Genomic DNA, 66,724 nt, shown 5'->3' on the forward strand with positions numbered 1-66,724 from the left:
ACGGAAGCGAAACGCGGAAGAAAGTGAGAGATTACAAGCTACAGGGGTTAACTGTGTCAACATGTTTAATTATACCTCTGAGTGACCCTTTAACGTTCCCAAGGCTTTGTAAAAGTATAATACGCTCACTAGAATGCAATATATAAATTTCGCGAAGTTCCGTTTTAAAACGAGAAAGTTATGATCGAATTCGTATGAGAAGGGTTAAAAGCGTCAACAATGAAAGTTAAGGCTTTCAGAATAATTAAATAAACTAACCAGGGACTTAACTAAGCGGGTAAATAACACGAGGTCCTTAGTTGTAATTAACCGAGGGCCAAACCGCAAAGTTACCCCTTCAAACCCGAAAGGTCAGGTTAATAATTACGAAAGATTTCGTTATTAATTACCAGATTCTCGTCATCATTACAAAAGATTTTAAAAACTTGAAATTCTAACCTCTCGCGACCCGCATTAAGTTTCGGGTTAAGTGAAAGCGGGCCGCGAGCCTTCTAATTGTACGCGCCTGAATTTAAACTTCAGGCGGCCCGCGTTAAAACATGCATGGATCCTCCATGCGGGCCGCATGAGACGCCCAGATGCAGAAAGTTTGTAATTGCATGCGTTTTGAGCTTGTGAATGATCAAACATCAATAAATGAGGCATGGGCACCCTATACTCGACCCATAGCTCTATGGGACACCTGCCCATCATCCATGATCAGTATAGACCAATGTGGAATGATCTTGGAGCTCATTTTTCACTATAAATAACCATGTTGTGTTCATAACAATCACACAACTCAAAACACACTTCACTGATCATTCTAAGAGCTTTCAAGCATTCTTCTCTGCTCCCTAAGCAAGACACAACTTCTGTAAGTCGTTCACATCCATTGTGGTCTTGTATTTCCATAGATTTAGCTTATAAACCCAACCGTCGTAACTAACGGTTGTCATAGCGATAATTCACAAATGGTCCAGTGAATTGTCGGATCAAAAGTAGTTATGAGTTGGTATTTATGTGGGTGATAAACCCCTAAAAGGATTCCCTCTGATCACCACTCTAACTATGTCAAATGTCGAGTCAAACGTACACTTAAAAAGTCAACAGAAAGCTATTTTGCCGTTTTATACATAATCTGTAATATATATGCTATGAAATCTGTTTTGACACTCATAAAACATGATATTAAGTATATAAACTTGTTTACGCTCATTTGAATCGACCATTTGCTATATTGACCCGGTTCGGAGCCGAATGTCGCAAAAGTTTGACTTTTGCTTTGACTTCAGTTCTGACCCGTTTTAGTAAGGTATAGATATGCCTTAGGACTCTCTTAGGACCAGGTTTCATGATGGTATAACCCTCCGTGACCGGTTCATGATTTGTCCGAGTCTTTTACGCATTTCCGTTAATCGCCTAAAAGTTGACCGTAACGGCCTTTTAAAAATAAAACGAGTATTTCGGACACGTGAACGGACAATAACCTTGCTTATTAAATTATAAGCATGTCCTTAAAGTTTCACGTCAATCCGAGGTCTAGAATGAGAGTTATGCTAAATAGCGCATTTATAAGAAACTTTTGTAATAAACGGCGCAATTAGCATAACCCCTATCTAAACCAAGTTCCCATCACCAAAACTTTTACCCACTGTTATAAAATAATATTTTTGGAATTTTAAAGATTTTTAACAATTTTTACCTTGCTCATAACCTGCGGTTATGGCTACGGTTCGGTAAATACCGAATATGCCCTTTTCGGCCAAAACTTGAGTTCTACAAGGTCTTTTGACCCGATTCCAGTTACTACTGATTTTAAATAATAAATAAGGTATTTTAGACTTTATAAACTGTTCGGGAAACTCAGATTTCCTGTAGAACTCGAAAAGCTCTTTAAAAGTCTTTAAAATGACCGGAAAACCCCTACGGGGCGTAATGTTAACTTAAACTCGTTACGGGCATCACGGTAGGTATCCTACTGATACCACAACCTCTTTAAGGCATATTGACTTAGGAAATAAGCGTAAGACTCTCATGGTTAACCGTTTCGCCTATTGCGCGCACGGTTCGGCTTATGAAACTAGTTTTCGTAAATTAGCCGATACGGGTCAAACTATATTATTTTGACCCCAAAATACAGAGTGTGAACATTGAACCCATATAAAACAAGTCTCTGAACTTGTTTGGGGCAGAATCACATTCCATTCTCGGTTTTCGCCTTTCACGCGATTAAACCATATCTATATATCGGAACCAACCGGTCTAGGCTACGGCTAATATAAAGACCCGTTAGGATTCTAAGAGGTTAATTAAAACCTTCGTTCCAGATTTGGAGCCCCAGTAAAAGCTATCGGTGATTTAATCAAATTAAGGAATATACTTGCAAAGGTAAATACTTTTAACTTATTTCCCCTATATGGGCTTGGGATACGGTATAATATTTACCGCTTGATTGAGCATCATATCTTCCATCGCTTAGGTGGTTAATTAAATATTATGATCGGCTCATTTAAACAGTTTTGTTTCTTAAAAGCCTTTGGGGGTTAATGACCGTTGTCCCGGATATCCTTGGCATCATTTTACGAAATGGCCACGACCTCGACATCCCGGTGTAGGCGTACACCCGGTATATATTGTCGACACTTAATTAAAAGACGTAGCCGTTGGTTTCTATACTACGGTTTTACGCAATGTGGTGTGTCTATTAATCTTTAACCCGGCACGATCCGGGCTACTGAACGCATAAAAGAACATGTAATACGTTCACAAGATTTTAATAATTTTCCCAAGTTATAAAAGAGTTTGTGCCTTGTGCATTCAAATCAATTTTAATAAACATTTTCAAATGTGTCAGTTGAACGTATTTACCAGTGTAAACTGACGTATTTTTCCCCAAAAGATTAAGTGCAGGTACTATACGAAATGGGTGGTAATAGCTTCCTAGGCATCACGAATAGTCTCGCAAACTCGATGCCGTATCTGAATGAACAATATTTTATTATTATTTTGATCCGCTGTGGATACATTCGACTTCTGTAATACATTTGATATTACCACCAGAGGTTGAAGTATATATTTATCTTTAAAGCTTCCGCTATGCATTTATATAATTGTGTGGTTTGACTATATTGTTGCCAACTACGTCACGGTAATCCCCCACCGGGCCCACCGGTGATACACATGGAAAATCTGGGTGTGACACCTATACTGGGCAATATGCTCTTCAGGATCCGTGGTTCCGTCGTAAAGCTTCATGTTCGGAGTCTGAAATCTTTTTGGGATTTCAGTGTTACATATAGGATGCACGAACCGAGATATCCTGTGGCTATCCTGGGATACTTCAGGAATTGGCTGCACCACCCCAGGTACACTGGATATCATATCCTTTAACTTCTGAAGCTCCCTAGATAATTCTGACGTTACAGCTGTATCCTGCAAAGATCCAACACTGTTAGTGGCAATAGCATTATTATTATTAGATACGTTACCAGTCGGAGGATTCTGCCCATATCCCGAAGCATATCCTACGCTCCTCACGGTTGACATCCTGACCGAGGAGGGTATTTCAGGAGTAGGATTCCGAGGAAGGCTGGGCACAATATTCCCCCTATTATCCTCAGTATACACGGCTGAACTAAAGTTCAAAGCTCTGGGCTGTAATGGAGTGACGATATCCTCAGCAGGTCTGTTCGAGCCGGACTTCAGGAGTTGTATCTCCCTCAACAGCATCTGGTTTGTTTCTTGTTGCTGCCTCATTTGTTCCTGCACACTCCCAAATAAGGTTAGGATTTCATCATTAGAAGCCAAAATCAGAGCAGATCCCTGAACAGTCCGGGTAGGGATAACGTCCTGAGGTTGCGAAGAAGATTGCATCCTTGGAGGAGGTGGTGGAAGCACTGGACCAGTAGTAGCAGAAGTCATAGTAGACACAGTAGAGGAACTCATGTTTGATCTTGAGGCCATTATGGACAATGTGGCAAAAAGTTTTGAAAACAGAAAACTGATTAGCGATTTGATAAAGATTTTTAATAAAGAGAGCACCACTTGCCCCATGGTGGGCGCCAAATTGTTTTGGTCAAAAATTACCTAAGCAATTTAGTGATCAAATTAGTTAAGTGAGGTAGTGTGCTAGAAAGTGTTGTTGAAAATGTGTTCGTTAAGTTGTTTAGAAAAACAGTATTCAGAATACGGCTCAGGATATCGAGCTGTATTAATGATCAAACAATGAGCAAAAAGTAAAGGGGTTGACACGAGATGTACGAGGAAAGCCCTTGATCAATCTAGATCGCCGGCATAAAACCTCGGGAGCTGACAATCGCAGCTGCCTTGTTCTTCTATTGCTTCAAATATCAGGATACAGTGCAGGATGTGGTGCGGATCAACTAAGTGTTATAATGAGATTTGAGTACAAGTGTTTGTGTGTAGTGGTTGCTAGTAGATAGAGAGCAAAAGTGTACGAAAGTGATGGTGAAAGAGTGTGTGCCTTAAACCGATCCGCCACATCTATTTATAGTAAAGATAAACCAACAAACTATCCTAAACTTGCGGGATCCACCGGATATTCCCTCATTGAACGTTGTAAACCTGGTCTTTCGGGCTCAACGTCTCTTCTTCAACAAATTAGTCCGAGTCTTGAGGAGAAGAAGTCCTTTCAACCGTTGGTAAGTCTTAGTCTTCAACCTGCACGTGGTTAATTAACAAATCTCAGGATATTACCCAAGATGTCAGTAATATCCTCTTCCAGCATCCTGGTCACAAGCGAACAAACAAAGGCAGGATATTGGTTAGGATATGTATGCTTAGAAAATGACCCATAACAATACCTTTGAATAAACAATAAAGTACAATAACTAGGAACAATTAACCTAGTTAGAAATACTCTACTTGGTTAGTTGAACAAAGAATGGTGACATTTATGAATGAAACTAAGTTTAGGGACTAAATTGGTCAACTAGGGATTTAAAGTATTAAAAAGAAAACTTTAAAACAAAAACACACATTAGTGTGTGTTCTGGAGATCGAACAGAGAGAGAGGGAAAGGGGTGAAACCCTTCTTCAACTAAAAGTCAACAATTGAATGCTAAACTGAAACTATAATTCGTGCATGATTAGGGATTTTCGATCATCTAATCATAATTAACACAAGGTATGTTGCAATTTTCATTTTAAGTAATGATGATGCATGTGGATGAACTTGATTGATTGAGTTATTGAGAATTGTTGACAGAATGACCTTAGTGTAATATAGACCTAAGGCTTTAATTCTAATTGAAATTACAAATGCCTTAGCAAGAATTAAGTGTTAGGGTTTTTGGTATATGAGAAATTGGGGTTTTGATGAGATTGTGTAATACATGGAATATGATAGTAAAATTTCAAGTTTGATAGAAACTATATTGAAGCCCAATTAATAATTGAGTATTTGATCATGTTCAAGATATAATAATGCAAATACATGGCCTAACATTGATTAGTAGAAATCATGTAACTAATATATGAATTCATGCCCACAAGGTGTTTGACAATTTGCCTACAAGAAGATTTAATTGATAAAAAGGCTGAATTACTTAATAAAGAACTTGTGAACGAATGAATGACAAGTTTATATATCATAGAAAGAGCTATGAGTTCTAAAAGATAATTGGATTGCACTTTTTAGGCAACTCGAGTGGAGCTCCAGATGGTCAAACCGGGACGGACACACGTTTGAAGGGAAAGCTCTAAGATACACAGCTTAACGCTTTGTTAATATTGTAGTTTAAATTTCTTGTTGTTGAAATATGTTGATATCTAAAAATAGGAAATTTGTGTGTTTGGTTACTCTAAATAATGAAATTCATGAAAGTAACTCAAACGGGTCAATTATGGATAAGTGCGAACCGAGTAACGGTAGCACTTTATACTTGTATGACAAACCCGGGTGATGGAGAGTCATTGATTAAAACTCGCGAACCGGTTACGGTAGCGCGAGAGTTGTAAATATTGAATCTCGGATCGAGTATAAGCGAATGTGAAATCTTAAGAAGTAATTTTATTAGTATAAGTTCATATACTTAGATTACAAATGGGTCAATTGTTTAAAAAGTGCAAACCGTGATTTGGAGCGTGAAATAATGAGATACGGAACCCAAGAATGAGTTGGTATTTTACAAACAAAATTCCATCCGCAAGGATAGGAGTCAATTGAACAAAAAGTTTATAGAAATTTTCATAAAAGAATATAAAAGCATAAATAGGATTCCGAGGGTGAGTATTTGATAAAAATCCTCATCACGGAAGTGACGTAAGCTTGAAAACAGGAAAGATGCTTTTATAAAGGTGTCTATGAGAGTTCCGAGTCGTATTTTAACATAAGGGGCTTGAAACGGGTCAATGATACATACCAAACAACACAACAGGAAAACTGGTGCAGCACAAGGCGTCGCCGACGCCCCTTAGGGCCGTCACCGACACGACCTTTGGTGCCGACGCCTTATTTTTCTGCCTACGTTGTTCTGGTGCCGACGCGACATAGCAAGAGGTGTCGCCGACGCCCCTCAGGGCCGTCATCGACGCCGCACAGTGTCAAAATTGTTTTGTTTTTGTTGTTTGGCAAAGCTCATCTAGTAAATTGATTTTATTTGAGTTATAACACTAATGAGTTGTAAAATTTTCAATTTTTAGGTTCGCAAACACTTTTGGATGATGATCAAGCTGTCAATGAAGAATCGAACACAATCAAGAAACAAGCTTCCACTTATAATGATTTTATGTAAACCAAACATCATGTATGTTTAGTTAATGTCTTAAAACTCATGAACACTTTGATGACTTTATATTCTAACAAGGAAATCTTGTATAAACTTTATGAATCAAGCAAATTTTGTATAAATTCGCAACTTATCTGTTAGGGTGTTATAAGTTAGTAATCAGAGCTCAAGGTTAGAGACAAAGTGTGTTCGGTTCGAGGCTTGATCAGGACATCCGGTAAGAATTAACTATATAATGAATTCTAAATAGAATACTAGAAAAGAAGATAACTTAAAGTGCAAGGGAGGGGGAGTTAATACGCCCGAACCCGGAAAACGCACTAAGTATAAACAATTTAGGCAACTCATAGACTTGGCCAAATCGAAGTAGAAAAGATACATTGAGTATAGAAACAAATAAAGAGAACAAATTCTCATAGAAGAATGTGAGAATAATGAAATGAAATGTTTAACGATTTATTGCAAACATTTCAGATAAACGATGTCGGGTGGAAACGGTGATGACACGATACCTTTAATCACCGAGCAGATAAAGGACAAGATTTCCGAAGAAGTCGGAAAAGCATTTGAAGCCAGCCTACTGGGATTCATGGAAAGGCGACAAACCGTGATACTCACAACCGTTGAGGAAAGAATAAAAGAACTAAAGGAGGACCTTATCAACGAAAGAGGTAAGGCCAAGGAAAAGAAGGGCTGTTCATATAACAAGTTCGTAGCTTGTAAACCTCCAATCTACAACGGAGAAGTAGATCCGATTGCTTGCCAAAGATGGATAAGTGATATCGATGGAGTGTTTGAACGAACTCATTGTGATATAAACGATTACGTGATTTACAGAACGGTCCAACTTAGAGGGTAAGCAAAGGATTGGTGGGATAATCACAAAAAGGAGCTAGGAGTTGAGGCTACTCGAGCCATGACCTAGGAAGGATTTAAAGAACTATTCCTCAAGCATCACAGCCCAAGGGCCGTGATTAACAAAATAAAGGAGGAGTTCATGCACTTAAGGCAAAAGGGAGAATCAATCAATAAGATCACGAAGATATTCCTTGACAAGCTGAAATTCAGCGATGAACTAGTAAAAACCGAAGAACAAAAGGTATATCACTACCATAACGTCTTGAGTACGGAATACCGGGAGTTCATGACTCCCTCAAATTACAAATATCTCACGGAGATTATCAACGCTGCACGAGAACGTGAGATTGAATTGAAGAAACAAGTTGAAAGAGGCGAGAGGAGAGAGCTTGACACGAATCCAAGCCCAACAAAGAAGTCAAAGACGACCAAGTCCTCAAAGAAAACTAATACTAAAGGGGGATCACCTAGTTGTAAGATTTGTGGCCGTGCCCATCGGGGTGACTGCCATTTCAAAACAGACCGTGTGCTATATGCGGGAAGATGGGACACGCAGCTTCAATCTGTCCGGGGAAAGTGTCGGTATGTTACAAATGTTACCAACCGGGTCACAAGAAATTCGAGGGCCCAGAGTTGGTTGGAAGAAAGGAGACTACTGACACGAAGTCGGAAATCCCGAAGTCGAAGGCAAGATCCTTTAACATAACCGCAACTGAAGCGAAGGTTGAACCCGATGTGGTCACAGGTACTTTTACCAAAAATTTAATTCCCATTCATATTTTGTTTAACACAGGTGTAAATAGATCCTTTATTTCACATGAAATTTTTCGACCCCCATCGTCTATGTTAACGAAATTACCTGTGCCCTTAGAGGTAGAAGTAGGTAATATCAAAACTTTTATTGTTTGTGATATATGTCGGAATTGCAAATTGAGCATCGATGATAAAGACTACTTAGTCGACTTAATACCCATGGCTATGGGAGAATTCCAAGTGGTGATTGGAATGGATTGGCTGTCCCGTTACCACGCCAATGTGATTTGTTTCCGCAAGGAGATACAGTTAATATCTCCAAGTGGAAAACGTGTCACCATTTATGGGGAGAAAAGCGACAACCTCATAATATGCTCGATGATGGAGGCTCGAAAACATACTCAACATGGGTGTAAAGTATCTTACCAACGTACTGGATACAGAAAAAGAACCCCCGAAGATTAAAGTACTTGTTGTGCGAGAGTTTGAAGATGTATTCCTGGAGGATTTACCCGGGATACCACCTGAACGTGAAGTAGAGTTCGGGATTGAATTAGTCCCTGGGGCGAAGCCGGTGGCCAAGCCACCCTATCGGTTAGCACCATCCGAACTTCAAGAGTTGTTATCTCAATTGCAAGAATTGCTTGACAAGGGATTCATTCAACCTAGGGTCTCCCCTTGGGGAGCGCCGGTATTGTTTGTGAAGAAAAAGGATGGAAGAATGCGTATGTGTATCGATTATCGGAAGTTAAACAAACTCACGGTAAAGAATCGATACCCGCTTCCGAGAATAGATGATTTATTCGACCAACTACAAGGTGCGAGTTGGTTTTCAAAAATTGACTTGAGGTCAGGATATCACCAGTTGAAGGTAAAAGAAGAAGACGTGCCAAAAACAGCGTTCCGTATGCGATACAAACATTACGAATTTCTCGTGATGTCCTTCGGGCTAACAAAAGCACCCGAGGCTTTCATGGACCTTATGAACCGGGTTTGCAAGCCAATGCTTGATAAATCGGTGATAGTATTCATCGACGACATCCTGGTTTATTCAAAAAGCAAAGCAAATCACGCTTGTCATTTACGAGAAGTGTTAAAGACATTGAGACAAGAAAAACTTTATGCTAAGTTCTCGAAGTGCGCTTTTTGGCTTCGAGAAGTGCAGTTCCTAGGGCACATCATTAGTGCGATGGGATTCTATATGTAAAGTTTACATATAGAATCTCATTCTATAGCCATGAATGAGATCCTATATGTAAAGTTCCTATATATGCAATTGTATATCATACTACAAACCATCAACTCCATAACAAAAATGTAACTAAACAAAAATAAAAAGTAGACGAAATATTTAATGAAGTTAACACAATGTTACGGATAGTGCAAACATTAACAATAAACAAAGACACCACAAACATTAACACATTGTTACTTACTTATAATGTAAACAATAAAAGCACATCCTTTCTATTCTATCCAGCCATTGGTTGTGACCAATGCTTCAACAAGCTTTGGAAGCATGGAGGAACGAGAAGATGAACATAAAGATCAGGTTGATGAACAAGCTCTGGAAGCATGGAGTAATTTGAAAAACCATCTGAAAAGAAGACATAAAGAACTTGCATAAACCAATTGTTGATTAATCGGATCAGGTTGATGAACATGTTGTTGATACCCAGATGTGTCTTGGTTCTCTCATTCAGCAAATTCGAAACCCGTGTTGCACCTCTCAACATTCCCCGCATTCATCACTTGTCTATTAACCTGATTCCCCACATAACTATCATATTCGTCATACCCATCTCCAAATTCACCCGAACCATCCATTTGATCAAAAATTGAAGCTCTGAAAGAGAAGGGTGGTGGTTGAGATGATTGGTACTTTGGCTGTTGATTTGGTATGAGAGGTGTGGCTGAGGAGTTATCGAGTCGATTTTGGTCCGGTAGACTAGGGTTCTCATCTTGAATTATTCTCACGTATGGTGAGGAGTGTTGAGTGGTAGTTGGTTGGGTGAATGGTTGAGTAAAGGTTGTTTGTTAAGAAGATGAGGATTGATATGGCAATGGTGGTGGAAGGTTATCCAAATTAGGAAACGGTGGCGGTGGAATTGGTGGAATTTGGGTAGTAGTGGTTTGGGTGGATTGATGTAGCGGTTCAGATGGTATGGTGGTGTTAGATGATGGTTGTGTAGGAGTTGGTGAGAATTGAGTTTGTGAAGTAGTTTGCTTATCTGGATTCACTGAGTTCTCCATTGGCCTGAATGTAGGTGTTGGAGATTGTAGAATTTTGTTCTCTCTATGAATGACCCGGGTTTTCCGAACTGTCCTCTCAATTTCTGGATCGAATACTAGCGGTGAAGACTTCTCAGATTTCCGAGTATGATGCATGCACGCACAAACTCACTTGCACAAGCACAAACACAAAACCACGTGTAATTCTGAACAAAAAGAAATAACTCTATTTTTGGATTTTTAACTATTTTTTAAAAAAAAAATTAAAACAAAACACTTTGCGCACGACTCCCCGGCAACGACACCATTTTGATGACTGTCGAAAGCGTCATGCAAAAGCCTAAATAACCTAGGTAGCTAGGGTAATTAGGGTATCGAATCCAGAGAAGTATGGTGGAAAGTGTTATGAATTAAGCACTAAGAACTAATTGCAAAAATATACACTTTGATTGTTTGAGAGTTTGATAAACTAAAATAATTGCTAAATTATGTTGTAAACAGTTGGAGAAAACAATGGTTCCTCAGGATTTTAGATTCAAAGCAATGTCAATTATGTGTTTAATTGTGACAATCACATAGACATGACTATGCAGTTCAATTACCAAGTTGTGATTACCTAAAGACTACTTACTTCAATTGTAAAACAACGGAAGGTTATCGTATAAGCAATTAACTAAAATTACCAACCCTAATCCCTATCAAATATATCGAAATTACTAGCAATCTCGGGAATTGAATGAATCAGAACCAAAGTTTAAATAAAATCAATCATTACAACCAGTTAATCAAATCAATAGGTAAAAAGCATCGAATGCTTAGATTACCGAGTTCAACATAATAAAAAGCACATCACTTAGTCTACTTACAAGAATCCTCCACCCGGAAGAAACCATTAGATGATTAGCCGCTCATCTTGTTCGATTGATCGTCAAAAGCTTGAGAAACGGATGAATTCATCTTCCGAACGATTGATTTTGTGATGAGAATGATAATGATTGTTAAAGAATGCTCCCAAAAGTGTGTCTTGTGCACCAATTTTCGTCCCCAGGGTGCTGATCCCGAGTAGGGTTTTGATACCCTTTAAATCCCCTTGAAAACATCACATTCGCGCTGCCCTTGTATTCTCGCCGTAGGCTACGCTTACGGACAGTAGCATACGGTCTGTATCCTCTGTTTCTTGTTCTTGCTGGTCCGTATGCTATGCTAATCAACCATAGGTTACGTCCAAGACTTGCTGTACACTTTTTTTGGCTGATGTAAATGAACCGTAGGCTACGATTATAGAACCGTAGCTTACATCGTGAACATTGGCTCAATATTTGCTACTTTTCAACTTTCCATTATTGAAATATAGGCCCTTGGACTTCATTGTTTCGTGTTTCTCGTACATTCAAGCTATCTCTTCGATCCGAAACATCTACTGAATGATGTAATATGTCTTGATTTCCATCCACGGTCGTTCCGCTTCATCACCAAGCATCCTAACTTCGCCGAATTATGCGATTAACCTGTAAAACCACAAACTTTCGTAGTTAACATATTCAAAGCATATAATCATTTAAGCGGCAATAAAACACGTAACATAACACACTTTAACACCCGGGTTTCACCCTCTCCATCAGCTTCATTGGGGGAATCGCGTAGTTTGTTACTTTAGCTCAAAAAGGATAAGCTCCCTTGGAATCAAGCTCCTCCTTCAAGATCAAGCCCCTCCATTGGCGTTTTCACAATCACGCCAACACCAATTTTGATCGAATCACGCCCCGGGGGCGGTGTACGGGGCATTATGGGGCATGATCTTCGCCACTTCACGCGCAATCACATTACCACTATGTGTGGTCTAAGTGAGAAAAATGGGTTGTCAAGCTATAAGCTATGTGTAATAAATGAGTTAAACAGGTTGTAGTAAATAAGTTAAACTATTATTAAACAATCGACCATATAAATCTATTGTTATAGTTATATTTTAAAAGGGTTGATGAGTATCAAGCACGGAAATGTTTATTGAACGAGTCCGACATAACAGTTACAACCCCCACACAACCATACCTAGTAGAATCCCACCAATAGAAAAACTATTGGTACGGCTTGAGGTGGATAAAATGTAGGCAAACCGTACCTCTCACCTAGGATAAAGAGGTTGCTTTCAAAAAAAAATCCCAGCTCTAAGGCTCCCTTTCTCAACATAAAAAAAGTATATCTTGGTTATTTTATACGGCTGGCCTGCTTAATTGTTTTTATGTCCTGGCATATATTGTTTTAAAGGTGGTGGTCATTTGCATCTTGGTTATTTATATTACCTTCCCTTTCTTTATTGACGACTATATGTCAAACATCTTGGTTTTTAGTTCTTGTTCATATGCATCGAACAAACATGGGGTAATGATAGAAATGTTTTTATAGTTATTAATAACGCTATATCAAATATAAAAAAAAATTTGGGAGGCTGGATGACAACATCCAACAAATCCAAACCACTTCAAATAACAAGAATCACAAAAGGTTCAAAAATTAAATCAACTATCAACTAATAGGTATAAAACAAACTTATATGGTGGGAAACCAGAATGCAATTTAGTGGAAGAAAAAATAAGTCACTCACTCCACAATCAGGAAGTCCGATGAACAGAAAGTTTTGACATGTGTAGAGCAGTAGAGGTGTACAAAACCCGGTTTGGGTCCAAACTGGTTTGGCCTAAACCGGTTCAGGTTAAGAACTAGTTTTAAGGTTGGGAGCCCCAACCCATCCAAACCAATTTGGATCGGGTTCAAAACCGGGTTTTTTTAATCAATTTTTTTACGAGGGCTCAAAATGGTTGGGGTTGGAACCGATTCTCAACACAAAACGGGTCAGTTCCGGATCGCCGGGCACAAACCGTTTTTTTGTACGTCTATAATATACCTTAAAAGACGACTCTGTGACACTGAGGCAAACAAGATCACACATTCTCTTTATCTTTGATTGGGGACCGCTCAGACCATAAGTTGTAAGTTGATCTCGAGAGTGACCTTGGTAGAACTTTTCAACCACGTCACAATCAAGAAGCCCAATGACCACAGTTTTGAACTGGTCAAGTGCTGCGTCGCGTTTATATAATCATATGTACCCGCAAAAGAATAGAAATATACTGCATTTGATTCAACTACTCACTACTAAAAAATGAGTGCCAGATGGTTCCGTATTGCGCCATCATTTCTCCTAGTCGTTGTGGTGCACTTTACAGCGTTTTTCATACTCACCAACACGGAGACAGCACAGAACAGCAGTGGCGCTGTTAGCGATCGTCTGGCATTGCTCGCCATCAAATCCATGATTAGAGATAACCCGCAAGGTCTCATGACCTCATGGAACGACTCCAACACTAACTTCTGCCAATGGGAGGGTGTTGCTTGCGGCCGCCGCCACCAAAGAGTCACCTTCTTGGACCTCTCATCCGGAGGCTTAACCGGTATGCTGTCTCCTTCCATCGGAAATCTAAGCTTTCTCAAGATGCTTCTGCTCTATAACAACTCGTTTTCTGGTGATATACCGCCTGAAATTGGCCGTCTCTTTAGATTACAACAACTAGGTCTTTACAACAACTTTTTCACGGGGAACATTCCAATCACCATAGGGAATTGCTCCAACCTCCAAGTTTTAGTCTTGAGTAACAATAATCTGGTAGGCAAGATCCCAGATGCGGTTGGTTCATTGTCCATGCTAGAGGTACTCATCCTTCACAGAAACAATCTAGAAGGTGGGATTCCTATGTTCATTGCGAATCTTACATTACTCGATACACTTTCTCTCAGTAATTGTACACTTGGTGGACGTTTTCCCGACGTGTTCCACCAGCTGACTAACTTGAAAAGGCTTACTTTTGCTGGAAACAACCTTGTTGGTACCATCCCACCTTCTTTTTATAATTGTTCATCTTTAGAACAAGTATTTCTAGATAATAATCAACTCACTGGTAGACTGCCCACTAACTTAGGCTCCATAATGCCTCGCCTTGCGGTACTTTATTTGTCTAATAACCGTTTAACAGGGCCCCTTCCACCATCCCTTCTTGGTTCTCCACAACTATATGACCTTGATGTAGAAGACAACTATTTATCAGGAAAACTAGTAACCACTTTTAATAATTCCTGTAATTTGGAATTCTTGTATCTAGATGGAAATAGTTTTGGAAGTGAGGAAGACGATGAAATGAAGTTTATAGATGATTTATCTAGTTGCAGAAAGTTACAAAAACTATATCTCCATTACAATCAATTCAAAGGTTTCCTGCCGGAGTCTTTAGGAAATTTGCCGACTACACTAGATAGTCTGAGTGTTGCTTTTAATTATTTTTCTGGTGATCTTCCGTCATCGATTGGTAATCTTACTGGTCTAACTCTACTGGACTTGTCAAGTAATCAATTCACAGGCACACTTCCAGTGACCATTGGCAATCTTACAAATCTACAGAAGCTGGATCTTACGAATAATACTTTCTCAGGGAATATTCCGGGTTCTTTAGGGAATCTATCATTGATGATTGAACTCCACCTGACTTCAAATGATTTTACCGGTACCATACCATCAAGTTTAGGTTACTGTAAAAAGTTGATAAGGTTAAACCTTGATCAAAATAACCTTACCGGAGAGATACCTGGGCAACTATTTGAAATATCGTCACTGTCGATTAGCCTGAATTTGGGTGATAACCAATTATCAGGACAACTTCCCGTAGAGGTAGGCAATCTTAAGAACTTAAATGAAATTATTCTGGCAAATAATCGACTAACCGGCAGCATTCCAAGCAGTCTCGGCAGCTGCAGCAGCCTTCAGTATCTTGACTGTTGGAATTCCTTGCAGTATGCGATATTGAATAAGGGTTCTGCAGATCTCTTTTGTTCATAAAAATGAATTGATAAAACACTTGAAAAGATACATCCGAGTATATATATGTATTCGGGGCATACATGAGATAACCGCCCCAAATGATAATGAATAAAACATACTAACCTAACATAAGTTTAATCTAATATGTGACATAAATATATAATGAATCTAGCTTATATATATATTAATTATACTTGTCTAACACCCTCCCGTAAGCTAGATCATTTGAGCATCATGCGCAGTAGAGTCTTTAAACGTAAGAAGTCCTTTGGCTGTAATGCTTTAGTCATAATATCAGCCAATTGATCTTTAGTTGCACAGAACAAAATTGTTACATCTTCTCTTCGGATTAGATCTCTTATGAAGTGATATTTGACCCGAATGTGCTTGCTCTTACCATGATATACCGGATCTTTGGCTAGACATATAGTGGACTTATTGTCACAGTAAATAGGTATTGAATAATTGTCCTTCCCTTGTAATTCATCTAAGATTCCCTTTAACCATATTGCTTGACATCCAGCTAAGGTGAGTGCCATGTATTCTGCCTCTGTTGAAGAGAGAGCAACTACCTTTTGCTTCTTTGATTGCCATGATATAGGTCCCGATCCCAGGTGAAAGATGTATCCTGATGTACTCTTACTATCATCCACATTTCCTGCATAGTCACTATCACTAAAACCTACAAGTTTCTGTTTTCCACCCTTGGAGTATGTAATTCCTTGATCAAGAGTTCCTTTAACATACTTGAGTATACGTTTGGCTGCCTCCCAATGACTTCGTTTGGGAGATTCCATAAACCTGCTTACTTTACTCACTGCGAACATTATATCTGGTCTAGTATTTGTCAAGTACATTAGACTTCCTACTAGGCTTCTATACATGCTTTCATCTTTGAACTCTTCTGGATCATCCTTTGATAACTTTATCCCATATTCCATCGGTGTTGAAACTGTGTTACATTGATTCATTCTGTATTTTTCCAGTAAATTTCTCATGTATTTCTTTTGTGATAAGATTATATTGCCATCTTCATAGGAAACTTCCATGCCGAGAAAGTAATGCAGTTTTCCCATGTCTGTCATCTCAAATTCCTTTTTCATCTCATCTTTGAATTCAGAAATTAACTTCATAGAGTTACTGGCTATGATTAGATCATCCACATATAAGCATATTACCAATTTTCCTTCTTTGGTACTTTTGATGTACAATGTATGTTCATATGTACACTTCCTAAAGTTGTGGTGTATAAAATATGTATCTATTCTGCTGTACCAGGCCCTTGGTGCCTGTTTTAAACCATACAGGGCTCGTTTTAGATGACATACCTTGGTTTCTTCTCCAGGTTTGATATATCCTTGTGGTTGATCTATAAAGACTTGTTCTTTCAGTTTTCCATTTAAGAATGCGGTTTTTACGTCCATTTGGTGTAAATACCAGTCATTTTGAGCCGCGAGTGCCAGTACTAAACGAACTGTCTCGAACCTAATTACTGGTGCAAATACTTCTTGGTAATCTATTCCGAATTTTTGTTTATACCCCTTTACCACCAATCTTGCTTTGTATTTATCTACATTTCCTTTCTCATCATACTTTGTCTTGTAAATCCACTTAACCCCTATTGGTTTTTGATTCTTCGGGGGATCAACTAGATCCCATGTTTCATTCTTGTAGATTGACTCCATTTCCTTGTTCATTGCATCAATCCATTTCCCATCTTTACTAGCTTCTTCATAAGTGGTGGGATCCATGCTAGTATAGAGCACAAAATTGATCACTTGATTCTCATTATATTTCTGTAATATTTCTTCATTGGTCAGTGCCCTTGTGTTTCTATAAACACTCTTAACGCTTCTTGTACGAATTGTTTCGTTCTCAGAGTCTGAGGAGGAGACTTCCTCATTATGTTGACTTTGACTTGATGTGGGGTCTAACTCGCTGTCATCATGATTCTGTTGTATATGTTCAGGTCCCGTTAGATTGGAGTTTACTTCCATATTGTCAGGCATGTTTTCTTGTCGAATGGGATTTGGTTCATGATGCTCTTCAGTAGGATTCCGGTCCTCTATGCTTTGATCAATCGGCACTGCACCATCTTCTAATATCATGTATGGAGTTTCATTTAATTCATTATTGACGACCCACCTTTTACTTTCGTCAAAAATCACATCTCTGCTTATAGTGATCTTGTTAGTCAAAGGATTAAATAACTTATATCCTTTACTATTTTCACTGTACCCAACGAATATCATCTTTTCCGTTTTATCATCCAATTTATTCCACTTCTGTTTGGGTATGTGGACATAGGCTACACTACCGAAAACCTTTAAGTGTTCCACATTTGGTTTTCTTCCATTCCATGCTTCGAATGGAGTTACATTTGGTCTAGTCTTTGTAACCGTACGATTCAGTATGTATGTGGTGCATGCTATTGCTTCTGCCCAGAACTTGTTTGGCAATTTTTTCATGCTCAACATACTTCTACTTAACTCCATTAGTGTCCTATTCTTCCTTTCCGCTACCCCGTTTTGTTGGGGTGAGTAACTATTTGTAAGTTGATGATGAATCCCATTTGCATTTAAGTACTCTTGAAATGATTTTCCACAATATTCCCCTCCGCGATCTGTTCTTAACGTTTTAATCGTGTGATCGGATTGATTTTCGGATAATGCTTTAAATAGCTTGAAGTAACTTAATGCCTCGGACTTGAGTTTAAGAAAATACACCCAAGTTTTCCTAGAATAATCGTCAATAAAGGTAATGAAGTACCTGCATCCACCAATGGACTCCGTTCTCATCGGACCGCATATATCAGAATGAATAAGTTGGAGTGGTTTAGTTGCTTGCCACTTTGTTTTATTTGGAAAAACTTTTCTTGCTTGCTTGCCCGATACACACCCCTCACATATACTTGTGTCTCTTGAAATCTTTGGTAAACCATACACTATATCTTTGTTTCCCATATCTGCTAGTGTATCAAGATTTACATGTCCATACCTCTTATGCCATAGGATGGAGGTTTCCTTGGTAGTCATGGTTAATGCTAATGTTAAATCCTTTTCAGGGTGGAGAGGAAACATTTTGTTGTTTGTCATTTTTATTTCACCCAATGTTCCGTTTCTAACATCCTTTATAATGCATTTATTCTCTTGAAATGTAATCGTATAACCCCTTTTTATGAGTTGACCAACGCTTAACAGATTGTGCCTTAAACCTTTGACATAGAACACGTCTTTTACCCTTTTGTTTTGCCCTTGTATTGCGATTTTGATCTCCCCACTGCCTAGAACTTCTAGTTTTTTAACATCACCGGTTCTTACCTCTTTTCTTATTGACTCATCCAACGATGTGAACAAGTTTCGATTTCCTGTCATGTGGTTGCTGCAACCACTGTCTAAATACCAGTGATCGTTGTTATCAGTTTCTTCCATATTCAGAATCATAAACATTGAATCATCCGTCTCCTTTTCCTCCGGTTCATCATCTTGATGAATTAACATGTTGTCTGTTCCGTTTTCAACTTTCTGTTTGCAAAACTTGGCGGTGTGACCCAGTTTTTGACAATTATAACATCTAATAGAACTTAGGTAACGATCCCTAATTCTACCACGTCCTCTTCCTATTCCACCGTTTCGATTCTGTCTAAATCTGTCCTGATTGGCGTTCTGAACTTGGAACGCATGTTCGATTGGTGGATCTTCGTATCTTTTCATCCGTAACTCATGGGATTGTAGGATTCCCATTAACTCTTCGGTGGAAACATCCTCTAAATTCTTTGTTTCCTCTATAGTGATCACAACCGACTCAAAGTTTCGAGTCATACTGCGTAGAATTTTTTCTACAATTCGTTGTTCACTAATTTTCTCTTCGTTCATTCTTAATTGGTTCACTATTAGGGTTATTCTATTGAAATAATCTTCAACAGATTTCCCATCGTTCATTTTTAACGCATCAAATTCACATCTAAGGGTTTGAAGTCTTACAGTTTTTACCCGATTTTCTCCCTTGTACGATTTGTGTAAAATGTTCCAGGCCTCCTTTGATGAATTCGTCATGGCAATCCTCTCGAATACAGTATCGTTCACTGATTGAAATATTATGTGTAGAGCACGTTTGTCCCTTTTTATTGACTCTCGGTATGCAGTATTGGCTTCATTTGTTGGATTGTTTCCCAACTCTTGATATCCATCTTCAACAATGCTCCATAATTCTTGTGATTCAAGCAACACTTTCATTTGAATGTGCCAGTGATAATAATTTTGCCCTGTGAGTTTTGGAATTTGGGTTTGAATTCCCTGCGATTGATTCATCTTCGTCTGATCCTTCCTGAATACGGTTGATTTGATTTGAATGATGTTCGGATCGTTATGGCTCTGATACCACTATGTTGGAATTCCTTGCAGTATGCGATATTGAATAAGGGTTCTGCAGATCTCTTTTGTTCATAAAAATGAATTGATAAAACACTTGAAAAGATACATCCGAGTATATATATGTATTCGGGGCATACATGAGATAACCGCCCCAAATGATAATGAATAAAACATACTAACCTAACATAAGTTTAATCTAATATGTGACATAAATATATAATGAATCTAGCTTATATATATATTAATTATACTTGTCTAACATTGACATAAGCTTCAACTTATTTTCGGGATCCTTTCCTTCATCGTTGGGATCTTTACAAGCCCTCGAATTCCTTGATGCCTCACATAACAACATCACCGGCGAAATCCCGACTTTTTTAGAAGTAATTCCTTTGAAGAATCTCAACATATCTTTCAACAATTTAGAGGGCCAGGTGTCGAGAAAAGGAGTGTTTGCCAACGCAAGTTCGGTATCTATTCTTGGCAATAGTCGGCTTTGTGGCGGCGTGCCTGAACTTCAGTTACCCAAGTGCCGGTCTAATAAGAAGAAAAATAAGTTGAGCCTTGCAGTTATATTAGTGATTTCTTTTGGTTCGGTTCTGCTTTTTGTAGTCATGGTGTTGTTTTTTGCATGTTATCCGTGGAAAAAGAAAGTTGAAGACGGTCCACAAAAGACTGCCTCATGGGAGTACCTAAGTCAGGTTTCTTATTATACGCTCAACAATGCAACCAATGGGTTTTCCACTGAAAACTTAATCGGTGAGGGGAGCTTTTCATCTGTATATAAAGGGAACCTTGATACGGACGGTGCGAATATTGTTGCTATCAAAGTACTAAACCTCCATCATCGAGGTGGTTCCAAGAGCTTCGTTTCCGAATGTGAGGCACTGAGAAATACTCAACATAGAAACCTAGCAAAAGTCATAACTTGTTGCAGTGGCATTGACTTCCAAGCCAACGATTTCAAAGCCATAGTTTATGAATTCATGCCAAACGGAAGTGTAGACAGATGGTTACATAACCCCCAAAGTGAACTCCATCAACTCAGTCTGATTCAGAGGGTGTGTATCGTGCTGGACGTAGCATATGCGCTTGATTATCTTCATCATCATGCTGGAACGACTATTGTGCACTGTGATTTGAAGCCAAGCAACATTCTTCTCGATGAAGATATGGTTGCACATGTTGGAGACTTCGGGCTTTCAAAGATTCTTCAATCTGAGTACCAACATAGATATAATAGCAGCTCAACTGGAGTTAGAGGAACCATTGGGTACGCAGCTCCAGGTAAGCTGTGCTGGTAACTCATGAATTTATCCGATTTACGTAACTTTTGGATATTCATTTCCTGATGAAAATTGTGTGGTTCGATTGCAGAATATGGGGTTGGGAGCATAGTGTCAAGAAATGCAGATATGTACAGTTTTGGGATAATGTTGCTGGAGATGATGACATGTAAGAAGCCTACGGACATCATGTTTGGAGAAGAGCTCAGCCTACACAGCTATGCTGAGAAAGCCATGGGTGATGGTGCACTGGAGATCGTTGATCCAGTGCTTCTGAAAGATGACAAGACGATTGGACCGACGACCAACAAGGAAGAAATAACAGGTTACATGAATCATGAAAGGTGTTTGCGTTTGTTACTGGAAGTTGGTGTGTCATGTTCCATGGAATCGCCACAAAACAGAATGGACACGGCTAGTGTTATCCAAAAGCTCCAATTGATAAAGAATGCCATTTTAGGGAATTCTACCCTTTAGATTATCTTCTGTTTAAACTATTAAAATATGATTCAACACTCCCATGCACGTGAGAAAATCGTTGGTTCATTATGCACATGGGTTTATCTGCTTCCAATATATTCGAATAAGTTTAGGTTGTTATGGAGTCCGAGTCATATGGTTTACGTTAGCTGATCGTTGGAGAGTCTGCCTATTTATATATCCTTTTTGCGTCTGTTTATGTATTCACTTTCAAAGCAAGAAACAAGTTGAGTTAATCGTGCAATTGATCTTATTGTGTGTTTCCGTGAGATTATTATAAGTACTAATACCAATAGTGGTATCAGAGCTTGACAGAGATCCTTTATTTGTAGAATTGTCGTCGTCCAGTGGGTTTCATTGTGATATTGTGAAACACGAACAATCAAGTATGATCGAATGTAACAGTGAATTGTGAATTAGAAGTGTTTGTGAAAGAGAGATTAAAACAGAAAACAAGTTGATCAAATTGATCAGTGGTTTCAACGACACAATACAAACCATAAAAATGTTCCTCGACCGTTCACATTGCCAACCGATGCAACGTTTCAGGAACGACACGGCTGTTAAACCAAGACCTGACGATTACTTCCTACATGGGCTTGTTAAAAGAATTTAGCCCAAACACAATAACATACTTGATGTTTTGACCCATAAGTATAATATATAACATGGGATGGTTCAAATGAAAACCACTTTTATTGTGAAAACTCGAAAACTAACTAAAAAAGCCTAAAAAACCTAAAAAACATACAAATTTTTTTTTTTTTTACAATTTTTTTTAGAAAAATCGCTACTTTTTATATATAGAAAAAAATTTTCAAAAAAAAAAAAAAAAAAAAAATTCGGTTGTACTGCACATGTGCACTAATACGGAAAGCCTAAACCACTTAACCCACCCCCCACCGACACCCCCCAAAAACCTAAACCCCCCACCCCCACCCCCACCCCCCCAAAAACCTAAATTCACCCTCCCACCAAAAGCCTAACCCCCCCTCCCCCCAAAAACCTAAACCCCCCCACCCCCCACCCTCCCAAAAACCTAAAACTAAACCCTAAACATAAACCCGAAAAAAACCTAACCCCCCCCCACCCCCACCTCCCAAAAACCTAAACCCCCCTTCCCCCCACACCCAAAAACCTAATACTAATCCTAAACCTCCAAAAAAACTAACCCTAAAAGCTAAACTAGAATCAAAAAGCTAATTTTAAGCATGTAATGCACATTGTAGTACATGTTATATTGCACATGTGCACTACTATAATAATAGTATTGAAAACAAGACGAAACCATAAATCTTTTTTTATGTCATAAAAAATATGCTCGAATATACTTGAATGAAAGATAAGAAAATTTGTGATCTTATGGTGCCATTTTTGTTTTAAAATGATAACGTATGGAGAAATGAGAAATGTTTGAAAAGTTATATATTTTTTGTTCCAATTTTACCCCTCCTTCATTAAAAGTCTTCCCCCCTCCTTTTTAGTGGGTTTTAGTTAGTTTTCTAGTTTTCACAATAACTAGTGGTTTTCATTTGAACCTTCCCCTATATAACATAACATAAGTTTAATTTCAAATGCAGCCCATAACGATATAAGAATGATCAAAGGATTAGGATTAATCCAATATTTAATATCCAACATTTTTCAATTCAATTCCAATGTCGTTTTCTGTCAATAACCAATTTTCAATGGTTGATCAAGGCAAACTCAAGAACTCTAGAATGAGGGATGCTCATGCCATGGCTTTAATTCAACAAGCTTAGCATTATCAACTTTTTTCTAGGATTGCAGCGGCTGAATCATCTAAAGAAAGTTGGGAGACCCTAAAAATGGAGTACCAAGGTGACACACAATTAGTAAAGGCAATCAAGCTTCAAGGAAGGGCTGAGAAGGGATTTTGAGAACCTAACTATGATAGAAGGAGAATTTTTGGGTGAGCATTATTCAAGAGTTAGGGCTATAGTTAGGCAAAAGAGATCATATGGAGAGGTAGTGTCTGATCATGTGATCGTGGAGAAGATCCTGCGTAGCCTCACTCCTAAGTTCGATTACATTGTTTCCTCAACTGAAGTATCTTTTGATCTAGCTAAGCTCACACCAATGAAGTGAGTTAATGGGTTCACTACAATCTCAAGAAGAAGGGATGGATACTAGTGTAATTGATAAGCCAGAAAAAGTGGAAGAACATGCATTGCAGGTTGTTCAAGAACACTTTCAGGTGGTGGGTGGATTTCTCCGGCGGTGGCAAGTTGTGATGATACGGGAAGTGATGGTGCAAGATGAAGATGATTGTTTGTGTGTGGGACGGTTATAAGAAGGGCTTGGGATGCTTAAATAACGAAATGACTACAATACTCTCATGTGATTTGCACGTGAGAGAAGTTAACAACAAAATTTAACGAAGTTATAAGGCAAGGACACCGCCTGATGGAAGATGGCAACTTAAAGGACATCCAATGTAATTTTCATAGTTAAATGACACCGCCTGCAACTTCGTTCAAACATAAAGGACGTAAAATGCAACTTAGTCGTGAGAATATTATAAGCACTAATACCATCATAAACTTGTGACCTAAACTTAAATGGGAGAGTTGATATTAAGTCACATGCTGACTAGAGCTAATAAGGATGAACTAAAACACATTATATAATAAGGAGCGTGTATGAAGTTAGCATAAAGGTCATAAATATCGCAATGAAATAAACCAGATAAAAAAAATGAACATGAGAATAGCATAAAATTAGGGAAATATGTATTGATTTTTGGTATGTAGAGTTCTTCATATAATACCAAGATTCCTTCATAGATTTTCTTTAGGTGGTTCCACTTCAACATCCTCTTTGGAAGATGCCACTGTTTGTGTGTTTTTTAATTCCTCAAGCTGCAAAAAAGACAACTTCTGCATTATTATGCTAGTAATATGTTATTTTGCACTAGAAAGTACACCTTTTTAACCCTTTATCCTTATCTTTGACTTCTGAAGTCAAACGGACCAAAATACAAGTTAATTCGAAACTGATATATTCTTTACATGTTATTCTTTTTAGAAATTTGGTAAATAACCAAAATCTGGGTTACCAACAAAATTTGCAAGAGATACCATATAAATTCTGTATTTGTAAAATAAGAAGTTTGATTTGAGATAGGGGTGCTAAACGGGTCGTGTTCACGGGTTGGTGGATTCAACCTGACCCGAACCCGAAAATTTTAGATGAACCCAAACACGGCCCGAACATGAAAATCATGTCATACACATGAACCCGAACACGCCCCAATATTCACAGGTTGACTTAAACACGACCCGTTCAACCCGAATTTTTCTTCTTAGTAATTTTTTTTTTGAACGGTGAGAATCTTTAACTTGTTGAGAGAGAGATCTCACACCCTCCTAAAGAGAGGGCTCTAACCCCACTCCGGCCAGATTATGTTGTCTTAACCGGGCATATTAAAATAAAAATTTAAGAAAAAATACAAATGTGTATAATACATTTACATTTAAATTACAAAATCTTATGTAAATTCTCTTTTTAACTTAAAATTATGGCATAAATTACACACCCAATAAAATTTATGACATAAAACATATTGTAAAAAATATAATATAAATTAGTTAAACAGGTCAACCCGCCAACCCAACCGGGTTGACCCAAACCCAACACGTTTAGCTAAATGGGTTCGCGGGTTTAATCTTAAACTAACCCGAACCCGTTTACACTAAACCCAAACCTGCGAATTTCGTGTTATGTTTGTGTCGTGTCAGAAATTCACACCCCTGATCTAAGAGTAAGAAGATATACCTGGCTACATTTTTCTTGATGAACTGCCAAAAGCTCATTGTATCTAATTTGCAAATCAGACATCTCAGCTTGTAGCTTTTCATACTCGGATAAGCTAGGCCCGCCTAGTTTTTGCTGGACAAACCTGTTAACCAATTCATAAGTTTTTCGATGTGTAACATTTGACAGAAAATGGAGTATGAATCCGCAGATCATCATCTGGCAAAATATGCATACTTCAAATAAACGATAAGTTATTTAAATGTGTGTTAACTTACTCAACAGCTGAGGAAGGCTTGTCATTCTGTTCATATAGTGCCACAAGAACTACAAGTAATAAAAAAGAAATTTGAATTGAGCATCTGAGGGCAAAAAGGACAGATGATATGTTTATGTTTATGTTTATGTTTATGTTTATGTTTATTTGACTGTGTTAAAAGAATTATATAACCTTTAGTCAAAGCATCGAGAACTCCACTAGACTCTAAATACTTCCTAAAAGCTTCCTTCTTTGCTTCTTTCTCCTGTAAACAAACAAAATGTATAAAAGAATGTGGTTAGCAAACCAAATAACATAGCATGTTGCCATGATCAACTAAAGAAATGACTAAGATTCGCAAAAAAAAAAAAAAAAAAAAAAAAAAAAAAAAAAAAAAAATTGCTAGTTGCTAGTAAACTAACATCTTTTCCAGCATCAAACATGTCATTGAAATAACCGGCAACTTAACTCCACCCCATTATAAATCACAAAATTCAAAATATGGATCATAGATCTCTTCTGTCAGAGACGACGGGCAGTCGAATGTTAATTCGTTTCAACTACTTTTATTAGAAACCTACAGATCTATACATAAAAAAGAACCTGCATTGCTGATTCTCATTTGATATCACAGAAAACATTTAAACAAATCACTTGTGCAGGCTTGATTAAACCTGTAGACACTCAAATCATGAATAATATCAAACCTATACTATTAATTTCATGACTGATAGAACATCTGTTACAGATATGAACTCAATTCCAAAAAAAATTCTCAGAATTTACAAAACCATGTCAATTTTGAAACTAAAATGCAACCCTTTTGACATCCAAACTCAAATTGTACCCTTTATCCTAAATCGAAGACACTAATCACTCCTACCGACACAAACAAGAAGAATCGGAAAGAAAAAAGAAAACCCACATCAATTATTGGGACTAATTGCAATAAGAACACACAGATCGACAAAAAGTTGATAACTTTTACAAAGTGTAATGGTTAAATCAGAAGTAAACAAGGGTAGGAATGAAATCTAGTAAGAACTGACCATTATTCTTTTACTGCACCATATATTTGAAGGGCTGGAAGGGGAAGACAGATTTGGTGTTTACTGGCGAATTAAATGTTTCAGGCAAAGATCACTCCCCCTGTTTTATGCAAATATAAAAAGTTTCTTTCAACGATAGATACCATTGTAATCCAACAATTTCTTTTCTTTTCTTTTTTTTTTCATTTTACCAAATTTATTTTTATTGTTGTAGGATAAGACTTAGTAACCATTAGATTGTGGGTTCGATTTCCATAAGAGGGTTTTTCCCAGATTTATTGGGTTTATTCATGAATTGTTGTATAAGCATTATTGCCTAGTTGAGATGAATATGATCGGGTGGTTCCGCTGGTGGCACGATGATACTCTAGTGGTCAGCCGGTGATCCAAATTTGCCGATAAAAAAAAGACTATTAAAGCGTCTCCGATACTATGGATGATTCTGGTTTCAGACCTGTCAACTTAGCACGTTATATCATTTCAAACTTCTACCTTAAAAAGCTACATTTTTCCTTCAACACTAAACTAATACAGAACTCCACATCAGCATCGACCTCATCACCACATTTTCCTCAGATTTAATCTATATCTAATTTATTTCTTTCACAATATGTTCATTATAATAATAAAATGATTAAAAAAAGATATCATGTGTTAAACACTCTGATGAAACACCGATTAACACAGGGTTTATCGACGGTGTTATTTCGTCTGTGGGGTTCAACCTCTTTTCTTGCTCGTAACAATGGCTGGAGATCTGCAAAACAGTAAACACCGTTAGTCTCGTTAAGAGGGGGAGAAGGGGGATTTCCCTCTTAACCAGGCTCCGGCGTGAGAATAAGTACTGTTCTGAGAGAAATAAACAGTGTGTGTATAGAGTGAGTATGGAGAGAAAAGATCCTGAACCTGAATGATGAAGGGTCCTATTTATAACCGGAGGGTGAAGAAGGAAGGAGCAGCTGTGCCAGCTGTGGGCGCGTGCCAGTTGTCCGACCAAGGGGAATATCCTCTTGGTCTGCTCTGTCACGGCAGGTGTAGTGGTACACGTGGCGTCGTTACATTTGTCCACGCTGGATACCTCGTACTGGCGTCGTCAGCCTTGCTCCCTGATTTGTCGCAGGCCTATGTGGCGTTCTGCGTGTGGTGACACGTGTTGTCCTTTATGTCGGATAGAGCATCTTTGGTGCCAGCTGCGAGTCTTCGAGAAGTTTCTAGAAGCTTCTGGATTGCTTCGCTGATGTGGACGCCTTGTATGCTCAAAAGTGGTGTGGTCTCTGCCATGTAGGCAGGGAATTGGGACCATACCTCATCAAGTCCCCCCAGTCCAGTGTGCCTTCTAGTTGAGTTGATCGTTTAGGAGGGATTCTGGACTTATGAAAGTAGTGAGCTTTTGCGGCGTGTGGAGTTTTTTGGCCTTCTATATATATAAAAATGAGCCAAGTGGACGCACGGCGCATGGGTTTTGGCCTTTTGTAAAAAGGTGAGCCAAATGGACGCATGGCGCATGGGTCTTGGCACTTTGTAAAACATGAGCCAGATGGGCGCGTGGCGCATGGGTCGTGGCCCTTTGTGAAAAGTGAGCCAAATGGACGCATGGCGCATGGGTTTTGGCCTTTTGTAAAAAGGTGAGCCAAATGGACGCATGGCGCATGGGTTTTGGCTCCTTCGTTGTTTCCTTCTGATGGAAGCTTGGTGGTCGTGGGGGAGTGTTTGGTGTGACTGTCTGATATCCCTGTCTTATCGGAGGTGAACAGTTGCTTTTGCAGTTACTTTCTGTCACGTCAGTCGGTTCAGTCGCCCATGCTTCCCGTAAAAAGAGCTGACGTCTTCTCTCTCTTCTGACGTGTCACTCCTTTATTGGTTACTTTTTGAAAGTTCTGACGGTCCACTACCCATGGCATTAAATGCGATGGGTATAAATAGGAGGCGGTTACTCCTTTTCCTTTACATTTTCAAATTTCAAGTGTGTTTTCCATCTATCTTCTTCCCTTATTCCCCGTTCTTCAATAATTTTCTTGAGTTCTTATCTTCTATTTCTTAGTACTTACACCATGTCTGAGAAGAATCCTACCCAACGAAAAAGAAAGTACAAGGGGAGGGCCCCTCCTGGTCCGGATCAGGCTGTTATCGGGTGGAAGGAGGAGGAGTTTCTTAATCTTGTCAGGGGTATGAACTTCCGTTCTGAGTGGGGAGCTCAGTATCCTCCCGCCGGATCTACTGCTTTAGACGCCCCTCCGGGTTATATTACTTTGTATGCGGCGTTTTTCCGGGAGGGTAGTTTCAGGTTGCCGATAACAAAGTTTACTGCTGCTGTGTTAAGGGGTTATGGGCTTCATATTTCCCAAGTTAATGCGATTGGGCTTCCACGCATTACCCATTTTGAATATGTCTGTAGGGCTTACCGTATTGAGCCTACCTTTGAGATGTTTAACGTTTTTTATAGTGTTACCTATGCCAATGGCTTCTATTCGTTTCAAGCACGAACGGGGGTTGCTCCGGTTTGTTCTGTGCCGTTAAAGAGCATTCATGACTGGAAACAGAAATTCTTTTACATCCGCTGTGGCGTAATTCCAATAGATATGCCGTATAGGCATGTGAGTCAAGGGATTCCGAAGGTGGAGGTTATGGAAAATTATGCTGCTCAGGATTGGTATAGGAGGGTAACCTACAAGGCGACTGCCATTTCCCAACTGGATGAGATGGCTTTGGTTGGTGCAGGGATGAGTTTGCTGTGGGTGCCTAAGCATCCCTTGGGTCAACCTGTGTACAGCCATCAGGGCAAATGTATGTTTCTTTTATGGCTTATTGTTGATTTATTCTCCCTTATGTGTAATATGTTTTTCGTGTGTTCCCTTATCCTCTTGCTCCTTTGCAGTTGGTTACAGCTTGATAAATGTCTTGGACCCGAAGGCAGTGGGTGCCATGGTTGAGGCTATTCAGGCGGATGGGAACCCAACCTGGTTAGACCAGATTCGTGGTCGTTTTTGCATCCCACTGATGAAAGCTTGGGGAGATATGCTAACGAAGTTTTAGGTGAAGATGTTTGGGATGACTCTGTCGACTCGGGTCGAGAGGAAGTTATTGTTCTTTCCAGTGGAAGTTCTGACCAGATTCTTGAGGGTCTAACTTCTCGTTGCGCGCGTGCAGGTACCGCGCGGGGTGAGGTTGCTGAACCTGTGCTTGGTGTTGATGATGATGATGATGAAGAAACGGCTGTTGATCCTTCTGCCCAATTGGAGGCAAGGAAGAGGGCTAGGACGAGTAGTCTGGGAAGAAGGAGGGAAGAACTGAGGGTAAAGCTGCTGGTTCCTCTCGTAAGCAACCTTCTACTCTTCCTTGTCTAGATTATGTTGTGGTTTCTGATACATTCTCTGGCCTAGGGGTTGGTGAGAGGAATTGAGAGTCAGATCCTAATGATGGTGCTACATTGTCCGAGCACATGAAGAAAAAAGCCCTTGCGGATCACAAACGCCAACTTGATGAGCAAGTTGCTGCTCTTCTTGCTGCTAAGAAAGCGAAGCTTCAAAAGGAGGCCCCCCCAGCACCCTCGGAGTCTGAGGTTGATTTGGGTGTGTTCAGTGGGGGTCGTGGAAATCTTTTGGAGGAGATATATGCTGCATCTGCTCCTCCCCCTGGTAATTCACTTTTCTTTTTACGTTTGTCATATCTTTCATCAAGTTGTTTTTTAATTGTTGTCTTATGACAGTGGTCAAGACTGGCAAGAAACCTCGTGTGGTGGATATTTCTCAAATTACGCCACCTGCTTCTCCCCCATCGAGGACAGTTGGTTTGACCCCTCCTCGTGATGATGTTGATGTGGGCACAAGGGGTGGGGAAGGGTTTACTGAGGGTGTGGTTGAAGGAGGTGTTGATGCTGGAGGTGATGGTGGAGGTGATGGCGGAGGTGATGGTGGAGTTGATAAAGGTAAGGGTGTTGAAATGGAGATGGAGTCTAGTGAGACTACTCCACAACAAACCATTTATACCAAACGTCCTCCTGGTGGAGGTGGGGCTACTTCTGGCGTGGTGCGCAGCCCGCATCTTGAACATGACCCTGCTGATTCTTGGGGTAATCCAGCTTGTGATGACTTGCCTCATGCCCCGCGCTGGAACCTTAACCAGGGCTCTAGGATGAATGATGTCTCATGAGTTTTTTGCTATGTCCCTTCCTCCTGCTGAGAGGATGTTTCAGAAGAACCGCAATCGTTTTGCCCTGTTGGACGATCACGTTCGTGCCAGGGTTAATTTCTTTGCTACCTCTCAGGAAATTCTTCGCGAGTGGCGGTTGATGGGGGAGGAGACCCTCGAGTTTGAGGAGTCCAAGAAGTTGTTTGTTGAGGAGAAAGAAAAATTTAATGCAGAGAAGAAGGGTTTGCAATGGAGGGTATCGGATGCTGAGCAGAAGCTTGAAGAGCAAAAACAGCTGAATGCTCAGAAGCAGAAGGATTGGGAAGCTGCGTGCGAGCGCACAAATGCTGAGATGCAGTCTCAGCGCCATGCGATCGTTCGCTTGTCTGGTGAGAAGACGAAACTTGCTGAGGAAGCAAATCAAGCGCGCCTTGCTGCTGAGAAGAAAGAAAAAGAATATGTTGATCGAATCGACAAACTGGAGGTTCTTGCACAGCAAAAGGCGACTGAGTGTGAAACTGCCCAGCGTCTTCTTGCTGAGAAAACGGCTGAGTGTCAAGCTTCCGAAGTTCTTGCTGAGGAGGCCTCAGCTGACAGCAAGTGGTTGCTTTCTCGTGGTGTGCCTTTGGTAGTGCTCTTTGCTTGCCTTATTTTCTCTTTTTCTTTTGCTTTTGCTTCGTTTTATATTTGAGTTCTCTTTCTTATTCGATCTTCCTTTTTATGTAGCTTGCTGATCGTATTTTGCATTCGACTGAGCTTGCAACATATATGTTTGAGTTGGGTAGGGCGGCTTACAACAACGGTCGGAAGTTTGGGTATGCTGAGGGCAAAACCGCGGTCATTAATAAGTAAAAAGATTATCATTTTGATCTGTATAAGGAAGACTGTGAAGGTGCTTTTACTGCCAAGCGCAAGGAATTTTCAACCCTTGAATTCGCTGTTGTTCGAGCTGCAGAGAAGTTGGCTCGCAAAGCGGATGGGGTTGCCTTGTTAAAGAAAGCTTTGGGAGAAGACGGTGATGCAGCAGGAGGTGCTGGCACCAGTCAAACTTGATTGATGAATTCCGGCCTGTGCGCCGTGTATGGCCATGAATAGGCCTGTAATGTTGGCTGTTTAAGACAATTTTAATTTTGTTTACCTGTGGGTGTATGTACATGATCTTCTGGTGAATGTTTTTATCGCTTGCTTATGTTTATGCGAATTTTGTTATCGTCATAATATGTGCATGTTTGATTGCTTTGATCAGGTGTCACGAATGAATGATGGCGCTGACAGGTGGTGTTGTGTTACTACAACGTTTTATTCTGTCGTTTGAACGTGTGCGCTTATAGGTGACATACGAAGTGATCGAGTTGCAGGCTATTGTGTGAGCTCAGCTGTGATCAGCCTTGGGAGCATTACAATGTTTTAGTTACCTTGCTATCGATATTTTCGTGTTTATGTGGGCACGAAGTTATATTTTGGCGTTTTGTAGGCTTTGGTTGTGTTTCTGACCCGGCTGTTCACTTGGTTGTGACGAGCCTTGGAGGTCTACAACGTTTCCTATGGTCGAGCCATTGATGTTTTCGTGTACGCCCAAAGTAATAAATGCAGTTGTGACAAGAAATTTGCATGAAATAAAAGTAGCCAAACACTTCTTGTATTAAAGTAAATGTGTTGGCAATACGCCCTTTACGATTACATAGCTGTTTTACATGTAGCACTTTCGGAGTTGTTGGGCATTCCAGGTTCGTGGAACCTCTTTGTTGTTGATGGTGCGCAATTTGTAAGCTCCCTTGCCGAGTACTGCATCGATTACGTATGGGCCTTCCCATTTGGGAGCCAGTTTTCCGGGCTTTTCTGCATTGGAAGCTTCGTTGTCCATTAGGACGTAGTCTCCCGGGTTAAAAGTGCAGACTCGGACTCTGGAGTTGTAATATTTTTCCAGCTTTGTTTTGTATTTGGCCTCGTTGATTGCTGCCATCTCTCTTCGTTCTTCTAGGAGGTCTAAGTCGATCCTCCTTTCTTCTTCATTGTTGATTAAATTCATGGAGAGCATCCTTGGAGATGGCAGCCCGATTTCTGCTGGGATAACAGCTTCAGACCCATAGACCAAACTGAACGGCGTTTCACCGTTGCTTGTTTTTGGCATTGTTCTATGGGCCCACAGTATGCTGGGTAGTTCGTCGACCCAGCCTCTTCGTTTCTCGCCAAGTCTTGCCTTTATGCCATCGACGATGCTTTTGTTGACTGCCTCTACTTGACCATTCCCTTGTGGGTGCGCAACCAAAGAGAAGGTATGTTCGATGTGTAACTCTTTGAACCATCGTTCGAGGTCGTCTGTTGCGAAGTTAGTTCCGTTATCGGTGATTATTCGGAGAGGTAGGCTAAAGCGGCATATGATTTGTTCCCATATGAATCTCTTGACGACTGCCGAGGTGGTTGATGCGAGTGCTTTTGCCTCTACCCATTTGGTGAAATAGTCGACTGCGACTATTGTGAACTTGACTGCCCCTGGTGCTTCCGGGAAAGGACCTACCATGTCTATGCCCCATTGTTGAAAAGGCCATGCAGTTGTGACTGGTACGAGTTCATTTTTGGGGCGCATGGTTTTGGGTGCATGTCTCTGGCAGCCACTGCACTTCCTTAACTCTTTCACAGCATCGAGGTGCATTCCGGGCCAGTAATACCCGACATTCATTACTTTTGCCACCACCATTCGAGGCCCGGCATGAATACCACAAATTCCTTCATGCACTTCCCGGATTAGGTAACTTGCGTCGTCGGCGTCTACACATCTCAGCAGTGGGCCGAGATATGACTTTCGGTACAGTATCCCGTCTGCCATCTGATAATGTTCTGATTTGTATTGGATCTTTCGCGCCTCGGCTTTGTTTTCGGGAAGTATCCCTGGCTGTAAGTACATGATTATCGGCGTCATCCAGGACGTTGTTCCTGTCTGGATGACACTTACTTCTCTGAGTGGAACGGATGGGTTGCTCAAAACCTCTATGCGCACATCCTTTGCTAGGTGCTGGAAGCTTGTTGATGCGAGCTTGCTTAGTGCATCTGCTGGCTTGTTTTCGCTTCGGTTTATGTGGTGCACCTTGTAGGAATAGAAGGTTTGCAGCAACGTTTTCGCTTGGTTGAGATAGAGTGCCATTATATCGCCCTTGGCTTCGTATTGGCCGTTGATTTGGCCTGCTACTAACATGGAGTCCACATGCACTTCGACGTGTCGGACCCCCATTTTGATCGCCAATCGTAAGCCAGCCAGGGAAGCTTCGTACTCTGCTTCGTTGTTTGTGCTCTTGAAATCCAGGCGTATGGCGTATGTGAATTCGTGTTTGTCAGGGCTTACCAGCCTCAGCCCTGCGTCTGCTCCATCTTCGTTAGATGCACCATCTGTGTACAACAGCCATGGTTCTTCTGTTTGTTTTTTCTCAGCTTTCTCCATCGCTTTACATTCCCTTTCTTTGTCATCTGGAACTTCTGTCATAAAATCTGCCAAGACTTGGCCTTTGATCGATGGTCGTGGTCTGAAAACCACGTTGTGACCTCCCAGCTCTATTGCCCATTTGGCTAGTCTTCCTGATATCTCTAGCCTTGCAAGGATATTTCCAATGTTGTAGTTTGTTAGCACGTGGATGGTGTGATTGGCAAAATATTAGCACGTGGATGGTGTGATTGGCAAAATATCTGCGCAGCCGTCTTGAAGCGTGAATCAGTGCAAGGACTAGCTTCTCCATGATTGCATATCGAGTTTCTGGATCGGTCAAGGTTCGCGACACATAGTAAACTGGTGTTTGGGCACCTTGACGATCGACGAGCAGTACAGCCCCGACTGCCCTATCGGAAGCTGAGAGATAAAGTACCAAGGGTTCTACTTTGTTTGGTGCGGTTAGAGTTGGCAGTTTGATGAGGCAATCTTTCATCTCGCGGAACGCGTTTTCTGCTTCCGGAGTCCATTGGAACTGGATTTTTTTCATGCAATTGCGCAAGGTCTTGATGAATGGGAAGGATTTTGTAGCGTGATTAGCTAGGAAACGATTGAGTGCGGCTAATCGTCCTGCTTTTTGCATGTCTTTGATGTTTGACGGTGAAGGCATCCTTTCTATGGCTTGGACCTTTTCTGGATTTACCTTAAAACCATCTTTTGTGACGATGAAGCCTAAGAACTTTCCTTCTTCCATTCCGAACGAGCACTTTGCTGGGTTCAGCTTGATACTTACGCTGCATAGCGTGTTGAAGGTCTTTTGGATGTTGACCAGCATCGTGCCTTCTTCTTTGCTCATAATCACCAGGTCATCCATGTAAACTTCTATGCACTTGCCAATGGCGTCACTGAATGTTTCGTTCATTAACCTTTGGTATGTTGAACCCGCATTCTTCAAGCCGAAAGGCATTTTGGTGTAGCAATATAGCCCTGTTGGCGTGCGGAATGCGGTTTTATCTTCATCTTGAATGGCCATTTGAACTTGGTGGTACCCTTTGTAGCAATCCAGAAAGCACTTCCACCGAAATGTTGCCAAAGAATCGATTTTCTCGTCTGTGTCTGGTAAGGCGTAGCAGTCGCGGGGACATGCCTTGTTTAGATCTTTGTAGTCGACACACATTCTCCAGCTGCCATTTGGTTTCTTTACCATTACTGGACTTGCTACCCACGTTTGGTTTCTGACTTCTCTGATGATTCCTGTGTTTAGCAACTCTAACACTTGTTCTTTCATGGCGTCGTGTTTGACATCGCCTAAGTGGCGTTTGGCATGCACCACCGGCTTTGCGTCTTCCGAGACATTCAGACGGTGTTCTGCTATGTGCCGTGGAACACCAACCATATCGGCAGGTGTCTAGGCGAACACGTCCATGTTTTCGTGCAGCAATTTTTTGAGCGCCACGCGCGTTAAGTCAGACATGGCGGGCCCCAGGGTGACTGTTTGTCCTAGTATGCGCTGTTCAATACCCATTTTTCTGCCTCTATGCGCGGTGCTGGCTTGCTTGCTTTGGCTGGTCTGATTTCATCTGTTGCTAGAACTTCTTTACTTGCATATATCAGCGCAATGCCTGTTTCAGTGGGGAATCCAACAGCGGAATGTGGTGCAGAGCAGATCATACTGAAGTCTCCTTGGGATTCTCTCCCTAGGAGGATGTCGTGTCTTGAGTGTGCCGGCAGGACCATGAATGTGACTTCTTCAGTTCTTGAATTTCTTCCGTCCGAAAGTAACACCGGGAATGATATTTGCCCTAGGGGAAAGACGGCTTCGTTACAGAATTTTGAATTAAATTTATTTTTAATTTCTACATCTAACTTATAATAAAAGACTCTAAATAATGACATGGCATTCTCTCCTTTAACCTCATAATTTTATTTATAATTATTTAATAAATTTCTTTTAATATTAATAACTAATATATAGATATCATTTATTTTTATCCTTATCTTTATCTAAGATTATTAAATAACTTCAATTTTGCAATTTAGACCCTTTGTTTTTTTACTTTTAACCTAAAGTTTTTCATCTTTTGCAATTTAATTCCAACTCTTTTTTATTTTCAATTTTGGTCCACCATACTTATCATCTTTCCCAAGTTTTTCGTTTCGTTCAAAATTTTGTGAATTAATGCACCGCAACGTGCGTGTGGGGTTCAACATTTTTTCGTATATTTTTCCGGTTTTTCTAGCCCGTCGCAGTACATCTATTTTTCTCCGTTTAACAAGTTCGACCAACGCGCGGGTCCTGGATTGATTTAGTTATTTTTTCTATGTTTTACGCTTCGGTTTAATTTCTCTGCAATGAGCGTTCGTGATTCAAAGATTTTACATATGTTTTTCGCTCGGGTTTTTTTTTATTTAATTTGTTTTTACGATCTTTTCCGGTGTTGGTGGTCGCTGACAGTTGTATAGCATTGATACTACTTGACACATTTTTACAATAACCGCTGCAACGCAGGGGCTTAATATATATGTAAATATTACGGTTTGATCCAGATTTTATTAACCCCCCATATGAGCAATTTATATCCATTTTATATTTGATTAATTTATTACTTAAAATCATAATTATAAGACTAGCATTTAAGAAAAATATATGTTTTAAATAAACATACTTTCTGAACTATTATTATTATTATTATTATTATTATTATTATTATTATTATTATTATTATAATTGTTATTATTATTATTATTATTATTATTATTAGGGTTCTAGATTCAGAAAGTTACACCACCCTTAAAAAAACAATATTTATCTAAACTACTTACTACCAAATAAATAACATGTTATAGTATTAAGAGTTTTGATAATTCGGAAATAAACTCTAGCTCAAATCATCATTATTAAAAATTGCTTCAAATCTCAAATCACAATTACTATCAAAACAATCCGTAATCAAAACCTCGAACACGTGCCGACAAAAATCAAAAACGAAAAGAGTTAGCTAAGCTATATGTAGACGAAATAAGTCAGCGCATTTTCTACCATTGAAGTAAACCTTTAGTATGGAAATATTAGCTAAGCTATATGTAGACGAAATAGTTTCATTACATGGAGTTCCGTTATCCATTCAGATAGAGATAGTTGTTTTACTTCTCATTTTTGGAAAAGTTTCCAAAAAGTCATGGGAACACGACTAAATTTAAGTACAGCTTATCACCCTCAAACAGATGGACAGAGTGAAAGGACAATTCAAACATTGGAAGATATGCTAAGAGCATGTGTAATAGATTTTGGATGAAGTTGGGACGATCATTTGCCATTAATGGAATTCTCTTATAATAATAGTTATCATACAAGCATTAATGTTGCCCCATTTGTAGTACTTTATGGATGAAAGTGCCTAAACGCAGTATGTTGGGCAGAAATAGGAGAAAAAAATTATCAGGTCTTGAGATAGTGCAAGAAACAACCAAAAAAATCATTTAAGTCAAAGAAAGATTGAAGACAGCACGAGGTCGTCAAAAGAGTTATGTAGATAATCGAAGTATTGTTAAAAGTTTCTCCATGGAAAAGAATAGTTTGATTCGGTAAAAAAGGAAAATTAAGTCCAAGATTTGTTGGACCATTTAAGATTATCAAGCGAATTGGACCAATAGCTTATTAGCTACAGTTACTAGAGGAAATGGTCGGTATACATGATGCAATTCATGTATGTAACTTAAAGATATGCTTAACTGGTGAATCTTTAATGGTACCTCTTCAAAATATCGAGGTAAATGAAAGATTAAAGTTTGTTGAGGAACCCCTACAGATCGAAGATAGGACGATCAAGAATCTCAAGCATAAGAAATTAGTTCTGGTCAAAGTAAAATGGAATTCAAAACGAGGACCATAATATACTTGGGAATTGGAATAAGAGATGAAACGGAAATATCCATACTTATTTCAGTGAATCCGAGGATGAGATTTAAAACAAGGTGGGGAGGTTTTAATAACTCTCAAAAAGATCCCACAACCCCGAACACGTGCCAACGAAAATGAAAATGGAAAGAGTTTAAAAAAAGTCATTGTCGCGTGGTGCGACAAGACAATCTTGGACTATTACATGGCGTGAGGATGCCACCTGGCAAGCCTACGTGGCTGACTAGGCTGACCTAGCTCTAGGCCACTCCATCGCGTGACACGACAAGACCACTTTTGTCCGACGTGTGGCACGACAAGGTCAGATTCCTTCAGGATGAACATAGCCCCTCGCGTGTCGCGACAGGGAAACTTTGCCCCGTCGCATGGCGCGACGGAGCCATTTTCCATCTATAAATAGAGCAGTTTAAAGGCAGTTCCAGTGTACCATTCGCTTTCAAAAACTTACTCTCTCGAATCTCGTATCTTGAATCCCAAATCACTGTCACAATTTCCGTGTACGAAACCCTAATCGCTGAAACAATACTCTGTCCAATTGATCTGAAACCTAGCAACGAAAAGCTAAAGTTCCGCCTGAATAAGGTGAGACTTTATACATTGCGGTTTTGATCTTGTGATTATCGTTGATGTTTGATTTGGTTTCTTAAACTAATACGTGTTACATTGTGTGTTTATTTAAGAACCAGGACGAAAACCCAGGAGGCTTAAAAACCCTAAATTCTGCAATGTGAGTCATTTTGTTTTCTCAAATGCTTTAAAAACCCTAATGTTTTCCAATTGTTACTTATATTACAGTGATTAAGTCTTTGTATTCTTAAATGGAAAACTACGGTTAGTTTGTGGGGTTTTGTATACACTACTTGATAAACTTCACTAGTTGAGAGAATGATCAACAGTTATATGACCACAATCACAGGAATTGCCGAGTGATAAATACCTTTGGGTAATAGTAAGATATAAATAAATGTAAAAACTTTTAATATTGTAATTATAAGAAAGTGTCTTTTTACACAAACAAATGAACTCACTAGTATATTCCGTTGATCAAATGTTTTTAAACGCGTTTCAGGTGATTTACTGTGAAGGGAAGGAAGAGTGCTACGAGGCACTCAAGCTTAAATAAGTGATTATGCCACCTGAATAAATCGTGTTTGTTAATCTAGGGTTTATCCCTATGAAAACCTTTTATGTAAATATGGGTTTTATCCCACAGTTTATGAAATGAAAACTACGGTGTTTGGAAACTCTGATATTTTTCCTGACACCCGGTCCTGATAAAATTTCCGCCACAATAATTTTCATAAACATCGATACCACTTTTGTTGTTCACGGCTCCTGTCCAGGGTAGGGTCGGGGGTTGTGACACACAATTACAAATAACAATTTTACTCTTGTTGCATACATGAACAAACGTGCTCCACCAAATTGTGTCGAAGCATATGATGAGCTTCCTAGTTACGTAAATCCCAAACTTGTTACAAACATTAGGTAAAATTGTATGATGGTCCACGATTCAGTTGTGGCAATTTCTCATCCTTATCATTCGACCACTCGGATACGATGTACCATTTCTCTTCTACGATCATGTTGTGCAGTATTATGCACGCATACATTATATAGGTTATAACTCTTGGGCTCCAAATCCTTGTTGGGCCTTGTATAACGTGCCATCGCAACTAGGGGACACTGAACGCATATCCATATCCTTTATTGCTGACTCATGCCTTTTTTTGAATTCTTTCATCTTATCGCCTTGTGGATACGAGAAACTTTTTATAATAGTGGTCCATTCCGGATAGTTTCCATTTGAAATATAGTATCCTTGGTTGTATTCCATTTCGTTCACTATAAACTTGCATGGCGACGCACACCTGTATAAGACGTAATATAAATATCGGTGACTGTTTTATGGCGTTGATGTCATTGTTCGACCCGATAACTCCAAAGAAAAGCATGCCAAATCTAAAGGTCACATGATGCAACTAACTCTAGCTTTATAGTTCGACATCCGTGATCACCTCAAGTATACAGCCCTTACTATGCAACATCGCAGTTTTTCCATGTCCAACGCATACAATTGATACTACCAAGCATTTCAGGAAAATCGTGCCGAGTTTTATGAGCCTCTAATAACCGTTGGATGTCGGTTTCAGTAGGCTTCCTTAGATAATCTGTTGAATATAGTTGGATAACATATTTGCAAAAAAATTCTTAGGCAATCCATTGTCATACTTTCACCAAACCGACACTTGAGTTCTTCGATGTGATCAACAATGTCATCTTTAACTGTGGTCTTAATGATGATCATGGCATGATCCACGTTTACCAATGACTTTCTGATAGCTATGTTGGCATCGATGGTGGGTTATCTTGTGTCGTTTCCATTCACAACATTCCATAAGTCTTGGTCTTGAAAATACGACTTGATGCAAGTAGTCCAATCCTTGTAGTTTGTGTGGTTTAGTTTCTTGGTTCCTCTGATGACTTGAAAATTAGCCATGGTATCCCTTTTATCGTTCCGGCTCCTGTTCTTCTTCAATTCACAACCCCTAGTCTAAAACCTGCTTCCTTTGATCTCAGGCTGATCGATATTAGGTCCCAAGGATCTATGTGACGCATTGATACCAATTGTCAACTTGGTATGGTAATCAAAGATGAACACAATCCAAGAACTAAAAACGTTCGACTCATTTTTATTAATTGAACTAAAGAACTTACAATAATCAAGGCTTGATCAAGTGTTTATACTATTCTAACTTGCGGACTAAGGAACATAGACCTATTCTAATTTGAATTGATAAGTAAATAAACATAATTCAAATTATAACATAAACTTAATTAACACGTTAAACTTGACTTGACACTATTAGTCCCTTTACTTTATATCTCCTCTATAACGTCACCTTAAGATCAACCGAACCTTCTTCTCGATCTTTTAACTGTCCACGTCACTTAAGTTGGTATTGGTCATTTTTCACATGAACTAAGGAAATCAGAGACAATTGGAAAATTTTCAAAAAAAAAAGTATATTTTTTAAAATTATTATTTTGCTATCCAAAGGGGGTTGCAACTACCTACCACTTTATTATAATTGATAGTTTTTGTTGGAACTTAATTAATGGATATTCTAAAAAATCTCATTTATATTGTTTTGATTACCATTGCCTCCCTATCTTGTTTATTCAAAGCCTCATATTTTGTTAACCAGTAAATCCAATTAAAAAAGTAGTTCAAGATGATTTAGAATTTTAGACTAGTTATACATATTCTTATAAAATTTTAATTATAATGTGATTTTTCACCTTACAAGTGAAAGTAAAATGCGTATATCTATCTAACTTATAATAGTGGACTCTAATTAATATCATGTGTTATTCTCTTCTTCAGTCTCAAAATTTTTATTTGTATATATATTTTTTTTTAAATTAATACATAGATATCACTTGTGCTTATTTTAATAAATGATTCCAAATAATGTTCTAACATCGAATATCTTCTCCCAATTTTATTATTTTATAGGATGAGGATCAAATAGGAAGTTTATTTTCGCTAGAAAGTATAGGAAGTCATCTTAGCCGTCCATCTGTAATTTTTAAAATTTAGGATGTGGGGGCTTTTTTGTCATTTTACATTATCATATACTCGTTCTAATATTATACCAGATTTTGTTACCTCTACTCTCAGTTCATCAATTGCATAACAGAATTGAGATTGTATAACCCTAAATCGCAATCGATCGCAAATTCACCTTTTTTTCAAGCAATAATCTTGTTTCGTTCGTCAATTCGACAATTTCAATGTCTTCTGCGGACTCTGTTGGTAAGTTTAGCTTCAATTTTGAGTATTTTTTTTGTTATTTTGCCGAAATTTAATCTTTTACATTTTATAATTCCTCTTTCTGTTATTATTAATTGATTTTTGATAAGTTTAACTGTTATTGTTGTATAATTTAACATAATTTGATCGTTTTATTAATTGTTTTGTTTGTTCATCAGTTACTGTGTTTTAGTGAACTTATTGCGTTTTATGCTTTTATTCACATTATATGTATACAAACTTTAAATTGTAATTGTTCTAATACAAAGCACATAACTGTCATTGTTGTATAATTTAACAGTAATTTGTTCGTTTTATTCCTTGTTTTGTTTGTCTATCAGTTGTTGCGTTTTAGCCGAAATTCAATCTTTTACGTTTTATAATTCCTCTTTCTGTTATTATTAATTGATTTTTGATAAGTTTAACTGTTATTGTTGTATAATTTAACACAATTTGATCGTTTTATTAATTGTTTTGTTAGTTCATCAGTTATTGCGTTTTAGTGAACTTATTGCGTTTTATGCTTTTATTCACATTATATATATACAAACTTTAAATTGTAATTGTTCTAATATAAAGCACATAAATGTAATTGTTGTATAATTTAACAGTAATTTGTTCGTTTTATTCATTGTTTTGTTTGTTTATCATTTGTTGCTTTTTAGCCGAAATTCAATCTTTTATGTTTTATAATTCCTCTTTCTGTTATTATTAATTGATTTTTGATAAGTTTAACTGTGATGTTGTATAATTTAACATAATTTGATCGTTTTATTAATTGTTTTGTTTGTTCATCAGTTATTGTGTTTTAGTGAACTTATTGTGTTTTATGCTTTTATTCACATTATATGTATACAAACTTTAAATAGTAATTGTTCTAATATAAAGCACATAACTGGCATTGTTGTATAATTTAACAGTAGTTTGTTCGTTTTATTCATTGTTTGGTTTGTTTATCAGTTGTTGCGTTTTAGCCGAAATTCAATCTTTTACGTTTTATAATTCCTCTTTCTGTTATTATCAATTGATTTTTGATAAGTTTAACTGTTATTGTTGTATAATTTAACATAATTTGATCGTTTTATTAATTGTTTTGTTTGTTCATCAGTTATTGCGTTTTAGTGAACTTATTGCGTTTTATGCTTTTATTCACATTATATGTATACAAACTTTAAATTGCAATTGTTCTAATATAAAGCACATGACTGTCATTGTTGTATAATTTAACAGTAATTTGTTCATTTTATTCATTGTTTTGTTTGTTTATCAGTTGTTGCGTTTTAGTAAACTTATTGCGTTTTATGCTTTTAACCACATTATATGATATACAAACTTTAAATTGTAATTTTTTCAATTATGAAGCACATAATTTTAGATTTAACACTCTAAACATGATTATATAAGAAGTATTGCGTTTTATAATTATTTGTTAAATGTTTCAGATCTCAATTCCAAATGGGAGGAACGTGTATGCTTAAACAGTGGAAGAAAGTTTTACAAACCTAAAGTCAGTGGATCTATTAGACCTGCTGTTGGAATGTTTATTAAATCATTTGATGAGGCTTTTGCGTTTTATCAGAGATATACACTTGCTGCAGGTTTTTCTGCAAGAAAAAATACCTCTTGGAAAAATGGTGGTTTAGTGAAAATAAGATATATTGTCTGCTCAAAAGAAGGATTTCATGTTAGCAAAGCAATAGACTCTGGTTCCGTTGATGAAAATAGTAAAAAGATTGTTAGACGTAATAGTGGTTCAAAAAGAGTTGGATACAATGCTCATGTGAAATTAATATTAGAGAACAATAATATGTTGAAAATCTACTATTTTGAAGAAGAACATAATCATATCTTTGTTGAAGATGAAGATATTCATTTCTTGTCTGCTGCCAGACGTATTGATTATGTTAAAGAAAGTTTTATATCTGGATTATCTGCAATCAATGTTGGACTTGTTAAAGCATTCAATATTATGAAAACAATGTATGGTGGTTTTGGTGAAGTTTGTGCTAGTAAAGTTGATTGTAAGAACTAGAAGGGATTTGAATCTTTACATAGGTGAGTATGATGCAGAAATGGTGGTTAGGCGTCTTATTAGGAAGAAAGAATTTTCTCCTGGTTTTACATGTGATTATGTTGTTGGTGAAGATAGAAGATTGAAAGGACTTTTCTAGACTGATGAGCCATTTGGTGATATAGTAGGTTTTGATGCTACTTACAAATCAAACAAGTAAGTTTTTTACTTTTATGCGTTATATGTTCATGTGTTCTTTTTTTTCTAATGCATTATCTGTTTGTTTTATGTAGATATGATTTGGTTTTTGTACCATTTACTGGGATTGATAATCATTTTAGGAATGTCACATTTGGTGGTGCATTACTTGGTTCTAAGACTGCAGATTCTTATTGATGGCTTTTAAGGTCTTTTGTTAATGCTTTTGGAAATGAGCCTAAAGTTGTTGTTACTGATCAAGATGCTGCAATGAAGAGAGCTATTAAAGATGTTCTTTCAAGAACTAGCATGGCATATATAGGAGAAATTGAAGAGAAAGGTATTAAACTGCGTTTTATGAATACATGTTATGATATAATAAACTGCAATTATATAGTTTTATTATTGCGTTTTATTTATTATACAATACAATCCCCAAACATTTTTATCAATATAATTACGTTTTATTATAACAACACAATTACGTTTTATGAATAATCCATTAGTTATTATCAATTTCAAATTATTGCGTTTTATTATAAGTATAATTTGAATACATGTTATGATCTAAAAAACTGCAATTTTTATATAGTATTTATTATTGCGCTTTTTTAGTCATACAATACAGTTCCCAAACAATTTTATCTATATAATTGCGTTTTATTATAACAACATAATTGCGTTTTACCAATATTGTATTAGTTTTTATCATTTTTCATTTTATTGCGTTTTAATAGAATAATAAATGAAAACATGTTATGATCTAATAAACTGCATTTAATTTATATAGTTTAAATTATTGCTTTTTATACAGGTTGGTCCTCTTTTGTCATCCAAGATTGAGTTTAATACAAAAATGACTCGTGTTGTTTGGAATGATACTATTATTCCAGAAGATTTTGAAACTGAGTGGCATTCAATAATGTCTACTTTTGGATTAGAAAATCATAAATGGTTAAAAGATATGTACGATCTTCGATTTGATTGGATACCCTCTTATTACAATGGAGAGAATTTGGCTGGTCTTATGCGTACTACGTCTAGATGTGAAAGCGAGAATTACTTCTTTGGACAGTTTTGTAATCCAAGATGTACACTTGTTGAATTTTTCACTCATTTTGAGACTGCAATGGATCCTCCTAGGCATGAGCATAGGAGGAATGATCATGATACAAGGTATACTCAGTCTAAGATGTGGAGTGACTTTGTACTGGAGAAACAAGCATCAGAAATATATACCAAAACAATTTTTCAAGATATTCAGATTAAAATTGATGCTGCCATTACGAAGTGTATGTCAAAGACTCATGATACTGGGGTGATGTTGAATATTTCGAAATAAAGGATTTCAAACAGCCATGCACATCATTATTCAAGGTAATTTTTTAAATTAATATTGTTTTTAAACATCTACTGCGTTTTAAACTAATATTGCATTTTATGTTTTTCATCAGCCATTGCGTTTTATCATTATGTTTATTGTGTTTTAATATTATTTGATCATATGCTTATTTTTGTTTAATTATATTTGTAAATATTCATTGCGTTTTATATTACATCTCACTAATCTTATATAGTATTTTAATTTTTATTACAGGTTCAATACAACAAACAAGAAGATGGTTTAAGTATATGTTGTACTTGCAAACGGTTTGAACAATTTGGTATATTGTGCCGCCATATATTTTATGTTCTACGGTATGATGATATAATTGAGTTTCCTAGAAGATATGTTCTCAGAAGATGGATGAGAGATGTTGTTTCAAATGGCACAATTCATTGTAATATTCGGTTTGATGAGATTGGTAGGAGTAATGAAATTGATAAAGTTTTTAGAGAAATCACTGTAGCAAATAAATGTGTGGTTAATATTGATAAAGCTGATGAGGTTATGGTCGTTGTGCCGCCGCCTAGTTGCAAAGATAGGTTTGCTGATATGGGAGGAAACCTAGAAAAGTCTGATTCTATGATTCGTGTCACGATCAAAATAAGGACAAAAGGATGCAGTGTACAAAAAAGGATAAAGTCTAATCGTGAGATTGCAATTCAGAAATCTTCAAAGATCCAGAAATCGTGTCGTGTATGTGGTGGAAAAGGACATAACAGTCGTACATGTAAAGAGAAGGTTTCTTCTACTGCTATTGGGTCTATCAATACAATGTAAGTTTGTATAAAAATTCTAATATTAATAATAAAGATAGTTTTTTGTTATTGCGTTTTATGATGCATAATTATCAGCTATTTTTGTTATTGTGTTTTATGATATCCTACATGAATATCAGCTATTTTTTGTTTATTGCGTTTTATGATAACAACAATGAATTGTTATTGCGTTTTATACATAGAACAAATTAAACATGAACAACAAGTAGATATCTTCAATATTGCATTATATAGATGATAAAAGTTATAAACAAAGATGATGAATAAAACAATTATCATCACTTGTTCACAATCATTAAAATAACAAAATTACTTCTATCATCTTCATTCTAGTACGACCATTAGAGTTCAACATGAAAAAAAAACATCATATAAAAATTACTAGCATAACAAACCACAACCACTAGAAAGCAATAATTAGCATCATGGATCAAAGTTGGTTTCTTCTTCTGATGAGTACCCTAAGCTTCCATTTGGGATTTCCTCATCACTTTCAGATAGAGTCCAAAGTTCAACCTGTGATTTTACTGCATTCTGGAGCCTCTCTGCAAATTTGCTTCCAGAGTTGTTGATGATTGGAATTTCAGATAACTGCTTTAAAAGTCTTAAATCCTCACTGGAAGATATGTCTTTGGGGTCGTATAGCTCCACATCGCCATTGTCCTAAGTCACTGAAACTTTGAAATTGTCCTCAATGAACTCCCAAGATGTAACCTGTGTGTCTTCAATCGCCATTTCATTTGGTTTTCCATACCTTTTGTTCATAATTTTGAATAGTTGGGTTGTCTATTCTGTGTAACATGCTGGTGGTATTCCTATTTCATTCATCTTTCTCAAAACATTTTCATTGCAGTTTTCTAGAATAGAGGATGTGGAATGGTATCTTATTTTGTGCCCATCAAGAAATTGAAGAATGAAATTTTCTCTTTGAACCCACCAAACTGGTAATTCTTGATTAGCCATTTGTATGTGTTTGTGGTTGGGTATTGGGTATGAGGGATATGAATATAATTTAGGGTTTTTGTTCTTATATAATTGGTCAGGGGATTGGTATTAAGTGTGGTATTAATGATCATATTTCAGTTTTTTCATTGAATTGATTGTCTAACCATACAGATATTTATCAAGAATCCAAAAAGCTTTTTAAGTTTTCTCTGATAATAATGATTATTATTTTTTTGTCTTATCAATCTCTTTTGTCTTTAAGGTGTCAGTTTTTTTGTCTTATCATTTCCTTTATTATTATTATTATTTTTATTGTATAACATTGCGTTTTAGAAAGAGTATAAAATAATAGTTTTATGAATGTCATCAATCCTTATATATTTTTTGCGTTATAGAAAGAGTAAAAAAAGAATTTATTGCGTTTTATAGAGATGTATTGCGTTATATGATTCGACATGAAAAATTAGGAAACATATTGTATTGCGTTTTATAATAAATAACATAAGACAAACAACAATGAAATACACAATGTTGCGTTTTAGCATACTAGTATTTCAATTTCTATGTAATTTTTTAAATATAATATTATATAATAAATATTTCATAAAAAATAACATATTTTATAAAAAACAACCCTATATAGATGCATTGCGTTATATGATAGCACATGAAAAAAAATAAGAAATAGATTGTATTGCGTTTTATAATATTACAAAAAGACAAACAAGTATATAAGATAAAATGTTGTGTTTTAGCATAATAGCATTTTAATTTCTATGTATTTTTTAAACATATTATATAATAAATATTTTGATTAAAAAGTACCATATTTTTATAAATTAATAATCTTGAAGAGAAGCATTGCGTTATATGATAAGACATGAACAATTAACAAAGACATTGTATTGCGTTTTATAATAACAAACAATAAGATAAATTAGAATAAAAGATAAAATATTGCGTTTTATAATAACTAGCATTTCTAAATATAAGTAATTGTTTTAAACAAGATATACCAACAAGATAAACTCATAAACCAGCAAGATTAAGCCTATCTTGAATCCTTTGTAAACTAGTATCATAAGAAACTTTTTTAAGTTTTGTATTGAGGTTGCGATACTTCTTTGAATCCTCAATAACATAATCTTTGTGTTCGTTGATATCATGCAATAATATCTTTATGATAAACTTTCGTCTTAAATCCTCAACTTGTGTTGTCTACTTGTTCACTGGTTTTTTGTTTTTACCCTTCTTGATAATTGCAGGTTCTTCATATTCCTCGTGAAACCCACAATTCCATTTTTCCACTGTTTCACCGTCATAACGTTCCATATGACGCATACAGAATATACCACAGTTGATGCCGTTACCTTTTGTCCTCTATTTCATCTCCATTCTAACAGGTTCTATGTGCTTTATCTCATCTGCATTTGGATGATCAACAGATTTAAGGTAACCTGCCAAAGCATTCCTCTACAGAAAAATAAAACAAAACGATTAGGTGGTTTATATTGTGTTTTAAAAGGATAAGTCGGCATAACTTACTATTTTTTCAGGCACATCACAATATTTCTCTTTATTTGTAACATCTTTTGCACTGTTGTCAATGATATATATTTGTTGCTCTTCAATATTGAATGAGATCACATAGAAATGCTCTACATAGAGAATAGGGATAAGGATAATTTTAAAATCATTTATGCTTTTTAACTTTGCAACTCGAAGAATTTTTTCTATGTTCCGTGTGAACTCTTCTATCATTTTTTCTTCCTTGTCTTCCAATGTGAAAGCCTGCATAACAATAAATAAACTAAAATACTCATTGCGTTTTATGAAGGTAATAAAACATACAATTGCGTTTTATATAACTTCATTCAAACAAACTATTCATTGCGTTTTATGAAGGTATAATAAAACATACAATTGCATTTTATATAACTTCATTCAAACAAATTTCAAATAACTTCATTAAACATATGTCATTTGTATAAAACAGACTAATTGCGTTTTATAGATCTTACCAGCATTTGAATTGTACATAAAAATCTTGGAGTTTTGTTGTCTTTTAATCTTCTTTTTTCTTCTTCGTTCAAAATATATGCCCAACAATTGATTACTTCTCCTGTTACGTACAATTCTGGCCTCATTGTTTCTACAACATATCTTGCCAAAAAAACATGATCACTAATTAAAAAGAGAGTGTCCCTGCAATATATATATATATATATATATATATATATATATATATATATATATATATAATACATGATTTTTGCATATGTTTGTTGTGTGTTAGTGTATATAAATGCTTTTGTACATTATGTCTCCTTCTCCATGGAAAGCATATCCCGAAAAGTTGTTTTCATTCATCGTTCTAACTTCGTTCATTGCTATTTATCTTTGATAGTATGGTGAACATAATGCTTCTCCTGCATTTTTCTGTCGATCTGGTCGTACAATCTTTATAATTATTTCTTCTGTTTTGTTGATATCACTTGTTGGTTGTTCTTCCTGAACAGATTTTGCAGGTGTTTTATACGGATCTTCTTGTGGGTTGAGGAATGATGTGTTTTGAATCAGATCATTGATTTCTTTTTCGGTATCATTTTCATCAATTCTATCTAACATTGTTTGTATTCCAGTAATTTGAATACATGTTTCAACTCCTTTTTCGCTTGTTGGATTTTCAGATTTTGTTTGATTTCCGGATTGTGCAACGTTGCGAGTAGTATCATCTTCCACTTCATTTTCATTCTCATTTGGAGACAATTGAGAAATTTTCAAATCAAAGGATGGTACCTCATCATTTTGATTTTTTTTTATTTGATTTTTTTCTGTTTCATCTGTCTTTTTGATCATCTCCAACATTACTGATGGAGTTTCTTCGCTAAATAATGATTGTACCAATAAAGAATTTTCATTGTGTGTTTGCAGACTTGATGGAGTTTCTTTCTCAATGGTTTTTTCAGGATTTGAGGATTGGACTACAATTGTAGTATCTTCATTGCGTTTTGTAGTATCCTCATTGCGTTTTACAATCAATGGAGATGAAATGATTTGATTTTATGTGTCTTCATTTTGGCTCAAATTTAAGAATCTTGATGGTGTTTCGATCATAGTTGAATCAATGCTAACTTTCTTGTGCATTTTAGCTTGATCGTTGAATTTCTCCATCAATGAAGCCCATTCGTTTACTTTATTATGAACAATTTCACTATTTGGATATTCTTCAATAACCTCATCTATGCGTGATTGGATTTTTTGTAAAATTTCCTCAAAGCCTTTAAAATGATGATCTAAGGCTTTCACAACGTATTCTTCATTGGATTTTTCACCTTCATTGCTTATCATGTTTTCATCGCCACTTTTTGTTGAATGAATGTCAGAAAGACCTTCACTTTGATTTTGTGATGGCATGAAATTACGCAGTCGGCATTGACTGTCTACTCACAATTTTTCTTTATTTCATTCTGATGGTTTTATGAAGTATTGCCCCCATGATCCTCCATTTTCTGTTGGGGTTTTTTCAGTTTCATTGGTTTTACGTTGGCTGTTTTGAGCATCCTCTTGTTCAATCCAGTTTATTACAGCTCAAGTAAGGTGTTTCCTTCTTCTATTTGAACAGAGTTTATTTGGCTGTTTGGTTGTTCTTCAACATCGTCATTATCTTTTTCTTCAGATTCATCTTGACAAATTTCTTCATTTTCGTTGTCAGATTCAAATTGATAAACATAATATTCAGCCATCTCATCTTTCTTTTTTTTTTCTTTCCCACATTTTCTCTTTTTTCTTTGTTTCTTTTACAAGAACTCTCCCCTCATTTTGCGCAGCAATTTTCAATTCATCTTCAAATTCTTGTAAAGTTGTAGAGTCAATTTTATCTAGAGAGAACTCTTTAGTGTGTTCATCATCTTCAAATCCTTGTTTTTTGTAAGCATATAGAATCTGTATGAATCATTGCATTTTAAAAAAATAATCAATACTATTTTTTTTGCGTTTTATAATATAGATCATTGTAAACAACTTACATAACTCATTTTTAAACAAGCATTGCGTTTTAATCAAGCATATTTTAAACAAAGCATATAAACAAGTCATTGTGTTTTGTAACTTTATATACATTGCGTTTTAAACAAGCATATTTTAAACAAAGCATATAAAATACATTGCGTTTTTAAAAAAAAAGCATATTTTAAACAAAGCATATAAACAAGCAGCCTAAACAAGCATTCAACATAATATATAGCTAATTTTGTTGCGTTTTATAATATAAATCATCTTAAACAACTTATATAACTCATTTTTAAACAAGCATTGCATTTTAATCAGGCATATTTTAAACAAAGCATATAAATAAGTCATTGCATTTTGTAACTTTATATACATTGCGTTTTAAACAAGCATATTTTAAACAAGGCATATAAATAAGTCATTGCGTTTTGTAACTTTATATACATTGCGTTTTAAACAAGCATATAAACAAGCAGCATAAACAAGCATTCAGCATAATATATAGCAAAAATGCAAGCATATAAAAAAGTAAGCATAACTGCGTTTTATGATAAAAATAATATAAAGATCAGATTTCATACCGCTAGCAATCCAATAGGTCCATTGAAGTTTTTTTCATTTCTAGGCTATTGTCTTCTTGTACGCCTTAAAACACTCAGAATATATTCACACCAACTAAAATCTTGGGTATTTATGTCACTTTTCATCGATGGCAAAAATCTTTAGTTAAAGTTGCTACTTTGCATTGCCTCTACCATGACCGTAAAAAATGTAACCAAGAAGTTTAGTTTGAACATTCTTCCAAGCTCATTTCTTGTTTTTAAATATCTAATCACGTTGGCAGTATACATTCTCTTCAAAAGGTCTTTGTTGAATTGACCGCGCCATAATTTAATTATAATATCTGATTCTTTGGGCCTCAATTTTTCCTCAATCTTTATTTTTCCATTTGGTATTTGAAATACCTTTTGGATCAAACCAGCTGTGATCTTAACCTTTTCATCTCCAGTATTTATCACATCATTTTCAGCATCAAAGTTTTTTACCAGCCAATATCCGAATTTGCGTGCAACTGAATGCAAGTTGATTGATAGTATGCTGCCAAACCCTATTTCTCTAACAACTTTCTTTTGCTCTTTTGACAAATTTTCAATATAATCTGTGAGATTATTGACTGCACATCTTATGTTGATTTTTTTCCGTCATAATCATAATATGGTTGTTCTTCTGGTCGTTCTTCTGTTTTATCCTTCCTCAATGATCTCTTTGGTTTTGCTCCTAACTTTTCCTTCTTTTTCTTTGATTGGTTTTTTGTTTGTTTCACTCTTGGTGGGGGATCAACAAAATCATCATCTGATATATTCAAGTGTTTTAGAAACGTATATTTTTTCATAAAATTATGTTCAATGCATTTTATGTTACCTGAATTTATTTGTTGTTGTTCAGAACTTTGCAGAACTATAGCTCTCCTAGTCTTTTCCTCTTGTGAAACAGAATCTTTATCTTCTGAAGTTTCAATCACCACTTTCTTTCTTCTCCTTTTCTGTTTTTCCTGTTGTTTTTTTATCTTTAAACAGAATAATGAAAGAATGTCAATTAACAAATTTAAGGTAAAACACATTAGTTAACAATTTTAAGATAAAACGCAGTAGTTCACTGTTTTAAGATAAAACGCAATACTTAACAACATATCAAACTAAGCAAATAAACGCATTTTTTGTAATTAACATTACCATTATCTCATTTTGTTTTCTATAATATTTTAAGATAAAACGCATTAGTCAGCAATTTTAAGAAAAAAAGCATATGACACAGTATTATGATAAAACGCAATAGTTAACAACACATCTAACTCGGCAAATACAAAGATAAGATATAACGCAATGTTTTAAATTTCGATTACAATTATCATAATAATAATCTCTTTGTTTCTACTGTTTTTTAAGATAAAACACATTAGTTCACAATATATAAAGCCCATAAAAAGCATTAGGTCACAGTTTTAACATAAAACGCAACGCAGTCTCTAATAATAAACCTAACTAAGCACATACAATGATAAGCTAACACTCATTAACAGTTTTTGGGAAGGGATATGGTATATTAGGTCTATTGCACTTCATAAAACGTAATTTGAATACAGTTTAAAAAGCAAAAATATATCAAATTACCATTATCAGAAATCTCTTTGCGTTTTCTACTAGTTTGTTGTTTCATTGTTGATTTTCCGCTAATTTTTCCTTGTTGATTGATGTTTTCTTCATCTGATGTTGTTTTTTGCTTCTTTGATGATTTAGGGTTTTGAGATACGGATTTCTTTTTAGTAACTCGAAGGTAAAGCTTCAAATTATCTCTCGATGAGAGTTTTTTATTTGATTTTAATCTAAACCTTCTGTGTATATTCAATAGCGGTTATTGTTGGAAATTGACGATAATACCCTTGAAAGCCCGGAGAGCGTGTTTAAATGAGAGTTTTTTTATTTGATTTTAATCTAGACCGTTAATTGTACAACTGGACGCTCCTGATTGCTTCTTATCCTTCCTAGTGAAATAAACTTCCTATTATACCCTAATCCTTATTTTATATATATTAATAAACTTTCACCCTAAAAAGTTGGTCAAACTTCGTTCCATTATCACTTCTAAAAATCTTCACACTTTTCTCAAACTGAGTTTTAACAAGACTCACAAATTGTTTAATATTTTCTAACACTTCATCTTTATGCCTCATAAGATAAACCCAAACAGACCTAGTGTAATCATCCACAACAGTTAGAAAAAACCTAAAACCTTCTTTACTCTTTACCCTATAAGGACCCCATACATCTAAATGTACAATTTCTCCCAACTGTTTGGTTTTATGGTCACTAAGAGGGAACGGATCTCTATGTTGTTTAGATTTATGACATATTTCACATGGTAAACTTTTTCCAGAAATTTTTATTAATATGTATTTTATTCATAATAATAGTGTTTACTACTTTTATTTATTAAATTATTTATTTTATTTTTATACGAAAATAGCAATCTTATTATTTTCTAAAAGTAACAAAACTATTATTGGTTTAATATATTTTAAATTACGGAAAAGAGTAATTAAAGTTATTAATCTAATACAGACATACATAAGTTGATTATCTTTTGTTTATTATTATTATCATTATTATTATTATTTACATATATTTTTGTTAAATTTGGATGAATTTACATATATTTTTGTTAAGTTTGGATGAAATCTCATACTAGAATCAGAACCCATGTGGTGCTAGAGTTAAAAAAAATATTTTTTTAGTGTGTGTAACCTAAACAACTTTTCGATTTTTTATCATCTAAACTTTAACACTATTTTCATTTATTATTTATCTTCCTTAATAGTATATCTAAACTTTAACATTATTTTCATTTATTATTTATCCTCCTTAATGGTATAATAATAAACTAAGATTTTTTTAACGATCGTGTAATACACGAGCTTTTTAAAAAATATAACTTTTTTATTATGTAGTATATAAAATTAGATTAATTCAATCTATGTAATACATAGAGTTTATAAAGATATAACTTTTTATTGTTTTGTATATAAAATTACATGTACTCAACCGGTATAATACATGAAGTTCTTAAAAATGTAACTTTTTTCATTATTTAATATATAAAATTAAATTTACCCAACCAGTACAATACACGGGGTTCTTAAAAATACAATTTTTTATTATTTAATATATAAAATTACATTTATTGAACCCATGTAATAAACAAGATTTCTAAATATATATTGTTTCATTATTTGGTATATAAAATTATATTTATTGAACGCGTATAATAAACAACATTTTTAAAGATAATTTTTTTTATTATTTGATATATAAAATTACATTTATTAAACTCGTGTAATACACGGGGTTCTAAAGCAAATCATGTCTCATAAGTTGAAAATCTCGAATGGTTTGACTTGTTGTATACTTGACCATCCCAAGCATCAAGAGTCAAAATTAAGAAAGTCAAACAAAACCAACTGTGGCACGAATCATGCGGCAGAGGATCAAAACCTGATCCAAAAAAACTGTTAAAAAACACCAACAGGAACCAAACTCCCAATCCAACAGTACCTCAAAAATAACAAAACAATATCCACAAAAAATAATAAAACATAAAATAAAAACTTAAAACCTTTATTCCTCAATGGAACAGGATGACCTTAATCTAACCTCTTACTATCACCACCACCACCACCAACAGCCACCACAACCACCCTCAACCATCACCAATGGCATGCTACCAACCACCACTAATGACCCCAGATCATCTCAACTGCTTTACCCGCATAATTCAGCTCCCTCGGCTGTCTCTTCGCCGTTAGAGACCACGGTCCGCAGGAAAAGAGGCAGACCAAGAAAGTATGGTACACCCGAACAAGCGGCGGCTGCGAAAAGACTGTCATCATCTTCTCCGTCGACATCTGTCCCGCCTTTATCTCCGGCTAGTAAAAAGGAGTTGTGTTTGGGAGTTAGTGGGACTTCTGCTGCTTCATTTAAAAAGTCTTCTGTTGGTGTGTTTTTTTTGTTAGTTTTGAAATATTTGTTTGTAACAGAATTTGTTTAATGAAAACTTTGTGTTTTGTTTGTTTATTTTTTTTTGTTTAGGGAACAGTGGGCAAGGTTTCACACCTCATATTATTTCTGTGGCTGCTGGAGAGGTATGAAAATGAAATATGGACATATGTTCAGTGGCGAAGCTTGAAAATTTTCACCGGGGGGTCGGAAGTCACCGAACCTAAAATTTCTATATAAGTAATTTTTTTTTATAAAACCGGGTGGTCGAAAACGTATATACCTAAAAAATTCTACACGAAACGTACATACATAACACTACTGAACGAAAAGTCCGGGGGGTCGGGCGCCCCTCCCGGCCCCTTAAATGCTACGCCCTTGCATATGTTGTGATTTATGGTTTTTGTTTGAGAAAGATTTAGAGAAATTAGCTAAATTAGGAAACAGTTTTAGGGAAGCTACAGTGATTTACTAAATATAGGGATTCACTGTTCATTCCTATATTTTTTTTGGAACGGCGAAGATACTACTAAAACAAAGTTAATTTCTATATAAATATTTTTTGGAATGGCGAAGATACTATTAAAAACAAGGGTAGCAAGAAACTAGGGTTAGAAATTACCATAAAAAACAAACAAGAGTTAATTACTGGTTTCGTCCCTATGGTTTGTCAAAAACCATTATTTCAGTCCATTAGTTTAAAAATTGCGATTTCAGTCCCTATGGTTTCACTTTCGTAACCATTTCAGTCCACCTCATAACCATTTCAGTCCCTGTACTAAGGGCATGTTTGGGTAAGCTTATTGAAACAACTTATTGACTTATTGGCTTCTTGAAAAAGTCAGGATTTTGTGACTTATTGGCTTTTCCCCCTCACATACACCCTCTTTGCCAAACATCATTTTAGAGCTTATGACTTTTCAAAAAGCCAATAAGTCAATAAGTTGTTTCAAAAAGCTTACCCAAACATGCCCTAACAGAATAAATGGATTGGAATGGTTATGAAAGTGAAACCACAAGGACTGAAATGGTTACGAAAGTGAAACCACATGGACTGAAATCGCAAATTTTAAACTAATGGACTGAAATAGTGATTTTTGACAAACTACAGGGACGAAAACAGTAATTAACTCAAACAAACATTAAAAATACACCGAATGCTCCAGTTTAGTAGATGGAGGTTCGCCCTATTTTTATACAAACATATGTAGTTGTTTTTAGCTAAATTACAGGGATGGGGATGGAGAACTTGATGTGAATGGTTTTAGTAATCTTTTATATTTTTTGTTGGGGATGCATAGTTTGAATAACAACCACTTTTTGGTTTTGTGATATGTGGAGATTATGATAGGATATTGGCCAGAAAATAGTGTCATTTATGCAACTAAGGAAGCAAGAGATGTGTGTGCTGTCAGCATCTGGTTCTATCTCTAATGCATGTCTAAGCCAGCCAGTTTCATCTGGGGGCAATATCACTTATGAGGTAGGCAAATCTTTTTTTAAAACAATCGATAATTAAGCGTATAAAACTAATGATTCATGGTTTATGTGGTATCAGGGCCGCTTTAACATCCTATCACTTTGTGGATCGTATGTACGTAATGATGTTGGTGGTAACACGGGTGGATTAAGCGTCTGCTTGTCTAGTAACGATGGCCAAATCATAGGAGGCGGCATTCACGGGCCTCTGATAGCTGCGGGCCCTGTCCAGGTAGTATTCCTTTAGTTTGTGTCGGAGTAGAGGTGGCCAAATGGGAGGGTTGAGCAAGCTGGATAACGGGTCAAAATGGGTTCGGGTTAAAATAGTAATTTCATGTTTTTATGCTCAATATTTGAATGGTTCTTCAGGTAATTGTTGGCACATTTGCTATTGAGGGTAAGAAAGAGAGTGCTGCAGTTATAAAAGAGGATGCTTCTACCAACAAGTTGCCATCGCCGAATGTGGGGCCATCGGTTCCAAACCTGAGTTTCCTATCGGGACCAGATTCTTCCGCAAGAAACGTAGTCAGTGGCAACGATCAGCAACAAAATATGGATGGGTACCAATTCATGATCCAGAATCGGAATTTGCCTGTTAGCGATTGGAGGAATAGCAATGAGTCTAGGAACACTGCTGGTTTTGACTTTTCAGGTATGCTTTCAGGATGTTTTGACTCGCTCCTGAAGAAACTGACCGAATACTGATGGATTACTACTTGTTGGTTTTGCAGGAAGAGTGAACCATGGTGCCCAGCAGTCACCAAAGAACGCGGATTATGACCGTTTTCAAGATTGAACGAACCTTTGGAGTTTGGACCATGGTTAGTGAAGTATGATTCGGGTTAAACCGGTTGGATATAATAGCTTCTTCTGTGCAGGATTTGGTGGGAATTGAAGTTGTAACACATTGCATCATCAATGTACAGTTAACCCAAAAACATACTTTTCTTCAAAGGTGTTAATGTGTACTTTTAACAGTTAGCAACTGCTTTTCTTGAACTTGTTTTTGGATTAACTAATGTATCTAGAATCTTGCTTAATTAAGTATGCAAATTTCATTTGTTTCCCTTTTTATTATGTAGGTTATACATAAAATGTTACATAACATGCTTTAAATAGAAACTTCTGTAATTCATTCTACATACGATCCGGATGTTCCTGGGTTATCTCCACTTATGGGTCCCTATTTAGTTTCGGTTGTAGAATCATATTTTAGTGTTCTTTTAATAAATAAAATAATGTAAATAAATTCCATCTTAATAGGTAAAACAAACATAGTTTATTTCACACATGACTCACTTTGATTAACAAATTTTATTCATTTCTAAAATGTATTTATTATCTTATTAAAATATAATAAAAAATGTGACTAGGAATCCAAGACACCGAGATAACTAGTAAAACATTAAGGTGAGCTGACTATATAAAGCGTGTTTTTCCTACAAAGTGTAGGGAGTGATCTTGACTATTGGATGGATGTGTCTGATGGTTGAGATCATCTTAGTGACATTTTGGTAATATATGTGTCTTAAAAATAGGATGATTTAATTAATTAGGGTAAATGTGTCATTTACCTTGTTTTAAATAAGAAAATAACTGTTATACCATAAACATCCCACATATCTCTCGATTTTCTCTTTCTCTTTCTCTTTCTCTCTCTCTATCTCTCTCTCTCTCTACCTCTCCTTTGTGAAGAAACACAATGTCAAGAAAACACATTGCGAATCATACAATATAACACATCGTGAAGAAACCCAAAAATCATAAAACATGTCAAGAAACCACAAAAGACATGTCATTCGTGAATCACAACTGGTATAACACATGATGAATTAACCTGTAACGGGTAAAACACATTGTCAAGAAATTACAAATACATCTCCTTCCTAGAAATACAACGTCAATAATTACAAATACGTCTCCTTCTTAAAACATAAATTCTATAACACATTGTGAATTAACTTGTAACTCGTAAAACACATAGTCAAGAAATTGTTGATGAAGGATTGCAGCTGGTAAAACACATCGTCAAGAAAATTGTTTATGAAGGATTGTAGCATGTAAAACACATTTACAAACACATCTCCTTCCTAAAACATAAACCGCAATCAACCATGGCATTTGACATCGTGATTTTTTATTAGTAATAGGATTGATCAAAAGAGATAAAATCTAATGGATTGTGTTTGTGAATTAGGATGATCTTACTATAAAAATATAACTGCCGAATTTGCCGAATTTGAATTCAAAGAAGATATTGAGTTACATAAAAATTTCAAATCTTGGTTTAGGAGATAAAATCTTTCATAAATAAAATAATTATCCAATTCCAGTTTTGCCATTTTGTATAAAAATATCAAATGCCGCATGTTATATGAAGAATGTTTCCTACACTTTATAGGAAAAGTTGGCTTTGTAGCCAGCTCATACCTTGCACTAGTATATCATTCATATAGCTTTATAAAAATTCATACAAACTATCAACTTCAAAAAATAAATTTGAAAAATGATTCAAACGTGTCAAAACGATCAATAAACCCAACCCAATTACTACATGGGATAGGATATATGTTGTAACAACCCGCACTTTCGTGCGTTGTTACTACTCAATACACTCGTTACGCCTAGCACCCGAGATTCGGATCATAATGTAACTATATCAGATCTATCGCCAAATCAGAGTATAATCGAATGATTACGCATATTCTATCGCTATTACAAACCTATTTTCAATAAATTATAACACTCACGATGATGTTGAGTGAGGGCTTAATCTACCCTCCTCGATAACCGTGAGGTGTCAAAACGTAAACAAGCAACGCTAACAAAGACTATCGGGTGAGTACCATGTCTCCAGCCATCATGACGATGACGGCAACACGAGCAAGTAGTGCCCCGATAATCATTGTGGCACATCACATCGAAGAACACACTCGAAGGCACGCGTAACTCGATCATCGCACCGAATATTGGATATATAGATGCGTATATACGACCCTTTTGTGATTAGTTATAATAAATAATTAAATAATTATATAAATATATGAAAATACGGCCCAAACAGTCGAAATCGTGCCAAAAACGAGGACCCAGGGCTTCCGTACGGACGGGCCAGCCAAACGGCTGGGCCAGCCGATCGGCTGGGCCGCCCGATCGAACGGGTCAGCCGATCGGCTGGGCCGGCCGATCGGACAGACAACCAATCGGCTGGGCCCATCTGATCGAACGGACCGGCCGATCGGCTGGGCCGTCCGATCGGACAGGCCAGCCGATCCGGCCCACCTCTCCTCCTTTTTCCTCCTCCCTTGCCTATAAATACCCCTCTATCACCCTCAAACACTTGTTATTGCTGCTGTTACTCGACCAAGACGTTCCAGCCCCTTAATCTTCCGATTTCTCGCGATTCTTGTAAGTTTTCAACTCAAATCTTGTACTACTTCGATCTAAGTGCAATCCTTCATCTTTCTATCTTTCAAAATCCGACTTTTAACCGTGAAATCAACGGATTCGGAGTGTTCTAGGGTGATGTCACCATGGAGTTCTTCAAAGGTGATGTCATCCCATGAAGAACAACTCAGATCCGAATGGTTTCCATGCGATTCTTCATGAATCTCGTCCAAATCCATGTTTTCTAATCAAGAAGTTACGGATTTGAGATGTTCTAGGGTGATGTCATCATGAAGTTCTTATGAACTTCAAATGTTGGCCTCATTCCACCAAGAACAACTCAGATCTGAGAAATCCCACAAAGATAATCAAGGTTTTCTTATCAAATCTATACACAAAAATGGTAGAAACAGAGCTTAGACCGACCTTCTACTCATTCTTAGTGTCGTGTTGGTCGGGAATCTGATTCCTACCGAAGAGACGACCAATTTCGGGTTAAACACGGAAAAACCGCCAAGAACGGCCAGTTCTGATGGAACGGGGTGATTCCCGGCCGATAGAACAAGTCGGAATTGATGGAGTTTCAGTTGTTCAACGCGTCACAACAACGTCTCGACCAAAAACACCGAAGAACACTCGAAAATCATCGAAAACAGCTGGACAGGCCAGTCGATCGAGCGGCCCAGCCGATCGGCTGGACCAGCCGATCGAATGGCCCACTCGATCGAACGGCCCACTCGATCGAGCAGCCCGGCCAATCGAGCGGTCCATCCGAATGGGCCAGCTCAATCCAACTTTTCGTCCAATTTCACGTAATTCGATACCGTTAAACGCGTAATCCAATACTTATGCAATTAGTCTGAAATCAGGACATTCCCAGGCACCATCCCGTCAATCCAACCGAATACGCACTGTGAGTATACTTGACCCCTTTTATCAAATTTTGGGTGTAACATACGTTCCTTATAAATCGAACTTATCAAACGAATGATTCAAATTGTTAATCTATCACTTGCGAATAACTGTTTGCATAGATATACGTGATGCTAGTTGCATGTATGCTAGGACTTATACTCGTGACGTCCCACCCAGACTAGTATAGTACTATTGCGCCCGACGGGGTCTAGTTATGCCATCGAAGAGTCGAGCATTGAGGACTTAGCTGGTAGTATCAGTTTTGTGAGTATATATGTCGTGTATTACGCTTATGCATATGGAAATTCGCAGCACTTTTATTCTATTATACTATTACATATCAAACCTGTATACTCGTCAATACTTTTGTATTGACAATATTTTAACGTATGTTGCAGGTTTAGTCGAAGTCTACATCAAAATCGAGCTAGGAAGTCTAGAAACTCACCTAAATTCTAAGTTGACGGATTTGAATTGTTCGAGAGAACAAGAAATTTGTAATAACTTATGTGATTGTATTGTTGTTAGTATGGGATAACAAATGTAACGAATATTATCGCAATATAGTTGTTATGGATTCTCTTGAGCAATCTAATTCGCCTAGTGTCGCGCCCCGATGATTCCGCCATCGGTTGGGGTGTGACAGATTGGTATCAGAGCCATAACTATAGGGAATTGGGCAAGACTCGACCTAGTCCGGGTCGACGTCTTAGAGAATGACCTAGTCTATAGTCTAAGCACCCACAGGCTGCCTCGTACGAACCAAGTAGGGTTTGTATTGCGCCTACCTGCTGCTTCTGATCGAAATTGCAAAAACTATGACTTTGTGTGAACCCCGCATTACTACAACTTCACACGAAGAAGCCTTTCCTAAGGCTGGAATACTACTAGCCTTTCCTAAGGCAGACATAATACACATGTTTTCGAAATTACCGAGCGATCCAGTCGAGACCAGGTGTGAAAATCAGTAACTCTCGATAGGATTACTCACTCAGCGCATTTTTCTAGCACGAGAATCTTTCGTTGAGTCAGGAGTGACATCCATACCTCGACGAAAGCCTCCCTTTCGAAATTCTAGTGAAGCTCTCGGATTTATTCGATGAGCGTAATCACAAATTAGGGACGTAACTATTAAGTCAGGGGTGAAACCCGTACCTTAATGAACCGTTCCACTCCCTAAAATGTTTTTTTTTTTGTCAAAAAGCTCTCACCAGGGACTCGACCATCACAACGACTCGAGCCACGCGATGACTTGGAGGATGAATGCCATGAGCCGCAACCCAGTGGAAGCATAAACCTCCAGAGTCAACGCGTGTGCACGAACTTGTTGGGTGTGATTGAGTTACCTTGGGTAGTCGACGCCTAAACACCCGAGGCACTCCGAGTATCTTACTAAGCCTACAACTCGCCGGATTTTACGATTTGATGAACTCAGTTACGTTTTATGTATTTAATTGCGATTATCAATTTTCGCTCCCTGTTTTACAAAACGCACAACTCGCACAGCCATCGCAATCCAAAACAAAGACCGAAGGATCGCAACAAAACTAATGTCCAATTGTTCGATTTCTCTCGCAACCCCCCTCTCAACGCGTCCTCGCGCATTATAAACTATATATATGTGTGTATAAGAAAGAACTATGACTATCTATATCTAAGTACAATCAAGACATTGTGTGAAATCTAGGAAGTTCGTGTCTCCTATGTGAAGTCTATTTATATTGCACATTACAAGTTTCGACCGCGCTCAATCGCATCGTAAACTCGAAATCATTATGATCGAATCTCATTCCAAATCTCTCTCTGTCTAGATGCCTTCCAACAACTCTATCTCGAGACGAATAGCTAAGAGAAGAGCCAAACGAAGCGCCGATAAGAGGATTGCCTCGATTGTGACCAAGGAAGTGGTCAAGCTCATTCCTCAAATTGTTGCTCAAGTGCACTCTCTCAGTAACTCTCGAGCCACGAAGGACTCTAAGACGGAATCGCCGCAATCTACCTTCCTCTACAAACACTTCAAAGCCTGTGACCCGATGGAATTCACAGGTGAAGGGGGTGCGACCCGACTGCTCCAGTGGTTCGATTCTAACGAAGTCACCCTTCAACAAAGTGGGTGTCCCGATAATTTCCGTACTACTTGTGCTACCGAGGTATTTCAATCGCGAGCACTCGACTGGTGGACCGCCGAACGCAACAAACGTGGGATCTCCGCAGCTTACGCCCTCTCTTGGGACGAGCTGAAGGAACTCATGAAGGAAGAATATTGTCCCCCTCAGGAAGTCCAGAAGCTAGAAAACGAATTTTGGGAAATCAAGCAAACCGGAGGTGACAATGCTGACTACACAGCAAGGTTCAAGCAGCTTAGTGCAATCTGCCCAAGTCAAGTTGACACTCCAAGGAAAGCCATCGCGAAGTACCTCCGCGGCTTACCTGAGAGTGTGGGTGATTTTGTAGAAACTGCAAGACCTGCTACCATCGAAGAAGCCTACCGTTTAGCCGCAGAGATCAACAGCAAACGAGTCTTGGACGGGTTTTTCTCCAAGAAGCCTGTCAAACAAGCTCGTCAAGCAATCATCATCAACTCATCCGACGATTCCTCTGGCGAATCGATCGAGGAATCATCTGACAGCTCCTCTGAAAGCTTTTCTAAGGATTGCTCCGAAAATGTTTCCACCAAATCATCAGGCGAATCCGACAACGATACTGCATCATCTCAGGAAACGCAACCTAGCCGCAAACGAAAGACCGTGAGCCCAGACTCTTCAACAACTGGACTGCCGCAACCCGAACCTCTCCAATCAGTCCCAGTTCAACTGAAACGTGCTTACAATGGGCCCCATCCCCTGTGCTTCACGTGCACGTATCATCACCCGCCAGAAGCAAATTGTCGCTATTGCACAAATTGCAACTGGTCTGGTCATCGTACACAGCAGTGCCGCGCAGGACCGCAACTTTGAAGGAAGTCAGCAACAACCGCAGTCTCCGCAGGTGCCCTCCACAGCAACGTTAATTTGCTTCTAATGTTGTTGTAATAATACGAGTTATCGCTATCGTTTTCTTTTATGTGTGGAACTTATTTCATCAATCGTCGCATGTGGACTCTATTTCTCTTATACTCGAGCACCACCTAAACGCTAGCACTATGTACTATATAATGTATTTTACCCTTACAACACTCTTAGAATGAGGTACGATATACGTGCAAGGAACAACTAATCGCGGGTGCACACGGGATTATTTTGGTCAGTGCACGGGGATCGTAGTGAAGTTCTAATGGTGCCATAACGTTTAAAAGCATTATCAAGGGTCTTGGCCATGTCAACGAAGCGTGACACCAAAGCACGAGGCATAAGTAGTAGGGGTAACGCAAGGTGTGCTTTACCATACTACCGAAGCTTTGTGAAGAAAGTGCCATGTAGAGTTGGACGTTATTAGACCTATTATATTATAATGGTTACTTTCGACACGATACAAATCAATCACAAGGCGTAACTAACTAACATCGCATCACTGCGAGACTTCTCGAAAGTCTGCGTACGCAACACAATTGCCACATCGATGGACTTAGGTAAGTTCACCCCGAAGAGCAATTGGAGCAACGCAAGACTGGTCGTAAGTCTAGAATGCAACACAATCGCAGTTTTGCTGGATCCATCTCGCAATCTAAATCACTCGATATACGGCTCGAAATCGCAATCGTATCTGGTGTGCTCATCTCGCAAACTCTAACGCTGGTTATTGACTATTGTGTGAACTTCTACCGCCTGGTGTGGACCGCTTACTGTGGATCGCTAGACGAGTATCGAAAATCACTCGTCACTTTTCGCCTTAACGCATTTCGCGCCTATTTCACCGACTCGATACTCTCATCGCGTGTTGCTATCACTCATCGATACTCGTGTTATCTGTGCTACCTTAGCAGGCACGACCTCGCTTCACGAGACAAAACTAATAGGGTCGAAACATGGTGGTGTTTTGACCATATTAGCAGACTTTCGTGGAAAAAGGCCATGCGGGCTAGCAATGGTTACTGTTAGTGGTGTATTCAACTCAATCGAATCGCGTATCGTTCACAACGCAACGAACGTCGCTTATCATCTATCAGGGTCTATTGCCTATCGATATTCGGTTATCGCTTGAAATTCATCGCAGTTGTGTCGAATTAGGGTACATGACATCGCTTCACGGGACAAAACTAACATGGGAAACGTGGAGTTTTCTATATTAGCAACTCTCGTGGAAACATGCCATGTAGGTTCTATGCGGAACGAATCAAAATCGCGTCATTCGCTATCACTTATCAACCGTCGTCTAACCCAGTGTGCCATATCAATGTCTCGCACGATCGAACTACTCGCATTCGCTATCAACGCTTTGTCTACATCCAAGTCGCTTCAGTACTCGGTCTAGCGTCCTATCGCTTGGACCGAGGGGTCGAAATTCTATCTGTGTTGTATCAGCACGCGTGACACCGCCTCACGAAACAGAGATAATATGGGTAAAACATGGTGGATACGCCGCTGGTACTTCCTATATATTAGTGTTCTAATCATATTAACAACCTTTCGTGGGAAGGTGCCACGTGGGGCCCGATGTAAATTATTTTCCGTAGTATTAAAGAAAACCAATTTTTATAAAATTTTATTAAAACCGATTGAACAAGTGAAATTTCCTTACAACATGGAGAAGACATCGAAACAGTTTAGCTCCATGCCCAAGGGAAGTTTCATAAGTTCAGTTTTTCCTTAAAAACTTTTGCAATGACAAAAAGAAATCTTCCCGAAAACGATGGTTCGACAATCGAGTTTCAGCTCGAACTCACGTTGTAGGAAAATTTTCTTAAAACTTATTTTGCCGCCAAATTCTTTTAAAATGTATAACTCGAAAAATCTGTTACCAAACTAACAAAAAAACCCTCCCCATAGCGCTGGTATGGACATCGACGCAGTTAGCGCCGCGCCATGAGGGAATTTTCCTAAATATCTTTGAAGATTAATTGATTACCGGTAAGTTTGAAACGTTATGGAATCGCTTTTGTGTGTGTTATCGCTTTTGGTTATTCGAATCGTATCCTCTCACCGCACTCGCTCGTCGAATCTTTAATCGATCGCTCGCTTA

General features: G+C 37.4%; 5 protein-coding genes across 6 annotated transcripts; 4 read left to right on the forward strand and 1 right to left on the reverse strand.

Annotated features, from left to right (window-relative positions):
* The first annotated feature begins 11,438 nt into the window (after nt 1-11,438).
* LOC110887578 (LRR receptor-like serine/threonine-protein kinase EFR) lies at nt 11,439-16,968 on the forward strand. The gene has a single exon (XM_035975207.1). The coding sequence runs from the start codon at nt 13,735-13,737 to the stop codon at nt 15,457-15,459; it is 1,725 nt and encodes a 574-aa protein (XP_035831100.1). The 5' UTR covers nt 11,439-13,734; the 3' UTR covers nt 15,460-16,968.
* Nucleotides 16,969-17,434: 466 nt separating this feature from the next.
* LOC110887579 (probable LRR receptor-like serine/threonine-protein kinase At3g47570) lies at nt 17,435-22,234 on the forward strand. Its single transcript, XM_022135158.2, has 2 exons — nt 17,435-21,101; nt 21,192-22,234. Exons 1-2 carry the CDS (start codon nt 20,429-20,431, stop codon nt 21,575-21,577), a joined length of 1,059 nt encoding a protein of 352 aa, XP_021990850.1. The 5' UTR covers nt 17,435-20,428; the 3' UTR covers nt 21,578-22,234.
* Nucleotides 22,235-24,203: 1,969 nt separating this feature from the next.
* Nucleotides 24,204-26,816, reverse strand: LOC110889242 (c-Myc-binding protein homolog). 2 transcript variants are annotated; one of them, XM_022136749.2, is made up of 5 exons: nt 26,666-26,816; nt 25,809-25,881; nt 25,636-25,684; nt 25,379-25,502; nt 24,204-24,462 (listed from the first exon to the last, which is right to left on the reverse strand). In XM_022136749.2, exons 1-5 carry the CDS (start codon nt 26,666-26,668, stop codon nt 24,382-24,384), a joined length of 330 nt encoding a protein of 109 aa, XP_021992441.1. In that variant the 5' UTR covers nt 26,669-26,816; the 3' UTR covers nt 24,204-24,381. The 2 variants fall into 2 exon arrangements, with proteins under 2 accessions (XP_021992441.1, XP_035831101.1); XM_035975208.1 differs by lacking the exon at nt 26,666-26,816 and adding an exon at nt 26,039-26,528.
* Nucleotides 26,817-45,012: 18,196 nt separating this feature from the next.
* LOC110887581 (protein FAR1-RELATED SEQUENCE 5-like) lies at nt 45,013-46,320 on the forward strand. Its single transcript, XM_022135160.1, has 2 exons — nt 45,013-45,474; nt 45,754-46,320. Exons 1-2 carry the CDS (start codon nt 45,013-45,015, stop codon nt 46,318-46,320), a joined length of 1,029 nt encoding a protein of 342 aa, XP_021990852.1.
* Nucleotides 46,321-55,376: 9,056 nt separating this feature from the next.
* On the forward strand, nt 55,377-58,371 carry LOC110889243 (AT-hook motif nuclear-localized protein 14). The gene is made up of 6 exons (XM_022136750.2): nt 55,377-55,824; nt 55,919-55,971; nt 57,177-57,308; nt 57,384-57,536; nt 57,674-57,956; nt 58,036-58,371. Exons 1-6 carry the CDS (start codon nt 55,458-55,460, stop codon nt 58,098-58,100), a joined length of 1,053 nt encoding a protein of 350 aa, XP_021992442.1. The 5' UTR covers nt 55,377-55,457; the 3' UTR covers nt 58,101-58,371.
* The last annotated feature ends 8,353 nt before the right edge of the window (nt 58,372-66,724 follow it).

This window comes from Helianthus annuus, chromosome 7, assembly GCF_002127325.2.
Source record: "Helianthus annuus cultivar XRQ/B chromosome 7, HanXRQr2.0-SUNRISE, whole genome shotgun sequence".
Classification (NCBI taxonomy): domain Eukaryota; kingdom Viridiplantae; phylum Streptophyta; class Magnoliopsida; order Asterales; family Asteraceae; genus Helianthus; species Helianthus annuus.

Excerpts from the sequence above, each read along its gene's own strand:
- LOC110887579 (XM_022135158.2), top strand. The coding sequence starts at position 20,429 with ATGGTGTTGTTTTTTGCATGTTATCCGTGGAAAAAGAAAGTTGAAGAC. Across the intron at positions 21,102-21,191 it reads CATTGGGTACGCAGCTCCAG|AATATGGGGTTGGGAGCATA; the intron begins GTAAGCTGTGCT and ends GTTCGATTGCAG.
- LOC110889242 (XM_035975208.1), bottom strand. The coding sequence starts at position 26,059 with ATGTTTGATGCTGGAAAAGAT. Across the intron at positions 25,503-25,635 it reads AAGCCTTCCTCAGCTGTTGA|GTTTGTCCAGCAAAAACTAG; the intron begins GTAAGTTAACAC and ends ATTGGTTAACAG. Across the intron at positions 24,463-25,378 it reads ATCAAGAAAAATGTAGCCAG|CTTGAGGAATTAAAAAACAC; the intron begins GTATATCTTCTT and ends TCTTTTTTGCAG.
- LOC110887578 (XM_035975207.1), top strand. The coding sequence starts at position 13,735 with ATGAGTGCCAGATGGTTCCGTATTGCGCCATCATTTCTCCTAGTCGTT.
- LOC110887581 (XM_022135160.1), top strand. The coding sequence starts at position 45,013 with ATGACTCGTGTTGTTTGGAATGATACTATTATTCCAGAAGATTTTGAA. Across the intron at positions 45,475-45,753 it reads CAAAGACTCATGATACTGGG|GTTCAATACAACAAACAAGA; the intron begins GTGATGTTGAAT and ends TTTTTATTACAG.
- LOC110889243 (XM_022136750.2), top strand. The coding sequence starts at position 55,458 with ATGGAACAGGATGACCTTAATCTAACCTCTTACTATCACCACCACCAC. Across the intron at positions 57,537-57,673 it reads TAGCTGCGGGCCCTGTCCAG|GTAATTGTTGGCACATTTGC; the intron begins GTAGTATTCCTT and ends ATGGTTCTTCAG. Across the intron at positions 57,957-58,035 it reads TGCTGGTTTTGACTTTTCAG|GAAGAGTGAACCATGGTGCC; the intron begins GTATGCTTTCAG and ends TTGGTTTTGCAG.